The sequence below is a fragment of the Vigna umbellata genome, chromosome 9, assembly GCF_029865625.1.
Source record: "Vigna umbellata cultivar VRB3 chromosome 9, Vumbellata_1.0, whole genome shotgun sequence".
Classification (NCBI taxonomy): domain Eukaryota; kingdom Viridiplantae; phylum Streptophyta; class Magnoliopsida; order Fabales; family Fabaceae; genus Vigna; species Vigna umbellata.
In genome coordinates, this window is record NC_142173.1 from 7,575,557 (window position 1) to 7,647,645 (window position 72,089).

At 32.1% G+C, this 72,089-nt stretch overlaps 1 protein-coding gene and 1 pseudogene across 1 annotated transcript; one reads left to right on the top strand and one right to left on the bottom strand.

The window, feature by feature from the left end:
• Positions 1 to 12,649: 12,649 nt before the first annotated feature.
• On the bottom strand, positions 12,650 to 15,158 carry LOC124840066 (protein CUP-SHAPED COTYLEDON 2-like). Its single transcript, XM_047316054.2, has 3 exons — positions 14,802 to 15,158; positions 14,292 to 14,575; positions 12,650 to 13,567 (listed from the first exon to the last, which is right to left on the bottom strand). The coding sequence occupies exons 1-3, from the start codon at positions 15,004 to 15,006 to the stop codon at positions 12,965 to 12,967; spliced, it is 1,092 nt and encodes a 363-aa protein (XP_047172010.1). The 5' UTR covers positions 15,007 to 15,158; the 3' UTR covers positions 12,650 to 12,964.
• A 346-nt stretch (positions 15,159 to 15,504) lies between these two features.
• On the top strand, positions 15,505 to 30,343 carry LOC148192449 (uncharacterized; annotated as a pseudogene).
• The last annotated feature ends 41,746 nt before the right edge of the window (positions 30,344 to 72,089 follow it).

A 72,089-nucleotide genomic window follows, 5' to 3' on the forward strand; every position in this document is an offset into this window, starting at 1 on the left:
GGTTATGAAAACTTAATTAATCTTTGCGTAGGTAGTTGATTGGTGTTGGGTTAGGTCGAAGAGAGCATATAATTAGTTGTGATCAGGGATTAGAATCATTGTAGGGAAGTCAATAACCAACCTGTCTTAATCATTGTTTTAATTTGAGTCTTTGTTAGTTAGTAAAATTGTCCACATAACCACCCCAACCACGTGTTTGACCTATAATTCTTGAACCACATTTGATCCTTGAGAGACAACCTAGGGGTCTGATAACGGTTAAATATACTGTTATCTATTATATAATTTTGATACTAAACACACCCTTTTTGACTTAGAAGCTTGCTTGAACTCATGTTTTTAGTTTAGTTTTGTGAATAAATAAGTAGAGGGTATACTTAATGATTTTATCACTAAATTCCCTTGATTTTGTAGGTTATTGGAATGATTTGAAAGAAGAGTAAAAGTACATAGGAGTTGGAATTCATAAAAGCAAACAAAACAACATCCAATTGTCACTAAAGAGGGCCCTTAGTGCAGGATGTCACGCTTCACCGCCTGGGCGCTCCATTGAGGGCGCTGAGCGCCAGGCTTCAAGTGTCATGTTCACTAAGACTTTGTGCATGAAGTGGTTAAAGATATCAAAGAGAATGGAGTTATTGAGATTGAGGCTCCTTATTCAAGGAGGGTAAATATGGTGAACAAGAAGATGTTGTAGATAAGTTGGTGTGATGAAAGTAAAAGGAACACCAACATCATAGATGCAAATTGTGCTTAATGGTGTAAGGCTCGTGACGTTAAACAAGCGCTTATTGGGAGGCGACCCAATTTTTTATTTTTCTTTTTAAATTGATTATTTGTGTGGTTTGGATTTGATTTTGTGTTGCAGTAATGACAACATCTACTGCTGGATGCTGGACAACATCTATTGAGGGATGCTAGGAGGACTCAGATGACAACATCTATTGATGGATGTTGCTATGATGAGGGTGATCAATGATAGTGTGTATTGATGGAGGCTATGTGATTAAGCATCTGCTGATGGATGTCATGTGATTAAGCGTCTACTGATGGATGCTACTGACGACATCTACTGATGGATGCCGATGAAGATGAGAAAGATCAACATTTACTATTGGATGTTGATCAGAAAGATAGACATCTACTGATGGATGCTACTGAGAACATCTACTGATGGATGTTGATGTGAAGGATTTGCATCTACTGATGGATGCTGGAAGATTCAGATGAAAGCATCTACTGATGGATGCTGGAAGATTCAAATGAAAGCATCTACTGATGAATGCTGCTGGATCAGGATTTTTATGTTTTTGTTTTATTTTTATGCTTAATTGAAATTTGTTTATTTTGTTTTTATTTTAGCTTGTTTATGTACTTGGTTTAATGAATTATGCTGCGTTTGGTATGATGTGATAAATTGTTGTTTGTGATGAGTAATATTCTTGTGTTTGTTCTATTGTTCTATGATGCATGTTGAGTTAATGATTGGTGAGGCTTTTAAGCTTGGATGGTGGTTGCTCATAGTTTTGTTAAAAACAGATGCATGATCTCAATTGTGATTAATTTGATGGGCATGATGTTATTAAATTTTGGAACTTGAGTTAACCTGTGAGAGTTTGGACTCCAGAGTTTGATTGATTGAATGTTATTGCTTTGGAAGCATGATTGATTTTGTCTAATTTTCTAGTATTGAACAACTTGTTTGCTTGTTACACATGATCAAGGTCATGTTTTCTGCTCCCTTAGAGCCAATGCCAATAGGTGAACCCAATAAAGAACAATGTTTCTCTTTACCCTTTGAACCTTGAGCTTAAAGTTGAATGGGAAAAACCCTTTTTGAAATCCTTACCTTGAGTTAAGTAGAGTATGTTTTTGTGGTAATGGACAATGGTTCAAGTTTGGGGTGGTGAGAAACCGAAAAGAACTTTGTGAAATTCATTAAAGAGCATTGGGTAAGAAAGAGTAAAAACAAAAAGCAAAAGAAAAGAAAAGAAAGAAAAGAAAAGATTAAGCTCGATGCAAGTAAAGTTGGGAATAAGTTCAAGATTGGTTTCTAACATAAAAGAAGAAAGAGAGTTGATTTTTAATAAGAAAAATTAATTGTGCACTCTCTTAACTCGATGATTTTGTTGTCTAGAAAAACCAATTTTCTTCTTAGCCCGGCCATGTTACAAGCCTTGAAAAGTCCTTGTGATGATAACTTTCTTGTGAGTGTGTTTGATATGTGGTTAAATGAAAGGCAAAGTTGATTCATGTGACATCATGATGGTAGAGTGTAAGAGTGTCACCTCACTATACACCTTTGAGTTTGAGTGAAACACTTTTGAGTGCTTGAGTGAAACACTATTTTTGGTGAGGAAGTGTTCCATGACTGTATGATAACATTCTTGCCTAGTTATTGATTATTCATAAGGTTTGCATCTGTTGTGTATGTCTTGATTATGTGAGCACCATAGTTGAAGCTTAATTGGCTAAAGCATCAGTATATCTTGACTGATCTTTCTATGATGAGCAGACATGAGTGATTTACTTGTCCTAGAGGAAAATGCTTTTTGGTATGCTTGACCATTGTAGTTAGATTATTTTGTTTAAGCCAAGTTACATTTTCCTTGAGGACAAGCAAAGTTTCAAGTTTGGGGTTGTCATAACGGTTAAATATATAGTTATCTGTGATATAATTTTGATACTAAACGCACCCTTTTGGACTTAGAAGCTTACTTGAACTCATGTTTTTAGTTTAGCTTTGTGAATAAATGAGTGGAGGGTATACTTACTGATTTTATCACTAAATTCCCTTGATTTTGTAGGTTATTGGAATGATTTGAAAGAAGAGTAAAAGTACATAGGAGTTGGAATTCATAAAAGCAAACCAAACAGCAGAAAAAGAGGGTTTTGGAATGCTACCGTTGGGGCTAAGCGCCAGTTTGTAGCGTTGAGCAGTGGAATGTGCAGAAAAAGTAGCGTTGAGCGCCAGTTTTGGGCGCTGAGCGCCAGTTAAGTGCTGCAAAGCTCGCCTGGGCGCCCTTTTGGGCCGCTGAGCGCGGACGAAGTGGGCTTGGACCCGTTTTCTGTTATTTTTATGTTCTATTTAAGGACTTGGACGTCCTAGGGATTGTATCTTTTGATGGCTTAAGCACAAAAACACATTTTTCACCCCTTGGGGATAGATTTGGGGATGTCATAGCTCTCCTCTTCTCTTTCTAGGGTTTTTCTACCTCTTTCACTCTTTCATTCCATTGTTCATCAAGTTTCCCCATGACAAGGGGGAACTAAATTCAATTTGTTGTTCGGGAAGACGTAACCTTTAAACTCTCATGTATTTGAATTGGTTTTAATTATATATGCTTCTTCCATTAATTGTTAGGGTAACTCTTCTACACTCAATGCTTGCTTTGTTTAACTCATTCATTAGCATGATGTATGATTTACATGAGTACCGGAAGGTATCTTACAATTCAGGTTCTGGATAATTATTCCCAGAAGCAGTATTGACATTAATGAAGAAGTAGAATTCGTATATACATGAGAGAAAACTAGGTGAAATCTAACCCCAACAACATATTCACCTCATATTTTCAACTTCATCCATTCATTCTAGTGTTTAGCCTCAATTGATCAAATGACATTCATGTTTATTTTAATTCCATTCATGTTTATTTTAATTGCATATGCATTGAAAACCCCCAAAAATTGTTCTTAAGTCTTAATTAGTTAAGCAATTACACAACTGTTTAGTGTTGTGAGTCTCTTGGGAAACGATACTTGGTCTTACCATTTATTATTACTTGATATGATTCGGTACACTTGCAGATATCTTAACAACTTTTTGGTGTCGTTGTCGGCGACTCGTGGTTTAAACTATACTTTTGTGTGATTCTTAACCGATTAGACTTTATTTTTTATTTTTATCTTTTTATCTTTTTTATCTTTTTATCTTTTTATCTTTTTATCTTTTTATCTTTTTATCTTTTTATCTTTTTATCTTTTTATCTTTTTATCTTTTTATCTTTTTATCTTTTTATCTTTTTATCTTTTTATCTTTTTATCTTTTTATCTTTTTATCTTTTTATCTTTTTATCTTTTTATCTTTTTATCTTTTTATCTTTTTATCTTTTTATCTTTTTATCTTTTTATCTTTTTATCTTTTTATCTTTTTATCTTTTTATCTTTTTATCTTTTTATCTTTTTATCTTTTTATCTTTTTATCTTTTTATCTTTTTATCTTTTTATCTTTTTATCTTTTTATCTCTTTATCTCTTTATCTTTTTATCTCTTTATCTTTTTATCTCTTTATCTTTTTATCTTTTTATCTCTTTATCTTTTTATCTCTTTATCTTTTTATCTTTTTATTTTTTTTATCTTTTTATCTCTTTATTTTGTTTTATCTTTTTTATCTTTTAGTGCTCATTAGGTGCTTTAGTGCAGTGCTCTTTAGTGTCTGTAGGATTAAATCTGAAAGTCTGTACTAGGAGCACAAGATCATAAAAAAGAGAAGAAGACTGAGGAAGGTCGCAAGGTGCCTAGTTGCCCCTTTAAGGGCCCTCAGAGTAGGATGTCACACATCACCGCCTGAGCGCCCCATTGAGGACGCTGAGTGTCAGCCTTCAAGTGCCATGTTCACTAAGACTTTGTGCATGAAGTTAAAGATATAAAAGAGAATGAAGTATTGAGATTGAGGCTCCTTATTCAAGGAGGGTAAAGATGGTGAACAAGAAGATGTTGCAGATAAGTTGGTGTGATGAAAGCAAAAGGAACACCATAATCATAGATGTGGATTGTGCTTAATGGTGTCAGGCTCGTGACGTTAAACAAGCACTTATTGGGATGCTAACCCCAACGACATATTCACCTCATATTTTCAACTTCATCCATTCATTCTAGTGTTTAGCCTTAATTGGTCAAATTGCATTCATGTTTATTTTAATTGCATTTGCATTGAAAACCCCCAAAAATTGTTCTTAAGTCTTAATTAGTTAAACAATTACACAACTATTTAGTGTCGTGAGTCTCTTGGGAAACGATACTTGGTCTTACCATTTATTATTACTTGATACGATTTGGTACACTTACCGATATCTTAACAAGGTCATTCTCCTAGTATACTACACTTTAATTTGCACATTAATTTGATTCGGGTACAACCTCGATCACACACTAAGGACATTGTGTAGTTTAAGTGTGGTCTATTAGGGGAGATTTTTCTTTGTTTAGGTTTTGTTTTCTAGGTTGTTTTTTGTTGTGTCTTGTGTACAGTTTTGCATGTATCTCTTGTTTTCTAGACATTGTTTTGGTTGTAGACTCGTCCTTCACTTCATTGATACTATGATTGGTTTAAAATCCTTGTTTTTCTCTAACTGGTAAATGATTATGATGTCTAAGAGGTTGAATTGATTGTGACAGAAACACTCTATGTGAGAATTTGAGCCACTCGATGTTCTTTCTTGTGTGTGATATACCCTTGATTGCTTGCAGATATGCCTTGGCTTGACTCTGGTTGATAATTCTTGATTGATATGCATGTTTGGAAGTGATAAAGGCAATTTTGTTCTTTAACCTCTCTAGCCAAATAAGCCTACCTTATTTTAATTATTTGATAACCCCTTTGAGCCTATGCTTTCCCCTAATCTTTGTTTTGAAGCTCATTAATTAGCCTTAAGTGAAAAACCATGATTACCTTAACCTTAGGGAATTTTGGAGCTTTGGAATTTTTTTGGGAACAAGTGTGGTCTTCCTAGGGATTTTTATGAATTAGCTAGCTGATTCCTCTTCTTGGTTGTTTTATAAATAGGTTGTGAATCTTGTCTCTTACAATTGTTTTCTAAAAGAGAGAGAAAAGAAAAGAGACAAGATAAGAAAAGAAAGAAAAAAAATAGAAAAAATCAAAAAAATAAAAAAAATTTGAATAATGGTGTCAAGAAGAGGATATGATTAGAGGTTTTGGGTGTGATTTGATTGTATTTTCACTTGTTCACTATTGTTCCTCTATTCTTTTTGGTTTGTAGCTTCTCATCCATATTTTATCCTCCCTTGTCATTGGTCTCATTACAGCCATGAAAAGACCTTTTGATTTGAGCATGCATATGGTTTGAGTGTTGATATTAGAGGCTTGCCATGTCTGTTTGTTGCTTGCTTTCTTGAGTGCATTGAGTTGACATTGTTTATACTAGACACTTGAGAGAAGCAGTGATAGTGCATCTGTGAGGTTTTGTTACTTTTGATTCACCTTTTGAGCTGATTGATTATTTCGCCATGTCTGGAATTGCTTGGATGATTACCATGAGTATCTAGTTTCTCTTATTCTTTGTGTGTTGGATCTTTTCTACTCCTTTTCTTTTTCCAGATTCCTTGAGAACTGTGTAAATCTGTTTGTGATTCTTTTTGTTCCTATGTGCTGAGGTTGTGTCACTCCCCTGATGCCCTTTGAACTATTCCTTGATCTGCGTCTTAATTTTGCCCAAGAGTGCAAAAGACTAAGTGCGGTCTATTTTGATGAATCAATATTTTCTTGACTTCACTTAGCTTATTGTACTAGATTTAATTAGGGAGTTGTGCTTGAATGTCCACTATTTCCCCAATTTTATTAATTGTTCTTAATTTGACCAAAAATTCTGATTTTAATTAATTTAAATTATCTGAGGCTAATTATTTTCATTATTAATTGTAGGGAAATTTTTGGAAGTATATTTTGGAACATTAAAGGGTTGCCACATCTTTCTCCACTCGCCACATCAACATTTTAATTTAATTTAAATTGTAATTTCGTTTTGTAGGGCTTTTTGGACTAATTTGCACATTGGGCCATTTTTGGCCATTTTTTGGAGACGCCCAATTGTAAATTCTGACCTAGGTTTGAGTGCCAAAATGATGGTAGACCCTAGATACCACATTCATTCTCTCTGTTATGTTTTTTTTTATCTTATGGAATAGCAGAACAACTCCTCCTTAGAGGCTTCTTTGGTACACTTTACGTTTTGCAATTTAATGGAAGTTTGTTTTGGATTTCAATTTCCTTTCTCTTTTCTTGTTTAAATTTCGTTCCAGCTATTACCTTTGGTAGCCCTTTTCGTTCTCCCATTTTAATTCCAGCAAATTGCATTTTCGTTTCTGTCCAGATTTCCTTGTTGTGTAAATTTTATAATTCATTTTTCATATTCGTTTTAGGATTAGGGTTCTCGTTTCTGGGTCGTTGTTTCTGCTATTGGGTTCATTTTTTAATGTTCCAATTCTGTTTTGATTCTATTTGGGTTTTGTTTTCATGTGTCAATTTCGTTTGTGCATTTGAAGTTCGTTTTTTAGGTTGATGTTCATTTTCCAGACTAGTTTTGTGCGTTCTGTTTGCGTTTTTTATCCTTGATTCTGTTATGTAATTAATTTAATGGAAGCTTAATCTGTTTGGGTTAGTCAATTAGTGAGGTTGCATCATATCCATGAGGTTTCTAAACTGTATTGTTGAATTTGTTGCACTGACTCTGCATTTCATTCAATCTGTTGTGCACTTGTGATTAGGACATACTTAGTGGCCTAATTTGGGTTCATTATCACTTAGTTAATTAATCCGATCGATGCATAATGATTGAACAAGGTGCATTTCGTTTGCTTAATTCGATTTTAGGAAAACCCAATTAATCTTTGCTTAGCTGGTTGATTGATGTTGGAATAGGGTGAGAGCAACATTTAATTGATTGTTAATCGAGGATTGAAGGTGTTGTAACTGAGCTGATGACCAATTTGTCTTTAGTTAGTGTTTTAATTTCGAGTCTTTGTTAGTTAGTAAAACTGTTCAATTCCCCCGCCTTCCACTACACGTTCGATCTAATTCCTGAACCACATTTGGTCCTTGAGAGATGACCTAGGAGTCATTCTCCCAGTATACTGCATTTAATTACTCATTAATTTGATTCGGGTATGACCTCGATCATGGTGCTAATACTCATTTGTAATCGTGTGAAGATTATAGTGGAACCCTCTGCGGAGGAGACTGGACATAGCTCAGTTGTAGTGAACCAATATAAAATCTCTTGTGTTATTCTGTCTTCTCTTTACTAAACAATCCTCTTAGAAAACCTACAATTGAGTTTTATATTTGAAAATATAAGAACTTTTAGGCTAAACGATCCTTTACTTTTAAAGGAAGTTCTTACAAACACTGCCGTAGAAATATTTTGAATAGCACGAAAATTTTATCAACACATATATTTCAATTTGAGCGTCTAACCTTTTGAATGAATATTTTACAGACTCGACAACATGCTATATCAGAAGGATTGTGAAAAACGTTTTCCAAAAACCTTATTTGTTGATAGGGGGAGCAATATGAGTGTTGAACCCAATCCTTGGTCTGTTTATTTTTTATGATGACAACACATTGATAGTAACAACACATAGATGTTGTCATGAAAAAACATAAATATGTTTATGTGTGATGAAATACATATGTGAATGTGTAAATGCTTATTGTTGATAAATACATATGTTGACATACTGTTGATTCTGCATAATATTGCTTATGATGTTTCTGTGTGATAAAGACCACAAACACAAAAGCAAATCTGCATGACATAATCGATTACAGTATTGTTGTAATTAATTAAGTTCATCAGACAACTTATGTTTTAAACTGTGGCAAAACAACAAGTTTGAATTGATTACATTAAGTGTTAAATCGATTAAAACTCGTGTCTTTGCATATATCTTTTTCAAATGTGCTGTGATGAGTTCTTAAAGAGAAAAAGTTTTCAGAATCTGGTTAAGTGCTTAGCTTAATCGATTACATATGTTATGTAATCAATTAAGTTTGTTATCTTTTGAAAAATGTTTTCAGCTTAGTCATAACTGCTATAACGGTCATACTTTTCAATATGTTTGACTAGCATTAAATGCAAATCGATTATATTAATTGAGCATTCAATTAAGAGTTGTGTTAGTCGTAATTCTGTTAAATCTAATTTTTTTTATGTAACCGATTACATTACTAACGTAATCGATTATTTTGCGTCTGATGTGATGAAAACTATAAATTGACGCATTACTTGTGATTTTGTAACTTTTGATCAATTGTACACTTTCATATCTGACATCTTTGATCCGATTCGCACTATTGAGGTGTATCTACTATGATCAGAAAAGGTTTCTGCACTTGTTGATTGTGTTGTTTCCCTGTTCGTGTGCGATAGGAAGAAGAGTGAGGAGCTCTTGGACTTTGAGAGGTGTTTCTCAAAGGGTTTCTATAGCAAGAATGTGTGGTTCTGTGTGTGCAGGTGTTTTCTTTTCTATATTTGATTGTGAGTGGGAAATGTGTTTACGTTTGTGAGAGTGTGTTCATTGTAAAATCTTTGGTGTAAATCTCAAATCATTATAGTGAAATATCCTTCAATCTAAGGTTGATTGGAAGGGTGACTGGATGTAGGCATTGAGGCCGAACCAGGATAAAACATTGTGTTTTTTCTTCTTTCCCTATCTCTTTTACATTACATTGCATACGCATTTTACTTACATTGCAAGAAATTTTAAAGATCATTCTAATTTTGCAAAAAGATTTGAAAAGTATTCGTTTTTATAAATCACCAATTCACCCCTCCCTTCTTGGTGTTGAGAAACAATGCTCTCTATTTCTAACACTATTCAATCTCATTTCTAGTATTTTTCAGGTACTTCAACCTCTAGCAACCCTGATAATAGCCTTCATCGCGATAATGACAGCCTTGTCATGCGTGGTCGAGGACCCACCAACTGTCACGTGAACCACTACCTTGCTCACGACACTAACGTTCCGCCAGTGACACACAATGGAGAAAGGGAAAGAGTAAGGGTCGAATCACAATTGAGGTTGGGGAATGACTGACTTCAACAACAATTGAGGTTGGGAAAGACTGAATGACAGGCAGTGGTGGTTAGGGCAGGTAGCACCAGTGAGTCAAAGGGAGGACGAGATTAGGAAGAAGAAAAGTAGGGAAAGGGTTTTTACAAAAATGAAATTGGGAGAAAGGAAACCCAATTTCTGATTTCTAACGGTCACAGTCCCTCGGTAATAACTAATTTCATTTACCGAATATTATCGGCGAATATATCTGTGAGTAAGTTTCAAACACTATTACCGACGATTATAACTCGTCGGTATGTAATCAATCTTATGTCATTGGTAAATTTGTCAATAAATATCATTTACCGAGTGAAATAAAAATAAAGTCATGAAACTTTAATTACAAATTTCTTATTTATATTATATTTAGAAGTGACTTAGAAAAGTTTGATGCATATATATATATTTTGTTTTCGTGAAATTTCATCACGTGACTTTTTTTAACACTAAATATAACTCCTACCAGCATCCAAATTTAAAAGTACTTATGGCATGTTTGCTTGTGCGACCTGTCCAATGAAACTATGGAAGCTGTTACAAGTAGCTTATGAGAATTCCGTTTTTTATGTGAAACGCGGAGATAGTACTTCATCCATGTTATTAAATTCTTCACAAACACGTACCAAATAGTATAAAGAATTTAATGTGAATTTCGTACATAAACTAAAGCAAAATTTCGAGTAATATCGATCCATAATTGTGAAAGCGAGTTTGTTTCAAACATTAGAAAAAGGGATAAAGGTACATGTCTCAAACAATGAAACACAGGCAATATGTACAAGAGTGTCTATTTCATATGAGAAACAACTCAAATAATTCAAAGAACCCTTTCTTCTTTCTCAACTTGTTTTCAGTGATCTCGCCTTAATTACAAAACTCAATTTATATTATTACAAAAATAGAGTATGAGTTTAATTATCACACTATATAGAGATAAAAAGTTATATAAACAAAGAAAATCTATACACTTATATTGAACAATATATATAAAAATATATTAAGCATCATCTAAGAAAAAGAAATCATAAATTTTATGATTATTTATGCTAAAATTAATTTATAATATATAAATAAATTCAAACTTTAATTTATAAGTCATGTAATGTTAAATCAAAATTAAAATTCACTTTTCAAAATTCTAATAGATCTTTATATATTATTTTAAAAATATAATTAAGACTTATTTTAACAGTAAAATTATTAAAGAATAGATTTTAAGTCTAACTCAATTTCATAAATTTACTTATAATGTGAGTTGTCTAATTTATTTATAATCATTAACAGTATGTAAAGATTATAATTTGTTCAAATTTATTTAAAACTTTTATTAAATTGAAACATGATGTTTTCAAATAATTAAGTAATGTTTCTGTAATAGTATAATAGATTTGGATGAATGATTTTTGAAAGTGTATATTTTTCATTAGTCCTTTAATATCAATAAAAAGTCCTTAAAAGTGTCTTACTTTTTTTCACATTCCTTATTTGTTTTAAGTATAAATTTATTATTATTATTATTATCTTTTAAATGTAACATAGTCCGTACAGACCAGCTTGTATTTTAATTATATAATGAGTAAACTAAAATAGATTTTAAAGATAAAAAGTGCGATCTACTTGAAATGAAGACGAAGGTGAGAGATGAAAAATATTTTCAAGAACTTATTTTTAATTTATTAATATTTTATAATTAGTTTAAATACTTACTTCGTCCTCGTGTTAAGAGGTGAACTTTTCTTTAGTACCCGATTTTAAAAATGAAGATATTGGGTCCCTATGTTATGAAAAGTGTATGAATAAGGTCTTGTCCATTAAGTTGACACGTTAAGTCCATGTTGATATGACCGTACTTTTTCTCTTATCTCTTTTGTTGTTCAACTTTTTCTCTTCCTTGTTTAGCTTTTTCTTTGATGATTTGTTGAACTTGTTGTTTCTTTGTGCACCTTATTCATATATTTTTCATAACATAGGGATCAATGTCTTCATTTTTAAAACCGGGTACTAAACAGAAATTCACCTATTAACACAGAGACGAAGTAAGCATTTAAACCTTTATAATTAGATTGAAACATTCATACACGACCACATTAACTATTCTATCGATATTTTCTACAAAAAGTTAAGAAAATCAAGACATTTGAAAAAATTGCCGAATAATATGTAATTTAGTATAAATTTTATTTTGTAATTGAGTTTAAAGAAACAATTTTAATATTGCCTTAAAAAATACACTATGTTTTAGACTAGAGCATGATGGAAATGCATCAAAAACTAATTTTGCATATCTTCACCAATGCTTCCCAATCATCAGAAGCAAAGATACGAGATACGGTAGAAATTTAGCGAAACTTCAGAAGTTGTTCACTGTAGATTTTAATTTTTAAAATTGAGTTTGAAAAAACAGTTTAAACCCACAATTGCACTTTTTTATAATTTAGTCCGGAGAAGAATTTGTATATAGCATTCAAGAAAACTTGAAATGAAAGAAATTTTTATTTTAAGAATATTGAATTAGTGGAATCTAAGTTTAAAATCCATAGTGTGTAAAGTATATGGAAAGTGAAGTTAAATTTAATTCAAATTCAAAGTAACTAAAATTTTAAAACCCAAATTTAATGTATAATTTTAAAACCCAAAGTATAATTTAATGTATATTTAATTTTGTAAATTTCTTCTATAAAAATTTGGTTTCAGCACATATATGTTCGAAACATGTTTTGAAACACCCCAGAAAGACAAGTTTGGGAAAACAAAGGATTAACGAAATTAAACATAATGAGGAAACCTATGTAAGAAGAGGTAAAAGTGGAAAACGGTAATCATAGCCAAAACCACACGCAAAGATAAATCTAGTTGCATTCACGCAATAAATTTTCGAAAAGTTGAACACAAAATTTAACTAACTCGCAGTGTCATTAAATCATTGAACCCTGGTAAGTTCTTAACCTAAATGCAACCCAACCGCAATACCAAAACCACTCTAACAATCACAATCAACAACCCTTGCAAAGTTCGATCCCAATAATAAAACCATAGATTACTAGCCTAAGGAAATATTCAAAGCCTAATAAAGTAACATTCATGATGGTCAACGAAAAAACAGAATCAATAGCCCCACATGCAGTCCAATTCGGACGGTACAATCGGCATGCCAGAACTGCCGTCGGCCACCCTCGGATCCTCCGGCGCCGGCAAGTTTGCTATGGCGGTAAAGTTTGCTACGTCAGAACCGCCGTGGACCACGGGAGGGAAAAAGAAGGGGAGGTTAAGGTTGTCGTGCAAGGACCTCAGACATGGGAAGGCGGATACTCCAATGTTGTTCCTGTGAAAGCGGGAGAAAGGATCGAGTGGCGGTTCCGGCGGCGGAGCGAGGTGGTTGAAGGCGGCAGCGTCGGTGGACATGGTGGAGAAACAGGACACGTGCTCCCTTTGGTTGGCGGTGGCGGCGGCACTTTCGAAGGAGTAGTTTTCGCGGTCGTTGAACGTTGCAGCGGCGCTGCCGCTGGTGGCGTAAGGAGAAGATTCTAGAAGCGGTGGGAGGTAAATGGAACAGGGTGAACCCGGTTCCGGGCAGAGGCTCATGTTGCTGCTTGTGTTCGATGTGCTCATTCTTGTTTTCTTCGAACTGCCGGTGGCTGCGGCGGCTGACACAGTGGAGGCACCGCCGGTGTTGTTCTTCTGAAACACACGCGATATCACCCACTCATCCTTCGACATTTCAAAAAATGAAGAAAAAAATTAGCCCTTTGATAGATTAATCAACGAAAATGCTCTAGCGTGAGGAATAATAAAAAAAAATCATATTCACAGTTTTCCTTAACAAACAGTATATAAAGCTTTTAATACAGTCGTAAATTTTACATTTTTAATAAATTTCATCAAAATGATAAACTATGTTTACCTAAAACATAAGTATTGTTACTCGCAATTTGTCATAAATTAATTATATTGGATAAGAAGGTTGCAAATGAATCAGTTCAAAAGTGTGATTCTAACGTTTCCTGTCTATATTAATAAACAAGTAACTGTTTATAGAGTGCTGCAGAATGTTTTAAAAGGAAGATCAAGAAACAGGATTCAGATCTTATGCTTCTAACAGCACTCAGTTAAAAGTAGCTAAATTGCTGTGCCCTTTTTGATGATTATACTTTGTTATCTTAATAGTTTATATTCCCCATGAAGCGTAGCTTGTTCATGCTAAGGGACGTGCTTTTGCACCAGAGGGTAATAACCGTTGGCTAGGTAGTAGAACCACAGGTTTAGAGTATTTGTGAAACTCAGAAACTATGTACCATGAAGTCCAATCGTGAACCGAAATTCCGGAACAAAAAAATAAAAAAGAGAAAAATGACGAAAGCAACAAAATGAAGTCCAATTAAGTGAAGAAGCCATAAATGTGGTGTTAGAGAATAACGATGATGAACACGGTTACCTTTGAGCTTCTGGAGAGGTAGTGGTAAGCGAATTTGCCTTCTAAACGATACTCATGCATGACCCAGTTGCTCTTTTCACCCTTTGGAGCTCTTCCTCTATAGAAAACCAGGGTTTTCTTCATTCCAACGAGGGAACAGGTTTTGGAGCTGTAGATCTCTCTGTCTTTTCCGGTGGCTTTCCAATAACCAGCCTCCGTGGCCCTGTTGGTGCGTAAGCCAGTTGGGTACTTCCGGTCACGAAGGCTATAAAAGTACCATTCCTTCTCGCCCATCTTTGCTTTCTCTGCCATGAAAAAAACACCACCACCAACATCACAAACATCATCAAAAACAACTACAACAAAGACAGATAACAATACAATCTTAGGTTTTCAAAATTTTATGCTCGTGTCTAACTAAACGAGTACTGTTTCTTACTTTCATATATTATGTCAGTCTTTTACAACGTGGGACTCTAACATGGTAACAAAACAAGACATGATAAGGGTTTTGTTTAGTTTACTAGTTACCAGGAAGCTCCCACGGTTCGCACTTGTTGAGATCGACTTCAACTATGGCTCGGCCAGTGAAGGAACTGTCTAGAACCTTCTTGAGGAGGTAGTATGTGATGAGTTCCTCGTCTGTCGGATGGAACCTGAAGCCAGGAGGTAAATGTGGTTCATTGCTGTTGTCGAGGTGAGGGAGGTGTTGCTGATTGTAGTAGGCACTATCCATAGGAGCATGCAGAAGAAAAAGAACAGGAAAACGAGGAACAAGAAGAAGAACAAGAAAAGACGAGGAAGTTAATAAACGAGGAGAAGAAGATAAGGCAAAGACAGAAAGAGAAAGAGAGAAAAGAAAAGGCGCAATCTTTCTCAAAGAAGGAAATTGATCATTAGAATGGGAATGTTGGGTTCAAACACATCATGGCTCTTCATTATATAGGAAATGCGAAGTAGCAAGGAAAAGAGAGAAGCTTTATTGCATCGTGGGGTGTGTGATTTTTTGCTTTCTTTTTCTTTTTATTTTTATTTTCTTGAGGAGTTGAATAATAAAAGTGTGTGTATTTGAATATTTATATTTATATTGTTTGTATAATATTAATTATTGATTATATTTAAATTTTCAATAAGTTTTTTTATTGAGTAGCGTCCTTTTGTTGAGATCTGGCTTCACACTCCGCTAGCGTCCTTATCATATCTCACAATTGTACAGGGCTAGAGAGAGAGAGTGATGCGTAGGAGGGAGTGGTTTCTGAGGCTCTGCTTTGAGTATGCGTGCGTGTGTGAGGAAGTGTGCAGGTATTCCTCTGTCAGTGAGTTACAAGGAGCAGCAGAAAGTAGTTGTATTGTATATGTATGAGAAGTGAAAAACATATATTTATGAAAATAAATAATTACAAACTAAAATTAATAATAATATTAAAAATACTTTAACCTCCTTCATTCATCCCTTCCAATACCAGCTACATGTTTCATGTTTGTCGTCTTCCCATCATGAATATTTCTAATTAAAATTTTTAAAAAGTTGTCTTTAATTTTTTTTCTTATGCTTAATTCAAAATAAAATAGGTTAGATAGTTTCATCCATAAACTAAATTTATATGCTATGAATAAATGGTACTTAAATTGTTATGGTGTAGGGCTTTGTGAAATTTAATTTGTCATATCAAAAATATCTATCATTTACTAGAGATGATGTTTCATGATTTGTATAAAATGTAGAAACAAAATATCATAAATTTAGTTTAAAGACAAATATAAATCTTTAGAATAGCTTGGAGGTCAAAACATATACTTAACCTCTCTCTCCCTCTATATATTATTAAAAGGAAAATACATTTTACAATAGTTTTACCTAGAGAGAAATAGATTATGTATTATATATGATATACTCTATATTTTGATCACAAACTAATATATATGATAAATTTATTAATATTTATAATAATCATGATAAAATTCCTAGTCTTAATAATTTGATAACTATAAAACTTGAAGTTAAAAGTTGTAAATATTTGGATATGGGCTTTGTCTCTGTTTTTCCGCAAATTTTGGTACCTTCTTGGTCACAACCTTCACGGTCACATATTCCTTTCCAAAGTCTATTCTATATTTAATTTTCTTCTGTGATACACAGATAATTATTTCTGCTTCTAGGTGCTTGGTCAATTGTGTACCAGAGTTATGGTATCTCTCTAGCTAGAAGTAGATATTGAATCTGGCTACATCAATGCATATAATTTCGTATTTTTAGTTGTCTTTTGCAGTGATTTTTGTCACACTTTTATGCATGATTAAGTGCTGTCACCTTTTATGTACATGCATACTTTTACTTAAATGAATAGGATAATGAAAAAACTAGTAAAAATAAACAGTAATTAGAGTAAAATGAAAGATATAAATATTATTTAGATGAATAAAAAATAACATTTTCTAAACTCATTTCAGTGTTTACAAGAGAAAATAAAAGTAAATATAGAAATCCTACCATTAAAAAGTTAATTTCAACAAACGTTAAAATTTTATTACATTATCTACTTACTTTTTAACATAAATCTGAAGGTTAATTATTTTTTTATTCCTAAATTTTTAAGTGTAATTGGATTTCATACTTGTCAATTCTCTCACCTTATGAATGAATTTATAACATCTTTAACACCTAACGATATTAAACCGTTTATGACGTGACAAATAACATTACACATTAATTATTATGAAGAATATTTAAAGAAGTAAAAAATAAAAAAAATACAAACATATTTTTAATACCATTGATGTCAATAATTATATATATATATATATATATATATATATATATATATATATATATATTCATCAAATATGAAGATGAAATTTATACAAAATTCTGGACTAAAACAAAATTTAATCTCACTTAAAAGTTTAAATATTAAAAACATAAATAACTTAACTCTAAAATTATTTATTTTTGTGTATAAAAAAATTATTTTGACTTTTAAAGGACTAAAAACAATAGTCTCTCTCCCCCAACTTTTTCTAGAATAAATTTTTTTTCTCCCAAAATAGTTTGTTATTTTTTCTTCCTGCCTGTTCTTACAATTCTATAAAGGACCAAAAATTATTGATGGCTGTCTTATTATTTATTTTTTTCAAGATTGGTTCTTAGGGACTAGGATGGTCATAGGTTTTGCCGACCTTATTTTTATCATTTTATAGTACTGAAGGCTTGTCTATTCTTTCTTTATGTGCATTAATATCATTATGGTAAAATGATTGGTGGCTTAAAAACTTACTTTTGACTATTTTTAAAAATCTCCTTCCTTGAAATGATTTCTTTTATGATAAACAAGTATTTCTTTAGAATGAAATAGTTTAAGCAATCTATGTAAACTAGTTAATCTTAAAAGGATAAGAAATATTAGAAAATATTTAAAAAAACTTTATTCAATATCATTAATTATATATGAAATATATATTTCAATTCCTTGATAAGAAATTTTAGAAAAATATTCTTTAATACATATTTTAAAATATATCATTATTTCAAATTTACTAAGAAAGCGTTAAGATACATAGATTTCAATTTTCATTTAACAATCTTCACTAAAAATTTTAATAATTTCTAATAATTTTCACAAATAACTAAAAGTGTGTTAAAAGGAATACTATTGTGTCTCAATATTGATAATACAATTATACTTAATATAAGAACTAAGTTTTTTAATAGTAAATTTTTAAATAAATACTATATAAAGTCTATAAATATAAGTTAAATATTTATTAATTCATTTAAAATTTTCTAGTTTGTGAAATTTTTCTTCTTTTTCTCTAATTAAAATCAAGATTTTAGCCAACAAATCTCTATCAACTTAAAGTCCTGCAAAACAGAAGGAGCAAATATCATATTGAACTAATTTAGATCCATTTTCGAAGTTTATTTAATCTTATAGTTGTTTTAAGTTCTTTTTTCCTTCTCTCTTGGGAATATGTTGAGGGAGTGATATATATTGTGCAAGACTGTACTTTTATAAGCTTATTCAAATTAATAGAATTGATTGAAAAATTGTGAAGAGATTTTTACATAAAAGCATATTTCAATCCAAGTACAAGGAACTAATATTATCTTCATTTAAAATAATGATTTTTTAAGGTATGAAATGCATGGAGTTACATGTATGTGAATCATAACATTCAATGATTGTATGGTTTTGGGATTGGGATTTTGTAGTTGTAAGTACATGAATTTGTAAAGAAAAGAAGCCCTTGTGAGAATGAAAAATCTTTCTGAAAAATGTTTATTGAACGGTTTGGATTACTTAGTTGTTCAAACCTCAATATTGATTAGACAAAGTTCAAGCAACATGCATTAATTGTATTTATTGCCTTACGTTGCTCAACATTGTGAATATCAATCACGTAATGAGTTGCAACTTGAATGAAAGGGATGTCGAGATAATTTTCTCACCTTTTAAAACATATCACTCGAGTGTTAAACAAAATGCTAAGGTATTATAGAATATGGCTCAAGTATTGATTATAAATACTTAAGCATGGCATAGGTGTGTGCTATGTCACAACATTTGGTAGAGAATGATGTGTGTCACAACCCTTCAAACACTTGTTGGACACTCAACCATCCTAGGTTGGAGGTTGTTCTAGAACTTCTTAGATTACTTTCAACAACGTGATAGTCACCCAAGCATTGGTTGTAAATCTCAAGCAAGGAGATAGTCGCTAAAGCAAGGAGAATCTTAGAATAATGTTGATCTAAGGTTTCATTATGCTTTAGAAATGAGTATACCCCTCAATTAAAATGGATGTTAACTTGTTTATGTTGAGGAAGTTGCTCAAGCAAGAAAAGCTCACTCAAGTGACAATGTATTGATATATGATTGTGAAAACATCAAAACACAAGAATTAAAGGTAGAATTGTATATTTCAAGATTTGGAAAACTTTTTGCAAAGCTTCATATTTAAAAACACATAAATTTTAATGTTGTTTCTATTGAGAGATACATTTGCAATATTAAAAAATAATTTAAAAAACATATGTTCATAAAACTCTTCTCCTTGAGTTACTTGTAGATAAATAACATGCAACAAAAAAGGATAAGAGATAAATATAATTACACACATCATTTTTTATTTTTGTTTGTTTGAAGAACACATATTACATCCAGTTCATGACCAACCTAATCAAGTTTTCACTAACACAAATAACTATTGCAAGATTCAAGCACTATTTGGATCCAGCCACTTATCACTAACCTACAAGTATTCTTTAGACACAACCACTTATGGATAAGCTATAATTATTTTTTAGACATAACCAATTTTGGCGAAGTTACAAGTATTCTTTGAACATACTTATGGTAAGGCTATAAGTGTTATTTGAACATAATCACTTCTAGCTAAGCATGAGCATTGTTTTGATCTTGTCAGTTGTAACTAAAACACTTTGACAAATAAAGGTTGTGATATAAAAGATCATATGGTTTTGGTTACTAAAAGAGGTTAATAACTTAAGAAAAATTCAAGTTTGAGAGCACTCTTCTAGTTAATTATGCACACAAATAGTGTTCTTCCTCATGCATAGAATTCTTAAGATTTCTTGAAGGTTTTTGAAACAAATTTCATAAGCATAGTCAACCTTTCTTCTTCAAAAATATTTTCTTTATATACAATAGAGAAAAAAATTTCATTACAAATTCTTTTAGAGCATTTGTGAAGTTTACAAGCATTTCATCTTCTTTAACTATTATTTGACCTCATTTAAGCATGTAAACACATTAAACGCCTTCATGTAGCATTAAATGTATGTGGGCTCTTCATGCAACTTTTTTGGAACGACATTACTTATTAGGTTTAGGCAAAGAGCTTTTTTATTTTAAGCAAAAAGCTTGAGCATAACATGATTGGTCGACTTCGTAACATTGATATTCTACCTTTGTAAAAAGTTATTTGTATGAATCACATTTAAGCACACTCTTCAACATATCTTGGTTTAAACATATTATCATGACATACTCTTGGGAAAAACTAAGAGATGAACATTCCTTGAACACCAATAATAAACATTTATAAGTATTTGATGTGTACTACAAATTGTTTATTGTTAATCAATTAAAGTATACTTTTCATTGCATTAACTAAAACTTATCACACAAAGAACATTAAGCTAGGTTCTTTCCTCTATGAAACACATAACAAATAACACTTAAGTATGTTAAGATAAACAAGGTACTTGCATATGATGAGACCATATGTTTATAAAATTATGTTATGCTTTATAGTTTAATCACACATCACAAATAATAGTTGTTGAACTTTGTACTAATAATCATGTTATTGTATTTTGTACATGTTGAGATATATGATTTTATAGATGCGTATGATTGGTATGAAATATAAAAGGTGAAATTAATTTATATATATATATATATATATATATATATATATATATATATATATATATATATATATATATTTATAAAAAAAATTTAGCACCCTCAAAATATATTTTGAAGATTCGTCATTTCCTTTAACATCTGATTAGCAATATTTAATTTTATTTAACATTTTGTTATGTTTCAATAGTGTAATATTTACGTCATTTATGTTCTATTACATTTTCTTTAAATAATTTACATTTAAAATAAGTTATTTATTCGTAAGAAAATCCAAAAGTTCCTTGATTCTTAATTTCAAATAACTATTTGTTCTTATAAGAGTTTAAACATAAAAGTACCTATATGCTTAATATGAAAATTTAACTTTTTATAAATAAATATAAAATTATTTTCTTTTCAAATAGATTGTTACACTGAATTTTATTATTTTAGTATAAAGTTTCGGATCTATTTAAATGTACTCAGTTAAATTAAAAATCCAAAGATGGTTAAATAAAAATAATTCAAAATTATTATTTGTTTTAGATTTAAATAAATTTAATTCACAATTATTATTTGTTTTAGATTTAAATAAAATCAATAATACATTTCACATATAAAAAAAAACAGAGGAAGAGTATGAAATTATTTTCATGGTTTTTCTTTCAACAAAATCTTATTTGAACAACTGTAATAACTTTTATCTTCTTTCATTTTGATTATGGACGATTATTGTTGTCTAAGTTATCAATCTAACATTTAATACATAATCAATTTCTTCTATCAATCTGGAGACCTATTAGCTTTTGAATTTAAATTTATAAATTGCCTATGAACTCAAATATTAATGAGTACTGTTTTAATTCCTTCTCCTACTTTGTACTTAGTTTCCACCACTTTCTTTGACCGATTGTCACTGTCGTATTCTTTGCTTTTATAATTGCCCTCGCCTTTTACACGACTTGTGCAACTGTACAAATATATATATGAATTTGTATAGTTTATATGTTTTTAATATAATTACAGTTGTATGAATATTTAATATTTAACAATCATATTATTTAACTGTATAATTATTTTATATTAATATTTGATATAGAATACATTATTTATCTTTTAACATAATCATGAATACACACATTTCCAATTTCTAATTTAAATAGAGTCATTAAATACTCTTCTTACTACTCGGGCCTTAAAAAGGAAAAAATAATCATTCTAACTTCCAGTAACTGTTTCAAGAAATGTATATTAATCTCAATATGTAAGAAATGTATATTAATCTCAATATGTTTGTTGTTGGGCAAAATAATGTTAGACTCCATGTATATTGGTTTTTGACGATGAATGGTTAATAATGTATAAAAATGGTTTTAATCATTTTTGCACAACATAATTAGTAAACAAATGTCTAAATCTATAACCATGTTTGTTCTAGTTATATTAATCATGAAAGGATAATAAAAATAGGCCTAAACGTGTCAAAAATCTAGATTTCTGGTGGTATTAATTGATTACATTAGTAATCTAATCTATTATAAAAAGTCAAAACACATAGAATGCAAAATTAGGACAAAACACTTGGTTATAATCGATTACATAAGTTGCATAATCGATTAAAATAAAAAGAAAAACACATTAATCGATTACATTAGTAATCTAATCTATTATAAAAAGCCAAAACACATAGAATGCAAAATTAGGACAAAACACTTGGTTATAATCGATTACATAAGTTGCATAATCGATTAAAACAAAAAGAAAAACACAATCTCTTATACAAATAACATAATTTGTTACAAAAGGAAAATAGAAGTGAAACTAGGAATAATGTTAAAATAATCGATTATATAAGTTACATAATCGATTGAAATAGAGACAAAGGTCTAATCAATTATGCTAGTAACCTAATCTATTAGGTTAGTTGAAAGAAGCAACAATAAGCATAACTGTCAATATAATCAATTAAAATAGAAGCAAAAACATAATTGATTAAACTGTGACAGGTTTTTATTTTCTATATAAATCAGACTTGAGACCTGACTCTTTAACGTTTTAATTGACAAATACTAACATTCTCTTTGAGTTTTGAGTACAGGTTTTCTCAAGAAGTATTCTTGGAGATTTTGAAGCTACATTGGTGATCAAGCAATTAGGAAATCATTCAGGACACATTGGAGTTCATATGTTTTGATATTTCTACATTATAAGAGTATGATATACTTAGGTTCTTATTCTTTTGGTGTGATTTGATACCTATGTTGGGTAGGCCAGGTTAGAGATTGGGTGAATCATCTCTTGTATTGTTTGAGAGGATTGTATCCTCATGTATTGTTGTTTTCAGAGTTGAATGTGGTGAGGATAACAATTGAGAGCATCAATGTATTCTCACCACACCACCCTCATTTGAAAATCACATCACCCCTTTCCCACAAATTTCCAAAACCATATCCATCAAAGAAACTATCTCCTTGCTTCTTCCTAAGCTTTGACCCAACCTAGCTCAAGGAGGTTTCCATCATTTGGTATCAAGAGTTTTGGTTCTTCAAGATATAAGTCTTTTGGTCCTTATCTATCCTTTATTGTTTCGTGTTGTTGATGTTTTTTCTCTTACTTGTCTATCATTTATTTTGGCAGTAAATTGTGATGATTTTCAAACTTAATCTACATCTAGCTCAATTGTCCAAAAAATATGTATTAATATGTCCTTTCAATCTAGTTTCCAACAAAAAAAAATCATTTCATTTGGAATTCTATGGAGAAAGTATGGGTAAAACACTCAGCAAAGATCAAAGCTGCCAAAATGTTGTCATTAGCGTTTTCCAAGTTTTATTTTGGTAGTTTTGGCTACTATTTTGTGCCTTTTCTTTGTTTGAGTCATTGATTATTGTTTTGTTTGGTCAATATATGTTTTTTTGAGTCATTTTAAGTTTGAAATCATTTCATGTTGTTTAGAGTCATGTTTAATCCTTTTGATGTCACTATTTCCTAGTTGAAACTTTGAAAATCATCAAAAATATATGTTGAGGTCATTTCTGAAAACTAATTTGTATTTGTGACTTTGAGTGCTTTTATTTTATATATTTGAGTTCATACTTGTTGTTAGATCATGAACAAGTTCATAGAGTTAGGTTTCCATTATGTCACTTTTTGTGTTTCATGCTATACTTGATTCTAGTAGGTTGTTTTATTTTTGGTGATATAAATTTGTATGATAATCAAAATTGTTGAAACATTCCAGAATTGAGATATGATTTGGTGTGTACTTATGCTAACAATTTCAGAAAAAAAAAGACAAATAGGTAAAAAAAAACAAGCTTTTTATGATGTACATGACAATGTACATATATTATAACAGGTGAATGAATACTTGTCATAATACATGAAGGATATTATGATAGGTGAAAATAACTGTCATAAAAGTCGACATATTATGACATGTAAACTGAACTGCATCATAGTAAATTGTACATATTATGACTGATAATTGGAAGTATGTCATAATAGACTAGATATATTATGACAAGTGACAGAAAGAACGTCATAGTTGGTTGAACTTATTATGATGTACTTTTTTGCTACGTCATAGAATACGCAGACATACTATGATTGCCAAAACTATGACATCAATCCACCTATCATAATATGTCCATATTCCCTGTCATAAAAAGTCTTTTGCACTAATGCATGTTAAGAATATAGTGAAAGTTATGTATTAGATTAATTTGCAAAGTCAAGTGTTAAGTGTTCTTGTTGCAAAATGATCTTCATGAAGACTTGTTTTATATTAAAGCTTTTGTAATTTATTAGATTTATGTATAGGATGTGGTTTATCTTTGACTCTATGTATTGTTTGCATTAGGTTGTGTTAAAATTTGTTTTGAATCAGAAAACCTTATGTTATACTCAAGATAATCGATTATCAAATTATAATAAACGATTATCAATAATCAATTATGACTTGTTATAATCGATTATCACGAGCAATTATGATAATTTTTAAGCAAGTTTTTTACCGTTGTGCATTCACTAAATGCATAATCAATTATCATAAGTGGATAATTGATTATCACATGTTAATTAGTTGACAACAGATTTTTGGAGGTATGCTTGAGTGAGATCTCTATAAATTAGATTGAGACTATCATTCTAAAATATGAAATACAACACTACAAAATAAGTGTATTTCAAAATTCTTATATGTAGTGTACGGTGATAAGTATTCAAGGATTTGTATAACCCTTGTGTTGTGGCTTTAAGAACTTGGCGTGTTGGCATAGAGCAAGAACTTTCACTTGGAGTGTGATTGAGTGTTGTTGTTATTGCTAAGCTGAAAGTTTGTCATCCTTTCTAAAGAATCGAAGGAGTTGTCATCCTTTGTGAAGATTTAAAGGAGGTGGTCATCCTTCGTGAAGTATTCAGAGGAGGTGTGCATCCTTGTAGGTTGCAAGGAAGTGAGTTTCATCTCTTGGGATAATAGGAGAGGTGTTCTAACCTTCAACTTGTTTATTTTCTTTGTGATTGTAACAGTTTATTGGTTTGTGCTAGTGAATCATTAATTCTCGATTTAGATTAACAATTGGATTTAGGATCTCTGTGATCCGTATCAGGATAAAAATTACATATGCAATTTTCTCCCTTCCTTACTCTTTTAATTTGTTTAAATTATTTTAAGGGATTTATATTTTACGTGAGAAAATTATTGAAAGAACGATTTGCAATAAGACACCAATTCACCCATCTCTTGGTTTTGTTGAACACGTTAATCATTCCGCTGCGCTGCTTTGCCAGAAGTTAACCCTAAAATAAAAATAACAAATAAAAAAAAATAAAGATAAAACATAAAAATAAGATAAAGATAATATATCTAATGAATAATAATAATAATAATAATAATAATGTTGATAGGGGGGTCTATACTCACCTATATACTTTGATGATAAACAATAATGGTTTTATGGTTTCTTGCACAATAAATGACATAACAACTGATTTATCATTATTGTGTTTATGCTTGAGATGCTTGATATATGTATTCATTGTTTGTAAATGAATCATAAGTTTAAACAAATTGAAAATTAGATTTTTGGTAGAAATAATCGATTAGACATTGTATATAATATGTTAGATTTCTCCAGATATCATGAATTGCTTAATAGTGGCAAATAATTGTGTAGTAATCGATTACATTAGTTGTATAATTGATTAACACACGTTGCTTGTCATACCCCATTTCGAGTTGCCACGATTATGAGTGAAAATTTAAAATTTTTAAAATCATAAACCATTGCGGAAATCTAAATTCAATAAGTCTTTACAATTCAAGAAAAATATCCAAAATTCAAATTTAATTATAAAATAAAACTCCATATAAAATAGTTTATTCAAACAACCATAAATTCCTCAAATCTCTCAATCCACTCGCCAAACTACACAACACCCAAACAAACTACATGATAATATGCTCCCATATAAAAACGATCATCGCAGGTGGAAACCACAACCATAACACGCAAGGGTGAGCTAATAGAAATATCATAACATACAACATAACATATTCATATTAAACACAGAGTAAGATAACCATAAAAACATATTCCATCACAACCAAATCATTCATGAACCAATGTCGTTTCCTTACATTATGTCGTCATAACCTATTTCACAAAACAGAGCGATTCAAGTCATCTTCCACCGCTACTTTTGATCTATCTCCTTGACTTCTCAAGGACTAACAAGTAAAAAAAAAAATACTACGCGCACTAGTGCACTATACTCTGCACGAGTCGAAGCCTTTTGGACGAGACATTCACCTCCTCGCGAAAAAGGAAGGGACACTCAAATCTCTGTCTCTACACGTGATTCGAACATTCTTAACGTAGCGTAGTACGAAAAGCTCACACATGACCAACCGAAGTATAAGGAAATAACAATTTCATATTCACATAAAAAATCAATAAACATTCTCAATAACATGTATTAACCAAAACAAGTACCAATTTTACTCAATTAATCTTGTACACATCGAGAATCAAGAATCAAGAATCAAGAATAAAGAAATCAAGAATGAAGAATAGATAAATTAAGAATGTAAGAAATCAAGAATGTAAGCTCCCCTTAACTGAGTTTCTCGCTAAATTTTTCTCTAGAAAAACCAATGCCCTTCAATAACACCCTTGAGCTCTCACAGATCTTCACTTAATCAAACTCTCACTCTCAAAGTTGTTGTCTCTTAATAACTAATATTTCTATGCAAACATAATATAAATAGGAAGCAGACTTATCTCGATTCGGTTTATTTTCTTAATCTTTATAAAATGCATTATTTTCATAATATAATCAAATAAAATTATCTTTGTTCTAACTTATTTTGATAAATTCACAAACAATATATCCTATCATAATATCTTTATTCTAAATAATATGAATTATTACTATTGTTATTATTATTATTATATTAATATTATTATTATTATTATTACTATTATTATTATTATTATTATTATTATTATTATTATTATTATTATTATTATTATTATTATTATTATTATCTAACAATAATATCTAATTACATATAATAAAATCTTAAAATATCTTTTAATTTGTAAACATATCTAGTATATAACAATATCCAAATAATATCATTTAGAATATTTAATAATATCTAATAAAATAATTAAAACTACATTGAAGAAACTTATAACTAACATATTTATTTTAAAAGCAAATTTTATTATTATTATTTAATAATATTTAAACACCACAACAACCCTCGAATATAATTATTTATTTATATATTATCACAGCGCATACATGTGAATTTATATTATATAATATATATATATATATATATATATATATATATATATATATATATATATATATATATATAATATTACTATAACCAACCCAAATCATATTAAAACCATAATTTCACGTTCTTAAATAAAATAACTATTTTAATATATCATGAAATCACAAAACAAAGGTGTCACATAAAAATGTTATTTATACAATTATATATATAACTATTATTAACAGAGATAAGTTATCATTTAATTATAAATAACAAATCATTTTATCTTTTAATTAGAATCGTTAACCACATTTAGTTAAAGAAAAATATATTAAATTTGTATATCATTAATTGCAATAATAAATAAATAAAATTATCAATCAATTTACTTATTCACCAAAACATAATCACACAAAACTTAATTTAGTTTATTTATTATTTTTCTTGGGTCTTTCGTTGCTATGTCAATATTTGTTTGATAAATGCATTGATCTGTTTGGAATGAAAATTGATTTGAAAATTTGCTTAAGTGTTGAACATAATCGGAATTACATAAGTTTCCTAATCGGTTAAATATGTTTCATATGTGAAAATCAATTTTGATTTAAAGCCTTAACTATTTCTAACAGTCATATGAATTTATTCTTGACTTGTATGAATTTCATAATTGATTGCATGCGCGGTATAATCTGTTAAATCTTAAACAAATGTAAAACTGTTAAAGCATAAGGAAAAACTTAACAAATTACATTAATTACGTAATTGATTAAAGTGCGTCAGAATTCAAAATATATATAATTGTCTTGTGTGCTATTTCAATATAATCTTTTGAACTATCAATTTCATAACTAACTTGTTGATTGAGTATTAAGAACAGTCTTGAAGAATCAAAGATCAAATTTAGGTTTATCATCAAGATTCTTTCAAGAAATCCAAGTTGAAGCATTCTAATCAATTATGCACTGCTAGGGTGCTACTGGGAAGATCAAATTCATCATTTTCAATCTATGGATTGAGTTCTTGTGCAGGTTTGCTAGGGGAAGATAACTGTGGTGTTCTTCTTGAAAGTTGGGATTGGTTTCAAGGTGTTTAGAGTGCTAGTATTTTTCTCTGTATTGGTAAGATTGTGAAGGTGTTCACATCTTGTTCTATAAGTGATTTTGAGTGTGGTGAGAAGTACATTGAGAGGGTATATCTTTGTATTCTTGTAACTCAATCATTATTGTGGAATCCCTTCAACTAAGGTTGTTGAAGGAAGATTGGATGTAGACTTGGCCGAACTAGTGTATATCATTGTGCATGCTTGTTTTATTAATTTCAAGAAACACAAAGAACTCATCAAGTTTTTGAAAGGATCAATTTTTAAAGGGCTAACCAATTCACCCCCTCTTGGTTGAGATATAAGGCACCACCTTTTCTAACAAATAATAATAATAATTATTATATATATATATATATATATATATATGAAGTTGGTTAATACGTAAAATTTAAAAGCTTAATAACTCATTCAAAAAATATTTTGTTATCCATTTTAGAAGATTATGTAACAAGTGAAGTCGATGACGCAGGAAAAGAAATTGCAAGGAGGGGACACGTGGAAGAAGAACATCCAAGAAGGGACACATGAAAATGCTTGAGATCATGCAGAGAGAATGTTTTATTAAGGGATATCGTTCGGTGAGAGAGGCATGAGCCTGGTATGAATATGCTAGTTGTCTCCCTATTGACTTCTTTCCCAATTCTATTCTCTCTGAAAATCAATTCTCATATTCCCATCTACTTTCTCTTCAACTGGAATCATCTCGAATAGTGGAATAGGTAATAAAAGATTTCTTAATTTTTCTATTGCATTTATACTATTGCTTTTCGTTCTTAATGACGCAACATTCAAATTGTAATACGTTGATATCTTTTATAAATAAAATTCCTTTGTTTCTTTAGTGCTTTCATTAACGTCAATGATTGAGAATACTCATACGAATGAGATGCAAACCTAGCTCACTTCCATTTTGAATTGGATAGAGAAACAACCGGATCATGATAAACTCAATCGAGACTTGATCATTCAATTTCAAAACAGCAAACAATGATCGAATGGATCAGATAAAGAAATTTTTTGATTTGTTGACGCATGACAATAATTAGTACATTGATGATTCAAACTCAACTAGTTAACCGTTGTTGGTGACCCCATCTAGTTCTGTTGTGCCGGTACGACATATTTCCTTTGGATTTCCTCACTTTGATGGCACAACACCAGTGTTAGAGTGGATTTTTAAAGTTGAACAATTTTTTATTATCACAATACTCTTGACCTAGAGCGAGTAGATATAGCTTCGATTCATTTTGAGAAGGATGTGATTCTGTGGTTTAAAATGTTGCACCATATGGCAGTAGCTTGGACATGGTTTGATTTAACTCAAGCTTTGGAGAGCCAATTTTGACCATCTCCTTTTGATTCTCCTACATCCGAATTGTTTTAACTGTTTCAGTCAAGAACGGGTTCTGAGTATTACTTGAAATTCTTGGCACTAGTTAATAGATCTGAAGGTCATACTGATGGAGTTGTGTTGAATTGCTTTTTAAGTGGCTTAAATCATGATATCAGAAGGGATGTTGTGGCTTAATGCCCTACTAATCTTCTTAGAGTAGTTTCTTTAGGCAAATTGTATGAAAAAAGTTATACTATTGTTGTACACCAACGTTCCACCAACTATAATCATAGATATTCTCCATTTTCATCTACCAGTGCCAATCTTAATGCATCAAAAACTACATTTAAACAATCTTTACCACCGCTGCTTCCTACACCTACCAGTCCACCAATCAGAAACTCCAATGTTAAAAATATTACACCTACGGAGACGCAATTGAGGAAAGAAAAAAGTTTATGTTATTTCTAACCGACAATTGTTGATGTTACAAGCTAAAAAGGAGGATTTTGAACATGATAATGATACTAAAAATCTTCAATATGTCACTCATACAAACAATGAAGAAGGATTAGAAGATAATCATAGTCATGGTATTAGTGGATAGAGGCAACTTGGATAATTTTTTACTGCTAAGGATTGCTAAGTTTCTTAAGTTGGCCCTATAACCAGCTTCATTGTTCAAAGTCATGGTAGGAAATGGAAATTATATGAAAGCTGAAGGACTGATTAAAGCTCTCAATATTTAAGTTCAAGGGGCTAGATTTGAATTGTCTGTCTTTTTGTTACCCATTTCAGGTGCTAATTTGATTTTGGGGGCCAATTGGTTAAAAACCATAGGATCTAACATTGCTGATTATGATGCCTTGCAATTTAAGTTTTTACATGAGGGAAAATTTATAACTTTACAAGGGAAGAATGGTTAACACTGATTCTATTGCTGAGGTTTTCAGTATGAAACTAGTTACAGATAACTCTTATTAGTTTCCATTGCTTGAACTACCTGATAATGTAGAACAAGAAGGGGCCTTGTTGTTACGCACTTATAGTTTTGTTTTTGTTGTACCTAAATCCTTGTCACCTCCTTGATTCCTGGATCATTCATTTCCTTTGATGGAAGGCTTTCAACCTGTCAAAGTTAAACCCTACAAGTACCCTCATAGCCAGAAAGCAGAAATTGAAAAACTGGTGCAAGGAATGCTTGATGAAGTTATAATACAAGCAAACAAGAGTCCATTTTCTTCTCCCATCATCCTGATCAATAAGAAAGATGGATCATGGAGTGTATGTACTGATTATCAAGCCCTTAATGCCATTACAATTAAAGATATTTTTCCTATTCCCACGGTAGATGAACTTATAGATGAGTTATTTGGAGCCACCTTCTTTTCAAAGCTAGATTTAAGATCTGGTTATCACCAAATCTTGTTGAATCCGGAAGATAGATATAAAATAGCATTCAGAACCCACCATGGACATTTTGAATGGCCTGTAATGCGATTTGGGTTAACTAATTCCCCAATTTCCTTTCAAAGTCTAATGAATGAGATTTTCAAAGAGTATTTGAGGAAATTTATGTTAGTTTTTTATTTATGATATTTTTGTGTTTAGTGCCACATGGAAGGATCATTTGTATAATTTGGAATTACTTTTGAAAACATTACAGCAACAACAATTATATGCCAGACTTTCAAAATGTTCATTTGGTGTGAGGGAAATTGATTACTTGGGCCATACTTTATCAGGCATGGGTGTTGGCATGGAAACCTCTAAACTAGAGGTTGTAGAACAATGGCTTATACCTACGACAATCAAACAATTGAGATGGTTTTTAGGCCTCACAAGTTACTATAGGAGATTTGTCAAGGGTTATTCCATAATAGCCGCATCTTTTACAGATTTGCTGAAAAAGGAATCATTTAAATAGACTCAAAATGCATCTCTAGCATTTGAAAAGTTGAAGGATGCTATGAGTTCAACTCATGTACTTGCCATTCCTAATTTTAAAGAACCATTTATTTTGGAAACTAATGCTTCAGGGTCTGGAATTGGAGTTTTCCTTAGCCAAGCTCAACATCCAATTGCTTATTTTTAAAAGAAAGTTTGTCTTAGAATGCATAAACATTTTGTTTACATAAGAGAATTTTATGCCATCACAGAGGCTTTAGCTAAGTTAAGATATTACTTGCTGGGAACAAGTTGATCATTAGAACAAATTAGAAAAGCTTGAACGAATTGTTTGAGCAGTAGTTGCAAACTCCTAAGCAACAATAGTGGCTTCCTAAGTTTTTAGGCTATGACTTCAATGTCCACTATAAGCCAGGAAAAGATAATGTAGCAGTTGATGCTTTATCTAGAAATTGTTTTATGGCCTAGTGATGAATCAATATTTTCTACTATATGCTTAGGTTTTTGTACTAGATTTAATTAGGGAATTGTGCTTGAATGTCCATTATTTCCCCACTTTTTCTAATTGTGCTTAATTTGACCAGTAATTCTTATTTTAATTAATTTGAATTATCAGAAGTTAATTATTTCCATTATTAATTGCAAGGGAATTTTTGGAATTTTATTTTGGGACTTCAAGAGAGCAAAAACGTCAACAACCATTATCCACATCAACATTATACTTCATACACTAGTACACTAAGAGGATACTGCACCGGTTACTTTTGCTTTTAGGCACCGGTTCTACAACCGAGGCATATACCGGCGAGGTAAAAAGGGGTAGGTTTTATGCCTCGGTCGTGAACTGAGTTAAAAAGAATAGGATTTATGCCTCGGTTTTTACGTAACCGAGGCAGTAACTTGTTTTTTTTTTTTTTAAGCTTCAGGATGTTGTTGATGTTTGTTCTTATGCATCACCCATCTTCCACTGCCATCACCCATCTTCCACTGCCACCAGCATGATTTCCCACTTTCAGAGCTACCAACACAACAACGCAATTCCACATTTTCAGTGAAACAAGAATGATTCTCCACCAGCTTCTCTTCCTCTGTTCCTGGAGGTCTCAGCTCTGCCGCCACTCAAAAACTCCAATCAAAAATCCAAAAATTGAAACTCCAATCAAAAATCCAATAGAAAACTCAAGCAGAAACTCCAATCAAAAATCCAAAAATTGAAATCGGAACCCTAGACAAATCGGAACGAGAATGACGTGCTCCCACCACCACCTGCAGAGAATCAAACTCCACCACTCTTGCAAAGCATCAATTAAACATAAAACAACCCAAACAAAATTAGAAAAAGGAGACGGAAGGAAGTTTCCTCCTTCCCTGCAAATCAGAACAAAGAGAAGAAGAACGAGAATGACTGCCCTTGCGCCCCCACTGCGTCTTCGCCGCGCCTCAATCATGCCATTGAATATCCTTCGTCGCGCCTCCATCAGAGCAGAGAAGAGGAAGGAAGGGAAACAAAAGAAAAAGGGAGAAAAGAGAAGAGCGGCGCAACTTCTATCTCTGTTTGCGAAATTTAACCCTAAACACATGTTATTACCTCGGTTATTTTTTTAACCGAGGCAATAAGGGTCTACGGCCTCGGTTCTATAAAGAACCGAGGCCTAAACGCTCTCAAAAAAATAAAAAAATAATTACAAAATGTCACCGCGCCAGTTTTAGGCATCGGTTCCTTTTGAACCGAGGCATATACCTTTGCGCGATAATTACAAAAATGCCACCGCGCCCGTTTTAGGCATCAGTTCTTTTTGAACCGAGGCATATACCTTGCGCGATAATTACAAAAATGTCACCGCACCAGTTTTAGGCATCGGTTCTTTTTGAACCGAGGCATATACCTTGCGCGATAATTACAACAATGCAACCACACCAGTTTTAGGCATCGGTTCTTTTTGAACCGAGGCATATTCATTTGTGATAACTACAAAAATGCCACCGCGCTATTTTTTGCTTCGGTTACAACTTAACCGATGCCAAATGCGCGAGTTAAAATCTTGTTTTTTTACTAGTGATATTTGTTTTTATCTCACTTTTGGTGTATTTTTGGCCAGATTTGAACATAGGGCCAAATTTTAGGTTAGAATTTGTGAGGCCCATTTGTGGGGCTGATTGGCTAACCTAGGGTTTATTGCCCAAAGGGGGGCAGACTCCCATAACTCTCTCATTCATCAATTTTCGTCTAGAGGTTCAGAACAACTCCTCCTTAGAGGCTTCTTGGGTATTTTTACGTTTTCCAAATTTAATGGAAGTTCGTTTTGGATTCCAAATTCCTTTCTCTTTTCTTATTTAAATTTCGTTCTAGCTTTTAATATTGGTAGCCATTTTCGTTCTCTATTTTAATCTGCAAGTTTGTTTTCCCATTTTTGTTCCAACACTTGCGTTTTGGTTTCTGTCTTGATTGGTTTCTTGTGTTGATGTTTCTCATTTCGTTTTCGGTTTTGATTTTTAATTCCAATTCTATCTTCGTTTGCTATGTTGTATTGCTGCTTAGATTGATGCATTGGGTTTGCATTATGTTTGCGTTTTTGGGTTTTGCAATGTGATTTAATTTCGTTTTGGTTTTCATGGTGATTTCCATTTGGGTTTTTTGATTTAGTTTAGGGTTTCGTTTTTGTGTTATACTTTGTACCTGCTGCATTGTGTTGTTCACTTTATAATTAATGGAAGCTTAATCTTTTTGGGTTGTTCATTAGTGTTGTTGCAGCATTTTCCTTGAGATTTCTAGTCCATCAATGTGATTTCTGCTACTGTTACCCTGCATCACGTTCAATCTATTTTGCACTTGTGATTAGGACATGCTTAATGGTCTAATTTGGGTTTATTATCGCTTGGTTAATTAATTTGTTTGGTGCAGAATTGATTAAACAAGGTGCGTTGCGTTTGCTTAATTCATTTATATGAAAATGGGATTAGTCTTCGCTTAGTTGATTAATTCTATTGGATTAGGGGTCAAAGGACCGAACAATTTATTACTAATCAAGGATTAGAAGAATTGTAATTGAGCTAATGACCAACTTGTCTTTAATCAGTGTTTTAAATAGTGTTTTTAGTTTTAATTGCAAGTCGTAAACTGTCCAAAATCATCCCAATATGTGTTTGACATGTTGCTTGAACAACATTCGGTCCTTGAGAGATGACCTAGGAGTCACTTCCTAGTTTATACTGCTCTATAATTGCATATTATTTTGATTCGGGTATAGCCACGATCACCTGGTCACAGTCCAATTTTAGGTGACTAGAACAAATTGCCAAGATGATAATGTAGGATGCAGACTTGAGGAAGTTGATGATGCAACATACACAAGACACATTACCTATTGATAAGTTTGTGGTTAAAGATGGAATAATTTTCAAAAGAGGAAGATTGATGATAGCAGCTAACCTGAATTTGAAGAACCAAATTCTGTAGGAGTTTCATGACTCTAAAATTGGGGGTCATGCTAGAAACACGAAGACTATAGCCAGAATCTAAAATCAATTTTATTGGCCAAAGATGTAGGAAAATATCAAGACTTATATAAGAAAGTGCAACATTTGTCAACAAACTAAAGTGGACCAAGCTTTGCCTTATGGTTTATTACAACCATTGCCTTGCCAATACCTCAACATATTTGGGAGGACAAAACTTTGGATTTCATTACAAATCTTCCTCTTTCACATGGTTTTTCTATGATCATGGTTGTAATTGATAGGCTTTCCAAGTTTGGGCATTTCATTCCTTTGAAAGCTAGTTATAACAGTAAGATATTGGTAGAAGCTTTTATTAATCTTGTGGCAAAGATTCATGGTTTTCCTATAACCATTGTATCAGACAAAGATAGGGTTTTTATAAGTTCTTTTTGGCAACACTTATTCAAACCTCAAGGCACTACTTTGGCAATGAGCTTGGCATATAACCCCCAAAGTGATGGCCAAACTGAGGTACTTAACAAGACATTAGAGATGTATTTGCGGTGCTATGTTTTTTAGAGCCGAAATCTTTGGTACTATATGCTTCCTTGGCCTAATATTGGTATAACTCTTCTTATCATCACAACATAAGAGGAGTCCCTTTAAAGTTGTTTTTGGTAGGGAACCTCCTGCAATTATTCCTTATGAAGTCAATGCTAAAGATCCTCCTAATATTCAAGAGTCTTTAACGAATAGGGACAAACTGCTACAACAGCTTAAGAACAATTTGATGAGAGCTCAAAGTTATATGAAGAGAGCTGCAACTACAAATTGGTGATCTAGCCTTAGTGAACTACAATCATATAGACAAAATTATGTGGCTCTTACAAAGAATCAAAAACTGAGTATGAGGTTCTTGGGACCATTTGAAGTAGTGGAGAAGATCCATACAGTTGCTTACAAATTAAAACTTCCTCATACAACTAGAATTCATCCTGTTTTCCACATTTCATTGCTCAAAAAGTTTGTGAAATCAATCTAAACAATACTTATCCTTACCTTTGACCTCTAATGAGTTTGGACTTGTCATAAATCCAATGAAAATGCTAGATAAAAGAGTCATAAATCGTAATTCCACTAAAATACAATAGGTGTTGGTGCAATGACAATCTACTGAACCTAATGAAACTACTTGGTAGAATCTTAATAAATTTCAACAAACTTATCATCAATTCAACCTTGAGAAGAAAGTTGTTGCTAAAGGGAAGAGTATTGTAACAAGTAAAATGGATGACGCGAAAAAAGCAGATGCAAGGAGGGGGACACATGGAAGAAGAACCTCCAAGAAAGAACACGTGGAAAAGCTTGAGAACACACACAAAGAATGTTTTATTAAGGGATTTTGTAGGCAAGAGCTTGGTATGAATCTCCTCTGTCTCCCTACTGACTTCTTTCCTAATTCTATTCCTTCTTGAAAATCAATTCTCATACTCCCATATACTTTCTCTTTAGGTGGAATCATCTCGACCAATGGAATACGTAATAGAAGATTTATTAATTTCTCTATTGCATTTGCTTTTGATTCTTGTTTGTGGGACATTTAGATAATACGTTAATATATGTTATAAATAAAATCCCCTAAAGTGAATAAAGTTGCCAAGGAATAAGGAGTATTGGTTTTTGAATAAAAGGGCTTTGAAAAAAGGATAATGATACTTTGACAACATTTTTTTGACAACATTTTAACACTATCTACGTGTCATTCTGTGATTGGTCCAAAATTATTCCACCATCAATAATAATAATAATCATAAACACCAATATAGACCAATCACAGAATGACACGTAGACAGTATTAAAATGTTGTCAAAAAATATTGAAAGTATCATCCTTGAAAAATATTTCTTAATGAATTCGATTAAACTAAAGTTTACGTATTCGTTAATCAAATTGAATAAGTCAGATGTCAGAGCAAACTCCAAATAATTTCTGAGTTTATTTCGTTTATTGTGAATCTGTTCCAAGGTATTGAGATTCATCTAACAAACTAACTGTTCTTTACATGTAATTTTTTTCATACACATTTTGAAATGAAATAACTAAAGAGACAATACCAATCAAACAATTTTATATTCAGATAAAGTTTAACTTTTAAAATAGAATAAAATATAATATAATATAATATAATGTATAAGGGGATATTGTAGTGTCCGAAGTGCCAGCTTTTAAGACGCTAAAAAATTTCTTGAGCATTTGCAGAACAAACAAATGTTACCAAAAGTGGGTTTTTTGAATCTGAAACCACGAAAGTGAAGCAGAAAGGAAGAGAATTTAGTTGAGGTTGATTGTATTGATTTTACGTTACAAAGGGTCAATCAGATGAAACATGCAGATATTCGATAATTAATGGCACATAATTTGAGACTTGTTAATTATTTTCCTTTTATCTTTAAAATTGTTGCACAAAGGCTTGAAAAACAGACAGAAAAAAATTGAAATAGGTGATTGAGGGTTGAACACTGTTGCATTCATTAGTTTTAGTTTTTAGGTTTTATTTTATCCATCCTCAACTGGTTGATACTTGGAAAACTGTTTAGTCTAAAATATTGAAAAATTATAGTAAATTGGAAAGTGTTTTAAAATAATATATAAAGCATTATTGTAAAATTAAAGAAATTGTTGTGGCAGGACTTTGATAATGTATATAAGTTGAATAAACAAATCCATTAACTAATATTTTAAAGATGTCTTAGCCAGTAAATTTATTAAAAGACAATAAATTTATATAAAAGAAAATGCCTTTGTTAAAATTCTAGAACAAATCTCTTTTCTAACGTTATAACAGAACATGTGACTCCGAAAGGAATATTTATAATATACATATACTAGAAATTAGAAATTCTTAGTAATGTATACTTTTTAATTGTTATATATATATATATATATATATATATATATATATATATATATATATTATGTTATTATGCAGAGGTGGGATTATGCCGAGAAGTAGAGTAGGGAAAAGTGGGTTGAGAAAGTGAGGTAGTTTTTTTCATTAAGCAAAAAAAACAATGAATACAATCAGTGTATATAAACTGTAATAACTGTCAATTTTATTAGTTAACTTCATATTTGCCATAATAGGAATTGCAACACTGTTGCATTTTTCCATATTGAACCTCTTTAAGACTTTAGATCTATATCTTCTTTGGTGAAGAAACATTCCATCTACTGTCTGCAAAAACTCCAGCCCCAGAAAATAGCTCAGATTTCCAAGATCTGTCATCTCATACTCTTCTTTCATTCTTCTCTTAAAATCTTCAATTTCCTCCACTGAATTTCCTGTTATAAGTAGGTCATCTGCATACAGGCAGATCAATAGAATACCTTGTTGTCCAATAGCTTTCACAAAGACTCTAAATTCCAGAGTGTATTTCTGAAATCCAAGTTTGATGAGCAAAGCATTGATATGTTTGTTTCAGGCCCTAGGTGCCTGTCTGAGACCGTACAAAGCTTTGTTCAATCTATATACCTTATGTTCTTCTCCCTTCTTCTCAAATCCTGAAGGTTGTCTCACATAAACCTCTTCTTCCAATGGCCCATTCAAAAATGCAGATTTAACATCCATCTAGCAGATTTAACATCCATCTAGCAGATTTTCCACTCTTTAAAGTTGGCCACAATAATCACCAACCTCACAGTTTCAAGCCTTGCTATTGGTGCAGACACTTTGGTGAAATCTATTCCAGGTTTTTGTAAAAAACCCTTTGCAACCAATTTGGCTTTAAGATTTTCCACTTCTCCATTCGGTTTATATTTTTTCTTAAACACCTATTTGACTTCAATAGGTTGTTTGTGTTGAAGCAAATCTACCATTTCCCAGGTTATATTCTTCTCGATAGCCTTCAGTTCCTCCAACATAGCTTCCTTCCACTCTTTTATGTCAATTGTCTGCTTTTAAGTCAAGGCTTCTGTATCAGCTAGAAATGCAAAGTGTGCAAGATCACCTAAGCTAGTTATATCATTATCTACAAAAACTTCATGATTTGTAAGTCTAGTGGAAGGGAATCTTATTCTCTGTGATCTTCTATTATTGACTTCACTATCTGCAGTAACATGTTTTGAAGTAGAGCTTCTATCTTCTAACCAGCTTGGCACAAAATTTGGCTTTGCCTCATCCTCCTTCAAGTCAAATGTTGCAGCCTCATCCACCATCACATCTCGACTAATGACAATCTGCTTCTTTACTACATCATATAATTTGTAGGCCCCTGTTGAATGATAGCCAACTAAAATAAGAGTTTCACTCTTATCATCCAACTTTCTTCTTCTTTCGTTTGGCACATATTTATAGCACACTGATCCAAAAATCCTCAAATGATATGCAGTTGGCTTCACTCCAGACCATCCTTCCTCAGGGGTGCAGTTTGACAAAGCCTTTGTTGAGCTTGTGTTCAATAAATATGCTGCAGTAGAAACAGCATCTCCCCAAAGACAATGTGGCAGCCTCTTTCCTTTGATCATACATCTTGTCATGTCAAGCAGCATTATGTTCCTTCTCTCGGCCAAGCCGTTGTGCTGAGGTGTGTATAGAGCTACCACCTCATGCACAATTCCTTTATCATCACAAAATCTGCTCATTTCTCCATAATTGAATTCACCACCACCATCGGTTCTGAAGGTTCTTATCTGCAAAGTCGATTGCCTCTCCACCATGGCACAAAATTTGACAAAATGTGAATACACTTCTTTTTTTTCTTTCAGCAGATAAATCCATATTTTCCTAGTCCACTCATCTACAAAAATTAGGAAATATTTGTTACCTCCGAGTGAAGACACATCAAAGGGGCCACATACATCTGAATGAACTACATCAAGTGGCTGCTTTGCTCTTTTGGGTGCTGATGGACAAATTTGTAAGCACCAAAATATGATGTCACAAACTTGTTTCACAATCGGCAAGTATGACCGAATCGTTTCAAGTAATAAACTTGGTAAGACCAAGTATCGTTCTCCCAAAGGACTCACGGCCTAGTTTAGTTATGTGATTTGTTGATTAGCTAAGACTTAAGAACACAATAATTGAAGTTTAATATGCAAAGACGAAAATTAAATATGTATGCATGAATTGATCAATGACAAAGACAAAAGATAAACACTTTCAAGGAAATATATGAATGAATATGTTGTTGGGGGTCAATTTCATCTCATCCACTCTCATATATTTTAGGAATTCAACATTCAAATCATCATTGTTAATGCCACTCTCTAATGTACCATTCTAGATGGCTTCTCCCTAATCAAATAGTTCATACAATTCCTAGCATTCCTAATGATTAGTTTATTTTGCGCAGGAGCTTAAAGGCAACCAATATAATATTGTCAGTATAATATTGGGAGAAATTCCCCGGATCTAGATTTCCCCGTACGTGTCCGTATCAACAAAACCAATAATCATGCATTAGAATGAGTTAAACAATGCAAGCATTGAGCAAAGAGGAAAAACCCTAACTAATGATGAAAGAAAGCATATGTCTTAATTCAAAGATGTACTCAACAAATCCATATATGAGAGCTTCAAGAGATTACTTTGATTCCCCAACAAACATACAAGGTTTAGTTCACCATATTCATGGTGAACCTAGATGAATTACAATGAAAGTATGAAAGAATAAACCCAATAAAGGTGAAGAGGTAGCCTGAGCATCCAAGATCCTCCTTCAAAGGGGTGAAAGAGAGAGTGTTTGCCTCGTTTCTGCCAAAGATGCCTAACTATAGGACGTGCAAGCCCTTATATACTAATCTAGAGTTACAAAAGATTACAAAAGTCCAAGCCCAAAAAGTGCCGCTCAGCGGTATTTACCGCTCAGCGGTGATTACGCGTCTTCTTTCTTCCCCTCAGCGGCCATTTTGCCCCTCAGCGGTTCCAACGTCACCTCTTGAGTGCCGCTCAGCGGTAGTTTGCCGCTGAGCGGTGCCTTCGACTTCTCCTTTTTGCACTCTTTCTTGTCTTTTCTAATGTCCTCTCTCTTATTCTTCACTTCTTTCACCAAATTCACCTCAAAACCTGCACAAGAACACTTAAATCAAGCATAAACCTGTCCAGCTCTCTTATTTCTGAAAATATAAACAAAAGACATGATTTCAAGCTAGTTTCTAAGTCTAAAGGTTGCTTTTAGTATCAACTTTAAGCATGAAAATAACAGTTTTTCAACTGTTATCAGGTGCAGATTTCTTGAATTTTCTTCTAGCTTGTTTCCCTATAGCACAACCTTCACAGATCTTATTTGGAGCATTTATCAGAGGCACTCCCAACACCAATCCTTTGCTATTCAATTCTCTCAAGCTTTTAAAATTTAGATGACCAAATCTATAATGCCATATCCATCTTTCTTCTTCATCATTCAATGCAGATAAGCACTGTATTGTTGCAGCATTCAAATTCACCTTGAATGTTCTATTCCTGGCAAGTGGAGCTTTAATCACTGGGCTCTGTTTACTGTCAAACACTTCTATGTGTTTCTAGTGCATGGACATTGTGTACCCTTTCTCTAGGAGTTGTCCCAAACTCAATAGATTGCTCTTCATTGTCGGAACATATAACACGTCATCCATGTAGGCAATCTTACCATTCTTGCAAGTGATTAAGCCTCTGCCAATTCCTTCTGCCATAAGCGTGCTATTATCCACAAACCTCACACAACTCTTTATGCTTGAGTCAAGATTCACCAACCATTCTCTTCACCCTGTCCAAATACCAGCTGCATGAGTCATCAGGCACCGCATGGTTTGTCTCGTTTGAAAGAAACACATGTGCAAGTACTTCATCGTTCGCTGCATGTCTTGTTTCAGTCGAAGACACTCACTTTCTATCACTCGTTGCATGCTTTGTGTTGTCTGGGATTGACAAGTGTTATTCGTTACTGCTGTCCACTGAATAACTTGTTTCTCGCTTACACCTGTCTTGTATCAATCTCTCGCCTAACTCTTCTTTGGGTCGTTCCATTGTTCTCATTAAAACATCATGATCAGACTCAGAATCGCCTGTCTCTTGTGCAAGATTTTCTGCTTCACTATTCTTGTTTCTCTTTGCATCTTCATGGTTCCAACATTCTGAAGAATAGTGACCATATTTGCTGCATGTGAAACATTGAATGTTTATTTTGTCATAGCCTTTTCTGCCTCTACCCTTGGACTGTCTACCGCCTCTTCTTTTTGCATCTTTCTGAGCATTACCATTCTCTTCTTCGTATTTTTCAGAAGCATCTGGGTTTTTGCCTCTACCACGTCCATTTCTTGAACGCCCTCTGCCTCTTCCAATTCCTTGGCCTCTCATCTTTTGATCAGACCTGGCTTGCAAGGCTTGATTTGTGCCTTGGTTTATGCTTTTGTTCGCATTCCTTCTTTCAATTAGCCTCTACTCAAGTGCTTCTAACGAGTTCTACAGTTCTTCCACCCTCATAACTTTAAGATCCTTACACTCTTCTATCGCAACGACTATATGGTCGTATTGAGGAGTCAACATTCTGAGAACCTTCTCAAAAATCTTCATGTCCTTCATGACTTTGTCACAAGCCCTCATTGCGTTTACTACAATTTGAATTCTCCCAATATACTCCACAATCGTCTCTTGCTCCCCATGCACAAGAGTTCATACTGCCTTTGTAGAGACTGTAATATGATCTTTTTCAGTTTTCCAGAGTTTCCATACTCTTCTTGGAAAATATCCCATACCTCATTTGCCATGGCAGCCTTCGGCACCTTCTGGAAAATTGTCGCCGATATGCGCTGATGCAACAACATCCTGACTTTGCAATCCAACTGCTTGTTTTCCCTATATTCTTTCTTCATCTCATCTGTATCATTCTTCAAAGGTTCTTTGAAACCTTTTTTCACAATGTCATCCACTTCTTGGAAGCTAAGAATTGCTTCCATCTTGACACACTAATCGTCATAGCCTTTGCCATCAAACACCGGCAGGTTGCTATGAATCACTCCAGTCATTGCTTCCACGAGACTCTTTCTTGATGAGTTTCTTGAACTTCACCGCTGCTCTAGGGCCACGCAACCTAGCTCTTGATACCACTGTTATGTTATTATGCAGAGGTGGGATTATGCAGAGAAGTACAGTAGGGAAAAGTGGGTTGAGAAAGTGAGGTAGTTTTCTCATTAAGCCAAAAAAATGAATGAATACAATCAGTGTATATAAACTGAAAACGGTGACTATAATAACTGTCAGTTATAAAATTAAGACTAATATCAACAATATATACTTACTTTTCTATTAATATTAATCATCAAATTTCTTAATATATATATATATATATATATAAAGTAGCTAACTATTTGAAATAAATCATACCTTGTGAAGAAAAGGTGAGTAATCTTGATCAAAAGAATCTTATACCTTTGATATGTTATACATTATTAACAAAACTAATGTTTGTTGATGCAACTGAAGTTAAGTTTAAGTTTATTTAAAGTGTGAAAATAAATTGCTCAAAGTTACAAAACATCTCAAAAACAAGTTTTAGTATAATTTCTATATAAAGAAACTTAAGAAAACAAATTAGGGGAGCTTAAGAACCCTTTGAAGGTCCTAATTTTGTCTCCTCTCTCATCTTTCACATTCTCCACCTTTCCTTATTCTATTTGATGTTATTTATACATTGTATGTAGCGATAAGCTTTTGGGATTGATTTTGTTATAATTTTTTAACTGGATTCTATGGTTAGATGAATAAATTTGTTTATACTTTTGAGGTGTTTGAAGTGTTTAAGGTGAAGAGAAGTGTGTGGGTGAGGCCTCACAGCTCAAAAGGCCTTCCTACAAAGGAAGGAAGCTAGAGGAAAGGTAGGGAAGACGAAATAGAAGCTTGACTAAAGAGCATTAGGGTTAGAAAATGAATTCAACAGCATTTTACTAAGTTCAAAAGTGATTTTTACAAGGTTTTGACCCTCTTATTTATAGGTGAAGAGGAGCCCTCAATCTGACCAAGTTTCCCTTCAAAATTCAAATGCATTTCGAGGCAAAAAGGCTAGTTGGCTGGTTCATGTGTGTCATGCCTTAAACAGCTTAGCAAAGACCCATGGAAAACATGTCAATCACGCGGCTGAGCTTCAGAGGGTTTTGGTTGGGCCAAAATCTATCCTAGAAGTAATTATGCTTCATATTCTCAATCTAGAAGGTAAGCTCCTAATCTGGAAATCAACCACCTTCTTCCTGACGTTTGCTCCTTTGCTTTTCTTGGTTTATCAAGCTTCTTGGCTGGTTGATCTTGGTTGGTTGATCCATGATCTTCTAACCTTATTGAACCCTACAAAACAACATATAAACATATTATAGGAGAATCCTTCTAAGACTTAGAGAAAGAAAATTAAGAAAGAGCTTTTAAAAATCGTTCTTCAACTTTCCTTTCTTAGCCTTAGCTTAAGTTGATACTCCTTTGAATGGAATTCCCTAAATGGGTTTCGATCACTGCTTGTAAACCATCTTTGATTGCAATTCTGAAGAGAATTAAAATACTTACAATTGAACTCTTGTGAGTTGAGGAATCTAGGCGCGGTAATGTAGTACCAAGAGTGGTTTGAATACTCAAGAAAATCTCGGTAGGGTGCTAAGTCCCAAGAGTGGTGCGAATACTCATGGAAATCTCGGCGGGGTGCTAAGTACCAGGAGTGGTGCGAATATTTAAAGAAATCTTGGTGGGGTGATAAGTAGCAGGAGTGGTGCGGATACTCAAAGGAAATCTCGACGAGGTAGTTGAGTACCAAGAGTGGTGTGAATACTCAAGGAAATCTCAACGGGGTGTTGAGTACCAAGTGTGGTGCGAATACTCAAAGGAAATCTTCGACACACAATGGAATGAAGAACAGCTTGAGACAGCTTGAGACAACTTGGTAGAGAACCACTTCCACCTTAGACACACTAAGATAAGCTTCTCCTTCTTCAAGCACGTGATCAAGCACACTTAAACATGTAGAGCTTCCTCATAACCAATTTTGTACTCCATAATAGTTTAGGTAACCTCTTAAGAGTTATGGAGAATTCTATTTATAAGTCAATGTTCGTGTAGGGTCAGAAACTGAAAAGGCAGCTCCCAACTACTAGTAATAATCGATTACCGAAAGTAATAATCAATTATTTTTTGCCATTATAAAGTTTTGAAAATAATGATAATGGATTATCCATAGTGATAATTGATTATTGTCGAACCCTGGACAATCATTGCTTTCGGTGATAATCGCTTATCCTTAGTGATAATCGATTATTGCCGAATTAAAGTCTTTTCTAATTCTACTCATGATAATCGATTATCCCTCAAGGTAATCGATTATTGCCGCAAGTAAACTATACTAAAGAGCAAGTTACAAGATTCTTAATGGCTTACAAGTGAAAGTAAAAGCCTACTACAAAGGTGTAATAAAAGAAATACCTTATATCCCAAGCCAAGAGGGGAGTGAATTGGATTAAGCCTTAAAAATTGTTCTTTACAAATTCTCTGTGAAATCTTTGGCTTTCTTGAAATTAATAAACAATAAGTGATGAATCAACAATAAAAGAGAAAGAGTAGAGAGAAAGATCAACATAGATAATTTATATGGGTTCGGCTAATCCCAAACCTACATCCAGTCCTCCTTCATCAATCTTAGTTGAAGGGATTCCACTAAAAATTGATTGAGTTTACAAAAATACAAAGATACCCCTCTCAATGCACTTCTCACCATACTCGAAATAAATATAGCAATACAAGAGATGAATAACCTTCCTCTCTTACAACACTTGAGAACACTCACAACTCTGAACACTTGGCCAACCCGCACAGGTATACAAATACAAAATGTCTATGATGATTTTGATCTTCAAGTGAAACTCCTCTTGGTGCAGATCAAATCACAACAACTTTAGCCCACTTTTCTTGAAAGAATCTTGATGTATAAGCAACCAATGTAGCCTTGATTCTCCAAGATCTCTTCTTGAATGCTCCAATATTTGAAACTCGATGTAAATTATGGCTCAATGTAACACTTCATAACAGTATATCAGATGCATTTCATAGGTATCAAAGTAAATTATGGCTCAATGTAACACTTTATAACAGTATATCAGAAGTATATGATATGTATCAGAGCATTTATACTGATGTCACATTAACATAACATTTGATATCAAGTCCATTTTTCAATACTCATGTAATGTATACAATGTATATGAAGATAAAAGTTACTATGCAATAGAATATATGATACATGTGTTAGCAAATCTACAGCAGAATAATGAAACTCATAGTGATGCATATTTGATGGATTTCCAAGTGAATTTGAGCTATATGCAATACATGATATGTCATTCAAGCCAAACATGTATAAAATGACATTTAAAACTTGTCCAACAATTTAAACATGCAGTTATAAGCATATAAATCAGATTTACGCGCATAATCAATTACATTATTAATGTAACAAATTCTAAATTGTGGTAGAGATTATTTAATAGATTATGCAACTTGTTTAATCTGTTAAAAATTACAAATATGGTTATACACAATGTATTGGACCATGAAACTTGTTTTGATCATTTTATAACCTACAAAAAAAAAAACTTTCTCAACATTTTACAATGTTAGTATCACAATAATAATGATTTTGAGCAATAGTTGTCTATTAAAATGCATGGTCAACGAATGAAAATGAACATATTTGAGCACATAGCCAATTGATGTATCAAATTCAACATTCAGAATAGAGTTAATACACTCATTCAATGTATTCATTCAATCACAGACTTGACTCAATCAATCCATTCAAATACTATGGATATAGGAATTAACTCAATCATCCAAATTATATTAAAAGTCAAACATAAGACATTGTTCACAAAAATAAAGTAATTTCAAACAAAATACTCATCCAAACAACTTGAGAATAGAAAGAAACAAATTGTTCAGACACAAAGACTTATAGCTGATAATTACAATTTTCCCAAAACAGAATTAAAGCTAAATTTAAGTCCCTATTCTAATCACAAATATATTTGTAATCTTCATCCACCTTGTCATTCTCATCCATATCCTCATCTTCTGAGTCACTTCCAAACACATCTGCATTGTCAAATCCATCATCTAGTTTCTTATGGATTTCGACAAGAAACTTTTCAATCTTGTTGAGTCTGGCAGATTGGATCTTCATTTTCTTGACCATGAATCTCTCAAAGTTTTCCTTTGGTTGAAAAGTAGATTCAAAATTTGACCTGTCTACCTTGAAAGGCACTACATCTTCTTCAACCATGGGTATTTTCCCATCCTTAAAAGTCCATCCTATTTCACTCTTCCTTAAACCCATGTGATGGAGGGCAAGGTTTGATATCATATTTGTGTTCTTACAACTCATTGTAACTTCACCAGTAAGGTCAATAAAATGACGACGCATGACCAGGCTCAAAAACACAACATATGGAAGGCTAGTCATATTCTGCTTGGAGATCTTAACCATATGATCACAAACAACAATTGTCTAATCAGTTTATAACCTTCCCTTGAGAGCGTGAAGTAGATATACATCCTCAATTGTGAGTTGAGCATGATTATGTCCTCTAGGCAGTAGAATCCACGTAATAACAAATGAACACAACATGTCATCCCTTTTCAGTCCCCCAGCTTTAAACAGTGTGAAGTCTTTAGGTTCATCTGGATTTCTCATGCAAGCTTCATATATTTCAAGCTTGTTTATACCAGGAGCACCCAAGTGGGACTTATGTCAATCAAGCTTGAAGTCAGTAATAGTTGACCAACTAACTTCATCGAGCTTCATGTTCAAGCATTTTACTCTATAACAGATAATTATATTTTCAATCTCCTGACATTTCAACAAACCTTGCAAGGCCTTGATACTCAAGCCAGTCCTTGAAAACAAAGCCTTCTCGCCTGAAGAAGAGTATATCCAAAAGCTTGTGCGAGATAACCTTTCTAATGCGCCAGAAGCACTCAAAGTTAGCATGTGTGTCTTCGTCATTGATCCAACCTGTGGGGCTTGCATACCTGCCCTTTTGAGCGACTCTCTTGTAACGTTTGGACGAGGATGCCATGGGGATTTAGGATTCAAGATGAGTTCTTTTTAGAGAAATAAGTTTGATTCAAAATACAAAGATAGATAGGCGTAAGAACAATTTAGTTGATTGATGATTTACCCTAATTTATTAAATGCACAGGGAAGCCCATTTGAAAAATGGAAAGCCCAAAGAGAATCATATATAATCGTTAAACCTCTTTATCTAATAGATTAAGTTTATTACATATCACAGGTTCACCAAACAAAGTAAACAATAAGAAAAATCTAATTGATTATATTATTAACATAACAAATTAAGACATAGCAGAACCCAATTTCAGGCAAATAGAGAAAACATTGAGAAAAATCTAATCGATTATATTATTAACATAATCGGTTAGAACACGAAAAAATGGATTTTAACGCAATGCTTTCATGTCAAACAATCAACATTCATCACACACATCCAAATGATTATACAAAACATAAATAATGCATGTTTTGTCAATATTACAGCCTGTTACCACATTGATCATCTCAAGGAGCTATGAGTGGTTTAAGTTTCAGCTTTCTGCATTCCTTGAGCTAGTGCAGTTCCAATTCATCTGAGTTACCTGTAAAATAATTGAAAGGTTTGGTTGCAAGTACCCAAATGAATTTGGGGCATTTGTTGTTAGTTACCTGTGTTGGATCCTTTGGAATCTACTTGAATTTCCCTTTAGGAACACCAACCTTTTTATAATAGCATGCTTTAGACAAGAGACCAATGTTAATGCAATAGAAGCAGGATATGGAAGATGGTTTCCTAAGATCAGTAAACGTCCTAGCATTTGATTTATTGTTTTTTCCTACATATCATATCCCTTGTTTATTTAGCACACTTCTTTGGGATCTTAATAAAGCTTCAAGATTGGAGCTACCTAGAGTGAATTTTGATAGAGTGTTCATTAAGTATTTAATTTTTTTCTAAGTGAGTAGGATAGTTCATACATTCTTGAGCCTTTATTTTATTTTCACTTTCATCTTTCCTAGATGATTTCATCATAGTTTCCAATTTCGTTTTTAGGCAATCATTATCATTTACAAAATTTTTCAATTCTCTTATCTACGTCTCTCTTTTCATTTTTCAACCTATTTACTGGATATTTCATTTGAATTGCCTCACCGTGTAGTTCTTGAAATGCATCAAGTAATTGGCAATACATATCTTTTATTGACCATCTTCAAAGTTGCTTGCACTACTTTTTGAACATACTGAGCCAGCCATCAATCACAGGTTAGTCTCCTCTTCAAGGCTTTCATGGAGAGTTTGAATCACTGTCTTCCCAAGCTATATAGGCCTTTTTTTGTCTGTGCTTCCTATTATCCTAACAATTTATGTGATCCAGCTTCTGCTTCATTTTCAGGACAGAACATTCAGGTTTAATATGGCCAATTTTGCCACATTAATAGTAGGTTAGGGTTGTAGCAGCTTTTCCTTTCTTCCTACTTGTTCTTCTGTTTCTTGCAAAATCAGAACTGATTTATTTCTTGATTTCATGAATTTCGAAAACCTTTTTCCCATGAGGTTCATTGCTTCCATATCTAGATTTTATGATTCAGAGTTTGCCTCTTCAATGTGTCTTCTTGAAGTTGTTTTGCTTGTAGTCTTGATGGCAATGATGTGTTTTTGTTCTCCTTCTTCTTCCTCCATCAATCTTCCAAGCTTCAACTCATGTTCTCTTAATTTTCCAAAGAGCGTAGTCATGTTCATGGTTGTCAAGTCTCTTGATTCTGATATGGCCGTAACCTTTGGCTACCAACATCTATTTAAACTTTCCAAGATTTTAATGTTTATTTCTTCGTCGTCAATTATTTTTCCAAGGACAAGAAGATGGTTAATAATATGAGTAAACCTTTCTTGTACATCGTAGATTGTTTCACCATTCTTCATTCTAAACATCTCATATTCTTGAATGAGAGAGTTTTTCCTTGTTCTCTAGACCTCATCTGTGCCTTAATGGGTGACTTCCAAAATGTCCCATATTTCCTTTGTAGATCTGCACATAGAGATTCTATAGAATTCATCAATGGTGAGGGCAGAAGAAATGATGTTTTTGGCTCTGACATCATAGTGAGCTCTTCTGTTCTCATCTACATTCCACTCAAAGAGATCTTTAAACTTTGTATTATCATTCTCAACTTTTGTTGGTTCAAAGGGTCCATTGATCAAAGCATCCCAAAAACCTTTGTCAACTGATTCCAAGAAAATTTTCATTTGTTGTTGGGGAAGATGTAACCTCTAAACTCTCATGTATTTGAATTTATTCTTATTTATATATGCTTCTTTCATTAATTGTTAGGGTTATTCTCCTTTGCTATATGCTTGTTATGTTTAACTCATTCATGGCATGATTTTTGGTTTTCTTTGTTATTGACAAATACCTATAAAAACTAGAATTGGGGAATTTCTCCCGAGGGAACTATTGCCTAGACATAGGGATGGAACGCTTGGTTGTCTTATGCTTTCGTTCGTAATGCAAAATTAATTATTAGGGATGCAAGACATTATGGTCTAGTAATTAAAGATAGGCTTCTTTCGCCGAGACATCGGGTTTTAAGTAATTTAGAAAGTGACATTGACAATTAATAAAGAAGAAGAATTCTTATATGCATGAGAGTGATTAGGTGAAATCTAAACCCCAACAACATCTTCATCTCATAATACCAATATCATCATTCACTTTTGTGTTTCTCTTCAATTGATCAAAAACTGCATTCATATTTACTTTCTTGTTTTACATTTAAAAACCCTAAATTCTTCTTCAAAGTCTTAATTAGTTAAGTAATTACATGACTGTTTAGTGTCGTAAGTCTCTTGGGAAACGATACTTGGTCTTACCATTTATTATTACTTGATACAATTCGGTACACTTGCCGAGGTCTTAACAATAAGGTGCACTGATCCCAAATCCCAAATCATGCAACAGACCTACTCAATCCCAAATCATGTAATTCTGCAACTTAACAACAAGCCAACACACCACCATAACTTCTAAAATAACTCAACACATTCTTTAAACATCAAAATAAACATTTTAACAACTTAGTACTTCCTTAAAACATCATGGTAATAATAAAAAAATGGCATGGTCCAAAGACAACATGGTCCAAACAGAGAAGAACCTTAGTGATACAATAAAACATGCACTACAAAAGCATGGATAATTACTATATGTATAAAAGAAGAGAGGGCAACATAGTAATAATATAAACAAAACTCAAACATGAATGAAATCAAACACCTCAAGCAGCAAACATCATAGATAGCATAACCCATAGAAAGAAAACATCAACATGAACTAGTCAAGTGCACTTAAAGGTTAACAACAAAAATAATAGTATGAAAAAAGAACAATGGTGTCCTACGTAAGGCACCAAAATAGCTTACGTGAAACAAAATAAACGAAATACCCTATCCCATATCTATGCCCTTGTCGTATATTAATGTTAATGGGAGAATAAGGAATCATGCAAGCGTAGAATCTTACAAATCATAATATAATAACTGAAAGCAATAGAAATCCAACGTCAAACAAAATCATGCATCAATCACCAATAACGTGCCTGATTTGCACAGCCATCATGCAGAAGGTGGCTATTATTGAACATAAACTCCCGAACCACACACACATTATAGTGCCCATAATCATAATATATATTTTTGATAGGGAAAACAATATAGGTTCCACATCATCAATACAATTCAGAATTACATGGCCCTGAAAGGTTAGCTCCTCTTACCTTTAATACCTCTAATAACTTCATCATTTCTAATTATACAGAATTATTGTGGATAGGGGGACCAATGTGATAGTCGAACCCAATCCCTGTTATGTTGTTTTTTATGATGAAAACACATTAATAACAACAACACATGAATGTTGTCATGTCACAACAGAAAAGTGTTTCTGTGTTGTGTTAAACATATGTGGAATATGTACATGCTTATTGTGTTATATGCACATACATTATTAAATGCATATATTGTGACAAATGCATATGTTGGACATACAATGTTGGTTATGCATACTATTGTGATTATATCTGTGTATGCACACTATATGGTTCTGTGTATTGAAAACCACAAGCAAAAAAGCATATCGGCATGACATAATCGATTATAGTGTTGTAGTAATCAACTGAGGTCATCAGACAACTTAGTTTTTGAACTATGGCAAAACAGCTAGTTTGGATTGATTACATTAGTTGTTGAATCGATTAAAACTCGTGTGTTTGCATATATATCTTTTTCAAATGTGCTGTGATGAGTTTTTGGGAAGAAAAGTTTTCAAAATCTGTTTAAAGTGTTAAGCTTAATCGATTACATATGTTGTGTATTCAATTAAGTCTGTTATGTTTTGAAAATTGGTTTCATGCTAGTCATAACTTCTTTAACGGTCATATTTTTAAATATGTTTGACTAGCATTAATTGAAAATCGATTACATTAATTGAGTATTCAATTAAGAGTTGAGTTAGTTGTAATATTGTCACATCTGTTTTATGTAACCAATTACATTACTAACGTAATCGATTACTTTGCGTCTGATATGACAAAAACTATAAGTTGACGCATTGTTTGTAATTTTGTAAGACTTTTGATCATTCTAACAATTTCATGTCTTATAGTTTTGATCTTAGAAAGATTTACAGGTTGCACATACGCTCCAAGAATCAAGAACGTGAAGAATTTGAAAAATCTTGAGGCATTCTTGAGAGGCATTTTCGTGGACTACATTGGCTGATCACATTAGCACTACTGCAGGTACATCTTGTTTGATTAGAAGAAGTTTCTGCAATCTTTGATTTGTTGTTTCCCTGAACGTGCGCATCAGGAAGAAGAGTGAGGAGCTCTTGGACTTTGAGAGGGGATTACCAAAGGGTTTCTGCAACAAGGACAAGTGTTCTCTGTGTGTAGGTGTATTCTATTTTTATATTTGATGGAGAGTTTGGAGGGTGTTTGCATTTGAGAGAGCTTTGTAAAACCTTTGTTGTAATACTCTAATTGTTATATTAAAATACTCTCCAATCTAAGTTTGATTGGGAGAGCGACTGGATGTAGGAATTGAGGCCGAACCAGGATAAAAATCTTGAGTTTGATTTTCTTTCCTTATTTCTTTACGTTCTTTGCATGCGCATTTACTTACAACACAAGAAAGTTTAAAGATCATTCTAATTTCTCAAAAAGATTTGAAAAGTTTAAGTTTTTAAAAATCATCAATTCACCCCCCCCCCCCCTCATCCCCCTTTTGGTGTTGTGAAACAAGTCTCATCATTTCTAACAATTGGTATCAGAGTTGGTTTTCAAAAGTTATTTGAAAAACAACTTGATTACCCTTTTTGTATAATCGATTATTTGATCCTGTAATGGCTTTTGTTTCTCCAATACTGAGGAAAAGTGAATTTGAATATAAATGTGTGCATGTTACTTGCAATGATAATTGTATTTCTATCACTAATGGTTTCATGAGTCGTTTGAAATAGGATTATTCCAAAAATCATCTCGAGGAAGGAAAGTTGGTATCAAAAGTCTGGAATATAAAGTAAAGAAAGTAGATTTGTTGACAGAAAGATTTACCAGATTCTTAAATATAAAGAAGACAGACGTAGATTCCAATGATGATCAAAAGAAGAACAAAGACAAAGATTTACAAGGCGTTGATCTCATTATGATGGCCAAGTCACAAACAACTAGAACCTGTCTGGAACAAGAAGCAAAGGAATCTATGTGGTATTTGGACAGCGGATGCTCAAGACACATGACAGGAGATCCGACTAGATTTACGAGCCTCTCTCACAAGACAACTAGTATGTCACTTACGGTATTGGTAAAATCCAAACGCCTTCTGCATATGAAATTGATAATGTACTGCTAGTTGAAGGTTTAAAAGATAATCTGCTAAGCATTAATCAATTGTGTTACAAAGGACTGAAAAAAACGTTTGAACCAAATTATTGTGTCATTAGTAATGGATCCACAAATGAACTGTTAATAATAAGGAAGAGATACAACAACATATACATGATTGACTTTAGAAAAACATCATTCAAATCTGTTGTATGCTTACTTTCTAAAGAGGATGACGCTTGTTGTGGCAAAAAAGATTAGCTCATATTAATATGGGACAGCTAAATAAACTAGTGTTTAAGAATTTGGTTGTTGGACTTCCAAACATAAGATATTCCTCTTATAGATTATGTGACACTTGTCAAAAAGGGAAACAAACAAGGACATCTTTTAAAAATAAAAGAGAGATGTCTACCACTAGACCTCTTGAACTTTTGCATATGGATTTGTTTGGTCCCTCAAGAGTCAAAAGTCTAGGAGGAAATCTGTATGGTTTGGTAATTGTTGATGATTACTATCGTTATACCTGGACTTTCTTTATTGCTGTCAAAAGTGAAACTTTCAGGGTGTTCAAGAAATTTGCAGCTATGATTCAGAATGAAAAGGAGCTCAAAATCAAATCGATTAGAAGTGATCATTGAGGTCGAACCAGGATAAAAATCTTGAGTTTGATTTTCTTTCCTTATCTCTTTACTTTATTTGCATGTACATTTACTTACAACACAAAAAAGTTTAAAGATCATTCTAATTTCTCAAAAAGATTTAAAAAGTTTAATTTATAAATCACCAATTCACCCCTTTTGGTGTTGAGAAATAAGCCTCATCATTTCTAACAGTTATCATGTGCTAATACTGTGGCAGTGAGTGGACAAAGAGAACTCAAAACTTGAGTGGACAAAGAGAACTTAAAACTTGAGTGGACAAAGACAAATAAATGGCACCTTCCTTAAAAAGAGAAAATCATGCCTGCTTCAAAGCAATTGGTAATTTTATTTTCAAGAGGCAAAAAGCTTTTAGTGCAGGAAAATGAACTTGAAACACATTATTTGTAAAAATAATGAATATGTCTACCGTAAATATCATGTGCTAAAATCACCATACGTATTATTCCTTACATTCAAGCCAACCACAGAAAAATTAGTCAGGAAATCTAAAAGTATAAGTTATACTTACTAATGCAGCATCCCATCAGCAAGAATTGTTCCAAGAAGATTGTGAAAGTCTTTAAGTTTTTATTCCCTGAATGGTCCAAGTGTTCCATTTCTAGCACAAGATATGTAATGAAAGATTTATTAATTTAATACCATTACTAAATTTGATAGCTAAAAATGAATATAGAAAAGAATCCGAGATTAAGATCATAAATCATATAGAGAAACAAGCATGAACATTGACACGTCAGAGGCCAAAAATTATAGGACAAGATACATACATAAGCACTTATTCATGCACAATATTTAAAAAAGAAAACAAATGTCCCTTTGTTTTAAAATCCTCATTTTAAAGACTTATAGTATAGCTTTGTTGGTAATATGTTAAAAACAAATCTCACTTTATTTCCATCTTTGCAATAAAGAAAAGGACTTGACTACCTTTTAAAAAAGTTAGAAACCAAACATGGAACTTAAAAGGAAATAATGTTATAAACAATTTTCATTAAAATACATAAAGAGATAAAGGCATAAATAGATTTTAGTTCTCGATAACTAACTTCTTTTCACTCACAGTTCCAAAATTCTTTCTGTCTATCTCCCCAACCCACTCTCTTTAAAATTCTTCCTTTTTAACTTAAAAAAGAATGTGTCCAATGTGCATGATAGCATCAGTTAAAATGTCGAAAGCATTACCTAGATACAATGTCATATGTTGATTCTTAAAAGGGCTTAACAACCTCGGATTTTCTGCTAGAATCCAAAATGTGCAAGATTTCTACAAATGTTGTTCTATGCATCAAAGAATCTGCAAAAGAAAACAAATTAAGAAATCTTCATAAAGAAGCTTGAAAGAACAAATTAAGAAATCTTCATAAAGAAGCTTGAAAGTTATGCACCCAGTTTCTCATTATTAGTCATAAGAGCATTCATGGATCCCACTTTATCAAAGAATTTAATCTGAAACATATTGTACTCAATGAAGCAATACATAGGGTTCTATAAGTTTCAGGACCAACCAGTGATGGGGCTGTCGCGGCCCATACAAGTTTAATGTGCAAATAAATGCAGTATAGTGCTAGGAAGTGACTCCTAGGTCGTCTCTCAAGGACCAAATGTGGTTCGAGTCTAAGGTCAAACACGCAGTGGGGGGTTTGAAAGTGTTTTTGTGACTAGAAATGAACTAAATTAAAGCTGGAAGTTAAACGTAACTAAACAGGACAGAAAGCATTGAAATAAATGTGCAAAATAGTAAAGCCGAACGGTGTTCTTCACATGGCCGAACGGTGTTCTTCACATGGCCGAACGGTCCTATACACAAGGCCGAATGGTTCTAACAACTAGTGAGCCAAAGACCGAACGGTTCTGTTCAAAAGACCGAACGGTCCTACCTAGTAGACCGAACGGTGTTTGAAGGAAGCAAGCTATTAGAAACGAAAATAGAAACAAGCAAATGCAATCGAACGGTACAAGGACAAACCGAACGGTTTTAAAGGTGACCGAATGGAAAAGAGATGAAAACTAAACAAATGCACAAGACAAAGTCGAACGGTCTCTAACAATGAAGCATGTTAGAGACCGAACGGTCTTAACTTAAAACCGAACAGTATTAAAATGCAGAAATAATAAAATGCGCAGAATCGAAGCGTGCATAGAATTAAACAGCTAGAATGAACTTTCAGATGCTGGAATGTAGCAAAACAACAAACAAATGAAACTAAGCTATAGAATGAGGTTAAATGCATAAAGCGTAAATTGCATCAAAAGTCTAAATTGAGTGTAGCAAACTGAAATACAGATTGGAATGAAAGCATTAAATGAAACACATGAACTTAGACATAAAACGCAATAACGGAGGCATCCAAAACCACAAATGAGAATGAGATGAACAGTAAAACGCAAAACCAGAAATACAGCAAAGCAGCAAAGATGATGATGAACAGTAAAAACGCTAATAGAGACAAGAAAGAAAGTGAACAATAAATGCAGGAACAATTTCAACTCTTAAATTGCAATGTAAAAGGAGTTCAATACATTAAAATGGAATGAAGGCAAAACCTAAACCTCCCCAAAGGGGGAGGAGGAAGAAAATGCTCCCGAAGAACAGAAAACTAAAGTGGCGGCTGGGAGAGAGTTTAGATATATGATTTTAGGATTTTTATATAACCCAAAAGACCAAAACGACCTCCTAATAGGCTTGTCCTACAAAATAACTTAAAATTGGGCCCAAAGTCCTAAAGTTTGACCTAATCACCTTCTAAAACGAAATTAAATTACACCATTGACATGGACACCCTCTTGAAGTCCCAGAATATGATTTCAAACACTGTTGTTGATCACTCCATATGACCGTTCGGTTCAGCGATACTCTGCAAGCTCAAGAATTGATTGGTGCAGACTTCATCACACTGTTTGGTCATGAAGGGCTCGGACAAGTTGTATGTCGTTTGGTTCGTCACTACATTAGACCGTTCGGTCATCAAGCTCTACATGTTTCTCTGACCATTCGGTGCAGCACTACTCAGACCGTTCGGCCCAGCTTTCACCATTCGGTATGGGCTTTCACAAACCGTGCGGTAGATGCGTCCACAGACCGCTCGGTTCTGTGATGCTCGATCATTCGGTGTAGGCTCTAGCTGATCGTTTGGTAGAGGCTTCCACCAAGGCTTTCTGAGCTCATTCAGTATTGACTTTTGGAGACGTTTCTGTTCTGACAGACCATTCGGACAAGCCTTCATAAGACCGTTCGGTTATCTTCAGCAGATCCTTTCTCAACCTTTCAACAGTGATTGTCCTGCACAAAATGATTGAAATAATTAAGTCCAAATAATTCAAATTAATTAAAATAAGAATTAGTCTTGAAATTAAGCCTAAATAGTGAAAATGAGATAAAAATGGAGAATTAAACACAATTCACTAACACAATATGGTGCGAAAAGCTAAATTAGTAGTAGAAAATAATGACGCATCAACTAGCATCTAAAGGTCATCCTCTTTTATAACATCAATCTGACTATAAAGTTTACGAACCACTCCTTTTGGGACTTTCAAACTTCTTCCTCAGAACGACAAGGAGGTTGTCACAACAATGATGTTACAAAATTTGGACTCAAACTCGAGATTATCCTTCCGGTAAACTTCTTCGTTATCACTCAACGATGAAGAAAAAAGATAGTAAGAACGCCACTACCTAGGGTTTCAGTTCAATGGCTAAAACAAAATAAATTGGAAAACACAAAATAGACACCTAACAATTCCGCAAGTTTTTTCGAGAGGAAGACGAATGGAATCGAGATCAAGAGTGGAGAGATCAACACCAAGACGTAGTGTCATGCTTTTGATCTCCTTCATTACCATGACGTTCGTCATGATTGTAACAACAATGGTCTCAACACAAAGGCAGAGTATGAAGAGCAAAGAGTTTGGTTCTAGGGTTCTCTTTAATTTTATGATTATATTTTTGTGGTCAAAATTTTTATACTCGGTTATAGCGTTTAATCGGTATAGAAAAAGTTCTCCAAAGTTTACGTTTCTGTCACCACATAACTTTTATACTTCTTGTATGTGTAATCGCTATGGAAAAACGACTTTCTATATTGTGAGTGTAACGGGTATAAAAAAAGTCATCGGTATCATTTTTGTCATCACACCATTTTCTATACATTTTCTCAGTACAACTGGTATAAAAAAAGTTCTTTCATTTACGAAACTGTTGCCAAGCCGCTTTTTATACTTGGTGGATTTCAACAAGAATAAAAAGCCGTTATAAAAAGTATATTTTACACTAGTGACAATTAGTCATACAATACAATTTAATATATTTAAACCTTATCTACATCCTACGGTGACTATACAAGAAAAAAAAAACGCAACATGCACATATGAAAAATTAAGTACATGACCCTCACACAAGTAAGTTACACATTATAAAGGGTTTAGGATTTAGGGATATCTATTGTGAACATAAGTAGTATAGAAATCTTTATCATTTATTACATGTTTGTCATCACACCATTTTCTATACCTATTCTCGGTACAACTGATATAAAAAAAGTTTTTTATTTACAAAATTGCCACCAAATTGTTTTTTATACTTGGTGAATTTTAACAAGTATAAAATGTACTATAAAAAATATATTTTGCACTAGTGACAATTAGTCATACAATACAATTTAATATATTTAAACCTTATTTACATAATGTGATGACTATACAAAAAAAAAATAGAATAAAACATAACATCTACATATATACATATGAGAAATTAAGTCCATAACTCTCACACAACTAATTACACATTATAAATACTTAATACGTTTACAACATTAAATTTTTTTCAAGTATTACATAAAAGCACGAAATAACGTGTTCGATTAAGCACGTTAATTTTTCATTTAACATTGATCTTAGGCTCAACAATTATTAAATAACATCAAACCTAAAGTGATTTAATGTTATTTAACGATTATTAATCTTAACGTTAAATATGATATTAATACGAGACTAAGCCTTAGTGCCACATTAGTGTCTTATTTATGAAGTGATATTAGTCATTTTTTTTACGTGGGTGTTTCTTCCACCTGACATGATATTAATGACATAATAATCTTATTTTGGTGTTAGTATACTCTTATTATCTTATACTATCTAATAATTGTAAGTTGTTACTGTTTATATTAAAGTTGGTCTTTGTAAAGATTATTTGAGAGAATCATTCTATACGGACAAAACTGATGATTTATTTTTAAAAAATAATGAAAATATATTTGGGAAAGAACAGCTATTTGAGGTTTGATTTGAACATTAAAGATGAAAGAGTATACATGATCACTCAATCCAATCCATCGCTATCATCAGCAATTAACACAAAAGTGACGTTATAACTAAAACCATTGTTAAGAACAAGTGGGTCTCTGTGTGAAAAGCTTTAATTGATGGATGCAATGCCAACTTGACACATCATGCTCGCATTTTGAGAACACATAACACAAAACAGCCTTTACATCAAATCACTCTTCAATCTGCATGCATATTCATCTTCATTGCATTGTTTTATTCCAAAATCATACTCTTCCATGCTGCTTTATTCCAAAATCAAAATGTATTATTATAAATATTTATCTTATAAATACATCTTATAAATAGCAAGAGTTTAAATCTTTAAATAGAAATAAAAAATTACATATCTTATAATATAAAATATTTATAAATTTATTCTTTTAAAATTTTGAAATAAAAGTGGTATTAATTTCCTATGTTGTACTCAACATGTTTTATTTACCATCCATATATAACAAGCATTAACCAAAAACATCAACATGTACAAGGAATAACCAAGAAAGAAACTTGATAATTCCCTAATTTGCCCACATGGGTAAGTTCTAAACTAAGCAATATTAAAAATATTTAGGAATTAGTTTAAATTTGAAACAATACTTCCTTTAGAAATGTGTATCATCTCACACTCTAAAGTTGCTTAAAAAACTTCTTTTTTAAAATAAGTAAAAGTGCGAATAACTTTTAACCGGCATGTGACTAGAATTATAAATTAAATGTTGTAATATATGAAACAACTTAGTTGGAATATCTTAAAATAAAGAATAAAAATTAAAAATATTATTTGTTACTAAGGCTTAAGCTTGAAGACATAATATATATAAATAACTTATGAGATAAGATTAAAATAATATTATTAGAATCAATAATCACATTTTAAGATATTGTTTATTTTGAATTTTAGAATTACCATGCTGATTTTGTTTTTGAAAGACATATAGAAGAGTGATAATAATTAATTTATCCTTAATTTTAACTATTTAATGTACTGAAATAATAATAAAGAATACTAATTAATTATTATTTTACTGAAAGGAGTGAAAAGTGAAAAACATGTTTTAACGTTGCTAAAATTGTGAAAAGGAAATATTTGTTTACAGTTAGATCGTTTCTCGAAAGTGGTGTAAATGCAAGACGAGGGTTGTTTTTGTAGTTGAGAAGCAAGGCAGTGTTTGTGAACTGTAACAGTGAATCCTGAGAAAAGCAAAAAATTGTGGCCATGATTTTCTCCAATCAGGTTGGCTAACCCATTTCAGGTTTTCTTTCTGCGTCTCTCTTTCTCTGCATCGCATCCCAACGTTCCAACCTTTTTCCCTTGGAACTCACGGTTCCTCCGTTACGTCCCTCTCCACACACACCTTCGTTATGTCAACCCAATACGGGTCGACCCGATTACCCATAACCCACTCTACCTTCACAAAACCTATAAACTAAAACCAACTTTACTTGCTTTAATTTCCTTTTTTACCTTTTATGTGAGAGTAGAGACTTAAATCCTGTTAGTTGATTCAGTGTCATTCTCTATTTTTAATTCAATGTTCTTCAAATGAAAAAAAAAATGTATTCAAGTATAATTTATCGACCAAATATAAGATTAATCATGGATATGAACATGATTTTATAGGAACATTTGTAGAGTAAAAATTATATTACACTTTTGTCGTATAAGGTAAAAATTACATCCTTACTCCGAACTTATTTCTAATTTACGTAAGATCTTCAAATTAAAAAAAAAAAAACTATATCTTAAGTTTGTTCCTTAATATATTTGCTTATTAGAAGATCTTGAATATCTATATATATATATATATATATATATATATATATATATATATATATATATATATATATATATATATATATATATATTCTAAAGAAACTATTTTTAAAGTTGCTGATTTGATAAATCGATATCCTAATACTTAAAATTGAGAAAAAATAATAGGTTATTTTTCGGTATTAACAATCATGTCTTCAATACCAATTCTGGAAGAAAAAGAATTGTTCAAACATTTAAATATTTAAATATTTTTTGGTATAAATAAAATCTCATTATTTAACTGGTAAAATTCCCTTAGAAAAAGTGATGTAGTATGATGAGAGATACATTTAAAATAATAGAATAAGATTATATGAAATTTGTTAAGAAAAATCCTTGTGTGGTTAATGCTCTTAAAATCAGTATGATCTGTTTCATTACTGTGGAATTGTTTTGTCCAAAAATAAATAAATTATTAAAAGATTAGGGTATTTATAATTTTCTTATCTAAATGTTTAAACAAGATTAGACTTTTTAATGCGTTAGAACAAGTGAAAATTTACATTATAATTGAACTCTAGATCATATTTTAATTTGAAATACAATAAAACATAATTTAATTATATATATATATATATATATATATATATATTTGAAAATTGATGTAATATATATTTCTTATAATGTAATAAAATATAAATTATTTGATATTTTTATTATTGATGTTCATTTTTATTAAAATTTGGCAATTAACGGATAATATTCACTTTTATACCAAAAACTATTTACAGCATAAAATTATACCAATATAATTTGATAATTTTATATACATTATCAAATATTCAATCAAGATTATAAAATTTATAAACCATGAGAGCTAAAGATAAAAGAAATAATTAGAAGACTAAAATGCCATAATAAAAATTAAGGAAAGCCTAAAGTAGCAACTGCAAAAGAATGGTACTATTTGAAAGTACGAAAATTGAATGAAAATAAAAACCCTAATACATCACTTGACAAATTTATTTTAATATTTAAAAAGTTACATGTGATTTTAGTAAGGATTTAAAGCCATAGTAATTAATTACATTTAAAAAATTATTGAATGTTTAGGAGAAATATTTAAAATTTTGTTAATTTTAAAATTAATATAATAAAAGCGTCGTATAATTTATCAGAAATTGAATGCTGTATAAGACAACACAGAAACTCACTGTGAATAGGGGGACACACGCGTTCGTTTATATGCTTCATCACACGTGATTGATGGACGTAGACTGAACTTCCCGGTTCAATTTGATGAACCGGAATTCTAACAGAACCGGAATTCTAACAGAACCGGGTTGACTTCCTTTTAGAACAAAAAGAAATTTTCATTAGAAAGGCTCTCTAGCAAATTTCCATAAATGTTTTTCCCTTTTTAAAAACTAATCTCAATTTTTACACAGTGTACTTAACCACAAAACCCAAGCAAGGATTTTATACTCGTAATATAAAAAAAAAGTAAGCAATTAAAATAATAAATACATAAATTTGCATGTGATATCTTATTTAAGAAAAGAAAACTAAACAACTCCACATACTAAACTTATTTAATCTCCGCATTTACTAATTACGGGCTTTCTCCGCATTAAAAAATGCATCCAAAATAAAAATCCGAGCTTACATGCAAATGTTAAGAAAAACTATTTTATTTGATTTAGAAATAGAGGAGGAAAAACATAAAATTCATACCAAAAAAAAAGTTTGCCTCTCACATCAGAAGAAAAGGAAAAATATAAAATGATAAATTCAGTATGTCAATATTTAAAAATAATTAAATAATATTTTTTTAAACTAATAGTTACATGAATTTTTTAATATTATTTTTAAAATTTATTTATTTATTTAAGGAAATGAATAGATAATAACTTTTCTTTATTTAAAGAACAATTAAATAAACTATACTTTTAAAAATAACTGCATAATTTTTGTAATATTATTTTCTTATAAAATTATACATATTTAAATTTTATTATTTTTTATTATTTGATTAACTACTCATAAAGCTAATAAAATTATATATTTACTAATATAATAAAAATATGATTATGTGCGAAAACGCGTGTATTTTTATTAAGATATGCATATTTATTTTTTCTAATATTTAATAAGGTGTATTCAACATTATATTCTATTGAATTACTATAAAAATATAATAAGCTTTTTGAGAGAATAAAAATAACTCTTTTTAGTTCTTTTAGTTCAAAAAATGTTAAGAAAAGTGTGTGTGTGTGTGTTTTTCAAGTTTTTTTTCTTATTAACGCTCATGTTTTCTCGTCTTAATTTATTAGTATTTATATCAATTTGTTTATAATGTGAAAAAAAAATCCATGACTTTTGTAAAAATAATAATATACCCACAAAAATAATTAAGTTTAAAAGAAATATTAACATTTTTTATGTTTAACATCTCTTAACAATATTATATTTATTTACTATGTATATGAATTATTTTTTATGTATGAAGTTATTTTTGTATTTTTTTTAATCAATTATATGATTTCTCTTTCATAGAAGGATACGATATGTAAGAACCTATAAAGTAAAATATTAGAGTTGGTAGGTGTATTAAAATAATGAGATTGAGTATTTTATTATAAAATAATTTCATAATATAAATAGAATTTTATAAATTCATCTCATCATCTAAAACATCATCATTTTCTTAACCTCTCTACCATCTTTCTAAAATTTTTTACTCCTAAATCATCTATTTGACGATCAGGAGGTGTCTAGGTGATCCTTGCAACAAGGACTATCTATTTACCCGATCAATTTGTTGTTTAGACCAAGTAAGTTTTCATTCTTTTTTTTTGGTATATTTCTTGATATTTGATTATGCAAAGGAAATTTGTTTGCATGTGTCAAGCATCTTTCTTCTTCAATTCTCGGCTCAATTTAGGTTCTAAGGTTTGTCTCTAATCACCAATCGGTGATTTGTAGGTTTTTCTAGAGGTTTCTTGCAGTGGAAGCAACGGTCAGGATTTCTAGAGTGGTAGAAATTTTCTGGAGGTAAGGGAAGCTAGAACCCTTGTTTTAAATTGTGTTTATGAAGGGGTGAATTAAATAAATGAATGTTGAAGTGGTGAAGTAACTGGTTTAATGTTGTTTTGAAGTCATTTTAGACTTGTAAGCATGGTTAGATAGCAAGAAATCTAGTGTGTAAGTGTGTGAGAGCGTTAGTGTTGGTTTTTAAACGAGTTCCTAGTGGTTTTTGGCTAAACTGGGGGTTTTGCATGGTGAGATTTTGAGTTTCTGGTTCTGTGCTTAATTGGTCTTTCTGGTTGGTGTTCTTAAGTCTTTTGGGACTTATTGGAGTCCCTAAAATGTTTAAAAACAAGCTAAAACTAGTAAGTTAGGTCCATAAAGTGAGGTTTGGTAGATTTTAGAGTTGGATCTGGTAATTAATCACTTAAAAATGAGTTTAGGATGGGTTAAAGGAAGTTGTTTAAGTATAATTAAGGGTATAATACGATCTAGGAGTGTTAGAAGTTGGGAAAAATATATCTAATAGGTCAAGGGTGGTGCATGGTGCAAATTCTGCAGTTTTGGTGCTGCGGAATTATGTAGACTCGTTGAGCGAGTGGAGTCGCTCAACAAGAGGTTGAGAAGTCTGGGCCAATATTGTGTATTCGCACAGCGAGTTGGGTCTCTGACTGAGAGGTTAGTGGGTCAAGACCATTGTCTTTGCGTTTGCATAGCGAGCGAAGTCGCTGAGCGAGAGGTTATGGGGTTTGGATCACTGTTTGTTTATTTGCACAACGAGTTGAGTCGCTGAGCGAGAGGTTATGGGGTTTGAACCATTGTCTTTGTATTTGCATAGCGAGTGGGGTCGCTGACGTGGAGGCTCTTTGATCGCCCAGCGAGCTGGGTCGTCTAGCGACTAGTTCAAGGTTGTTTGTATCTAAATTTTTAGTATCATTCTCTGATAACTTTGAGTTCTATTTTGATTGGTTGAATGGTGTAAAAGTACCTGTTGTATCATATGAGGATGGATTCTTGTGATGTTGTATTTATACATCTTTGAAATATGGTTAGTGGACGTAATTCCATGACTCAGGGAGAGATTTCATGGTAGTGTCGTCGTTGTTGTTGTTGTTATATGAATGTATGGAGCTTTGAACTGGTGGTTTATTTCGACACTCTAATGATCATTCATTCTCAAGTAGAGAGAAATAATTCATGTGGTGAGAGTAGCGGGAGGTTCTTGTCTATAGGCTTTGAATCTAGCCCTATGCAACTATAACGGACTAACTTTGTATGGTGCTTGGGGTGGGCCAATTGTTTACCATACAAGTACACTGAATACCAAGAGTTCAACATTCATACCTAATTCGGATGAGTCTTGTCTAAATTATGGCATGTATAGGATGATTGGTGTGTTATTGTACTAATTTGAGTTGATGGTTAACTAATTTATATATATAATATAAAATTGTCTTGTTTATCTAACTTACCCTTTTTGTTTGTAATTTTGTTGTATGTTGTTGGTTTCTTTTCTTGGTAATGATCATTTGGTGGGTATGAGTAGAGAGTGATGAGGTCTCGCTTGAGGAGGCGTTAGATGAAGAAGCCGATGATGTTTAATATTTTAGTTAGTTATAATTGTATATAGTTTTGAGTAACCCTTGTATATAAAGTTTTTAAATTTATAGTTATTTTGGGATAACTATAAATAATACTTTATAGTCCTTATCTGAACTTTTTCTTAATATTAATTATGTAATAAGTATTATATAGTTAAATGCTATATTTTGGAATGTTATATAAGAAAAAGGCAAGTTAATCATTAAAAAACTTAAAAGACTTAGATATTAAATAAAATAACATCCATTTATTGTATAAAACCATATGTTTCATAAATACTTATAAAAGTATATTCAACACATTCTCCCGTAACAATTCAAATTATATATCCATCACATGTAAAAACTTATAAATTAGAATATATATCCATCTCATGCCAAAACTTATAAATTAGATTTATAAATTAGATTCACATCATAAAATTCATCACATAAATACTTTAAAACTTTTAAAGACACAAAATATTTAATTTTAATTCTAAAGTTTTTTTTTATCTATCACATTACTATTTGACATGTAATATACGCAAGAAACATTACTTACATAACAAGGATAATTCCTAAAACTTACAAGATCTAGTTTTATTTCAAATCAAGCTAAATTATAGAATTTTTCATCTATTATCACCACTTAATATATTGTTTTGTGAGTTTAGTCACTAGTGCAGAATTGGGCTTTAACGTCACCCCGTAGATGTCGGATCACAAAATAACCAACGTAAATTATTGACCGGTGACATTTTCGTAAATATGGGCATATAGACGTCGGTTAGGAGGGACCCCGAAGTCTATAATATTATAGACGTCGGGTCCCCTCCTAACAGACGTCTTAATGCTTGACAGGTAGGTGAAAAGTCATTTTTTTCCGCCTTAGAGACGTCTGATCCCGCCACCCCGACGTCTATATTTGATTACAGACGTCGGTGCCCCTCCTAACGGACGTGTATATGTCTGACAGGTAGATGAAAAATTATTTTTTTTTCGCCGTACAGAAGTCGGATCACGCCATCAGATGTTTAAGTGACCTGATGAAAAGTTGTTTTGGACGTCATATTAGTGAGGGCCACGACGTCTAGGCCATAATGGACGTCACTTCACCTGGGGAGTCGACGTCTAGTTTGCTATTAAATCAGACATCAAACTCGTTGTTACGAGCACTTCATTGTCTTCCTTCTCACCTTTTCTCTCTGCGCCATTGCTTTTTCAGGTGCGTTTTTGTCTCTTTTGAACCGTTTAAACGTACTTTTATTCCGATTATATTAGTCTTTGGTTGATTATCTTTCATTTGAACTGATTAAAATGAGTTTTTGTTGTGTTTTGGTGCAGTTTTTCTCGTGTTTTTGGGTAGCGTTGTACCGCATTCTCCCTTTGTTAGTTTCCTCGTAAGAAAAGCTTGCGTCTTTTGGATGTCTTATAGCGTTTCAACCCAAAACCGAACTTCAGTCCTTGCTTAGTTCTATTGTCACCGTTTGTTTTCATAGGCGGTTTTAATGGAACTAGGCAAGGTCCCATATTCAGTTTTCAGTTGAAATGCCATAAGAGATCCAAAAGACACAACATTTTCTATGACGAAACTAGCAAAGGAAGAATGTGCTACTACGCTACCCAAAGACACGAGTTGCAGTAGACGTTGGTTAATGCAATGTCCGACATCTATGGAGCCCTTTAGACTTCAGAGTCATGCAGTAACCGACGTCTATAAAGACGTCGGACCTGTTTGAGTCCGACGTTTGATTAACGTCACCTACAAAGACGTCGATTCTGGAGCTGAGGTTAAAAGATCAAAATAACAGACGTTAAATGCTCTTTCTGGACTAGTGAGTAAATAATAGAATCAAAATAATCTTTTTATAGACATCATGAATCAATGGATTTTATCATTATAAAATACATCGTGTTATCTTTTAGGTAAACATTACGTCCATATCACAAGACAATTGCTTATCAATATTAAAGAATTAATTATATATCTATTGAATGATATTTTTCTTATATTATCTCTAATGCTTTTCTTTTTATTTTTTCTTTTTTCTATTTACATAATGTCTTATGAGAGAGAATTTATGAGATTCTAAGAGCATTTTTTTTTATATACTCCAAATCTCTTTCTTGTTTTGTTTTCTTATATTTAATGTCCACTAGAAAATAACTCTTATACTGTTACTTTTAATTTCACATTATTTTCATCCTGAAACATAAAGGACTCAACTTCTTAATTTTATTTCCTCATGTGACCATTCAAATGCATAATAAAATATAATATAAAAATTATAAAGAAAAATTTTGTATTAATCCGTCGTGATCACACGATGTTTAAAGATGTTTGTGATCATGATTTGAGTCTTAGATATAACGTTTTTTTATGTTTGTGTTATTCACACAAGCTATTCACTAAGACTTTTAAGTTCAGCGCACATAGCCTATATTAAAAGAGAAAATGTTTTTCTAAAGTTAAAATCAAGCACAAAAATGTTTATTAGCATTTAAGAAATAATTCTAATTGATTAAACTATTTTTGAGATGTTTGAGAATAGAATAACAATTATTTAGTGAATTAATAGATTAAAGCAGAAAGTATTTTATGTGTTTTGAAACTCTCAAGATTATAATTAATTAAAACATTTTATAATTGATTAAATTTGTTTTATGCTATTAATAAAGAACATATTTAATTGATTAAAATGCATAATAATTGATTATCATAACAGAGATTTTAATTATTTTTCCCATTTTTTATAAATAATCACGTACAAGCTTGATTTAATAGATTAAATAGGTTCAAAGATATTTTAAATCGATGATTTGGAAACTCTACAAATAGAGAAACATGCTAAACTTTTCGATTAACTTTGGCAATCATATAGAATGAACCATAGTTTACACAATTTTCAAGTGTTAACAAAGATTACAAGGTTGACTTGAATTTTGAAATTTCTATTATTGACTTTTATATATATATATATATATATATATATATATATATATATATATATATATATATATATATATATATATATATATATATATATATATATATATATTTATTGGATTCATGAACTATTTGGTGTTTTAATAGTGCTTCTTGGTTGGACGTTGTTATAAAAGTTGTTAAGGCAAACATCTAGTATATAAAAAAATTATTGAAAAAAAAAATGTTTGTTGTAATAGTCAAATTTCATTCACAAACTGCTTGTCGGTAAATTTTATTAATACCTAAAAGAAATATGTTGATAATTACTTGCTACAATATATCAATATATTAGTAATTATCAATTGTTATATATATGTAAATAATTATTGCAATTTCGTTCTTTTTCTTATTCTCATTTCTCTTTCGTTTTTTCTTCTTCTCCTCTGAAATACCAAAACACTAAGGAGGGGGGCAGAGCAATAGTATTTTCGAAATTCTTTCGCAAAACAACATCTAATAACTTGTTATAAGTGTGTACAAAAATATGCTTAGTTTAGACACTGGTTTTATAAGATAAGTAAATAAGAATAACACATGTTGATTGATGTCACTAGTTGCGTTAATCATTGGTCTTCATCAGGCGATACGGGTAGCTTGGTTCCCTTTTTTCCCTCAAGTATCTCATCTTCCTGACCAGACACTTTTATGAAGCTTTAGACATTAGTGGCTATGAAAAGAGAATATCTAGCTTTGACATTATGTTGGTTAGGCTTGTCTATGTTACTTTATTTTTTGAGACTTTTTCAAACGTATTTGTTGTGGTATTGACTATTCATCAACAAGTCATGTTTAAGCCTTGTAGAGTGAACAACATAAACATGATTTGTTAAAACAAGAAGGTTGACCATGAATATTCACAAGCTTTTTTTGAAAAGAGCTTTTCATTCTTTACAATATCCCACATGACTTGTGATCATTCATTACTTTAGGTAAGTAAAAGTTTTCAGTTTTTAAAGAAAAAATAATTTAAAAATATGTCCTATGTTCTTCATTGCGATCATGATCGTTTCCTCAAGTTCTTGTCAGGAACTAACTTTTGAGGTAGGCTCTGATACTAATTGAAATACACAGAAAAACACTAGAGGAGAGGGGGGGAGGGGGGGGGGGGGGTTAAATAGTGTTTTCAAAATTCTTTTTCAAAGCAGCATCTAATAACTTGTAATAAGAGTGTACAAAAGTTTCCTTTGTTTAAACACTAGTTTTATAAGATAAGTAAATGAGAATAAGTTCAGACGATGACATTTCAAAAGAATTTTGTAAAATCTTTAAGGGAAAAATAATAAAGTGCTATTTTATACAAGTTCACTCAATCTGATCTACATCTAGTTCTCCTTTAGGAACTCTTAAAGGGTTCCATTAATCTTATCAAAGATTATACAAGTTTAACCCACTCCTCGTTGCAAGTATTATTACACCACTCCCTGTCCCATAATCAACACGACCAGTCCAAGCTTAGTCTCTCCAAGATCTAACCCTGGACAACTATCTAGTCCTAGTTTACCAATTCCTGGTTGCAAGTATCCTTACACGACTCCTGATTCTCCTAATCAACAAGACTAGTTCGAGTTTAGCCTCTGCAGGATCTAACCCCTAAATAACATATCTAAATCGAGTTTACCCACTTCTAGTTGCAAGTATTATTCGCCACTCCTAGCATCTGAGTATTTTAACCACTATTGGTTTAAAATGCTTGATTACAAGATGGAAAATAAATCTCTCAAAAAGGATGTTTAATAAATACAAAACATTCCTAAATCCTTGTAATTGCTCTCTCTCTTTTTCTCGAAGACATCAGACAATACAAGCTTAAAGCAATACACTTGATTTCCATTGACTCTAGTTTTCTTCTCGCTTTTCTTCTTTAAGCTTTTGCATTAAACGCTATGAGGACAGAGATAAACTTCGGAGTAGATTTTCAACAAGGCTTTCTTCTCTTCTCTTCTCTTTTCTTTTCTTCTTTATCATTTCAAAAACTTTAGACGTTGTATGCTTCGAGATGGAGTAGCAAGATAGATATGTGATGATGGCTCTTTCCTTCACTCTTGCTCATCACTCTTCTCATTCTCTTATACAAGACCAAGCTTTCATTCACTCTTTCAAATCTTTATCATATTTCTTAAGTTGAAGATTATCAGACAATGAGTGCATTGAGGGAAAGTAGAGTTGGTGTTCTATTGATCATTCTTGAACATACTCTTCTTTTTACTTCTCCCTCTTCATTTTTCATCTTTTCTCTTTTTCTACATTTTTCAACACCAACAACAACTCTCTTTTCTTCAGTTGATTTTTTGTATATAAGCTCGTTTGAGATATGACTGTTGGATGCTGAGTTGATTTTAGTATAATAGGTAGCCTTTATGTGGGAGGTCAGACTTTGGTCTTTTCTATAGAGGTACAATGTTTTATCAGAGTTTTATATTGAAGAGTAGCTTTTACGGCTTGTTATGGTAGAAGTTTTCAAGAGAGTTATTCCCATAATGTTCTTCACTTCTCTCAACATCTTTATCCAACCTGTGTAGATGTTGTGATAAATCCTTTGTATATTCCTGGTCTATATAGATTACAAGGACAAAGTATACAAATAAAATAAC

What these genes read in the sequence shown, in the direction of transcription:
- LOC124840066 (XM_047316054.2), bottom strand. Translation starts at nt 15,006, where the DNA reads ATGGATAGTGCCTACTACAATCAGCAACACCTCCCTCACCTCGACAAC. An exon ending in CGAACCGTGGGAGCTTCCTG is followed by an intron (nt 14,576 to 14,801) that starts GTAACTAGTAAA and finishes TTTTCATGGCAG; the next exon opens with AGAAAGCAAAGATGGGCGAG. An exon ending in ACCTCTCCAGAAGCTCAAAG is followed by an intron (nt 13,568 to 14,291) that starts GTAACCGTGTTC and finishes GAAATGTCGAAG; the next exon opens with GATGAGTGGGTGATATCGCG.